Source organism: Lactuca virosa, chromosome 7, assembly GCF_052849685.1.
Source record: "Lactuca virosa cultivar CGN04683 chromosome 7, Lactuca_virosa_CGN04683_v6, whole genome shotgun sequence".
Lineage (NCBI taxonomy): Eukaryota > Viridiplantae > Streptophyta > Magnoliopsida > Asterales > Asteraceae > Lactuca > Lactuca virosa.
Window position 1 is genome coordinate 279009090 of NC_136432.1, and position 72089 is coordinate 279081178.

Consider the following 72089-nt stretch of genomic DNA (forward strand, 5'->3'; position numbering starts at 1 on the left):
GGACGAAGTCTAAAATAAGTGGGGGAGATTTGTAGCACCTGATTCCTGGTACGTATTTAAATTCAAGAATTTCATGTATTTCCTCTGGGACTCGACGAGTTGGCGGCCCAACTCGTCGAGTAGAGTCGTGATTCGCGGGAAGTTTAAGTGGCCTACTCGACGAGTCGGGAGACCGACTCGGCGAGTAGGTGTTGTTTGAGTGAAACCCTAAATTTGAGGGTTTGCACCCTATTTAAACAACTTATCTCAGCCTCCATCGTCCCTTATACCCCCAGAAGACATCATATCGAAACCCTAGCCTTGTTTGAGTATTCTAAGGCCATTTTGGTGCATTTTGGTGATTGTGAAGCTTGAGAAGGGGAAAGGAGTTTGGGAGTTCAAGTTGGAGCTTGGAGATCCATAGATTGTGTTCCATTTCCAGCTCATTTAAGGTAAAAAAGCTCCTGCCTTGATCTTCCATGTGTTTATTCATCTTTAGGGCTTGGATTTTGGGTATATTTAGGGCTTTCTAAGCTATTTTCGGATTGTTAAGTGTTATAGGGAGTATTGACTTCAGATCTTGGTTATTGGAGGGGTCTCATGGCATAAAGGTGCCAACTTTATGGCCATGAGAGCCCCATGCATCTTTTAGACATCATTTGTAGTCCTTTAGGGCTAAAAGACCCATGCATGGACGTAAAGTTCGTGGCTTTACGTGCTATATCGGCCTTAGGAGGTCGGATCTACCCTTTGGATGAGATGAGCTTGACAGAAATCGAGTTTATGGACATGTACTTTAGTGGACTCGACGAGTTGTTCTTGGGACTCGACGAGTCGGATAGTGGTTCTCCAACCCTTGCTATTTTGAGGGTCTGGTTGAGTCTAGAAAAGGACTCAACAAAGATGGACGAGATTATAGACCTGGGAATCATGGGACTCGACGAGTGTTTGAGCAGACTCGGCGAGTCCAAGGCAATCTTCCAATCTTTGAAAATGGACTCGACGAGTTGTTCATACAACTCGGTGACTGATAGACTGGACACATTCTTATGAGGGAGATGAAATCGACGAGTTCAAGGTCGAACTCGGCGAGTCGGATGAAGATGGCCCCGATGGTATGATTGAAGAAGAACCTGTCGAGTTCTTGCTAGACTCGACGACTAGAGACGGGGATTGGTTCGAGTTAGAGGAGTATGGACTCGACGAGTTGGCAGACCAACTCGGCGAGTCAGGTCAACTGGATGTTAACTTTGACCAATGTTAGACTTTTACTAAATTGAGTTGACCCTGGTTTGGGTTGCATGTTCGAATTGATAACTTCAAAGGGTTGTCGTGTAGGGATTGAGGAGTCGAGGGGAGTCGACTTTCACGCCGAGGACATTTCAGACACTACACGACATCGAGGTGAGTTACCTTCCAGTAGAAGTGGGTCTAAGGCACCAAGGTCGGCCCACTGGTAGTTGTTTAGTTGTGATGATTGTCTTTGTGATAATCATCTGGGTTGCTTTTGCTTGATATATGTGTATGCTAGTATGCTATGTTATGTGAGATAGTATCAGTAGGAGGGGACTAGTCCCCGATTCGGTCACTAGGACCAATGGGTAGGTCGGACACCCCAGATATGTCTGACAACATGATTCTGATATGATATTATATGCTAGCGGTAGGGGGTGAAATAGTCCCCGTATTCGGTTGAGATAGACCGGAGGGTAGGTCGGCACCCCAGAATAGCCTGACATGGGTAGGTCAGCACCCCAGAATGGCTTGACATGGGTAGGTAAGCACCCCAGAATGGCTTGACATGGGTAGGTCGGGCATCCCATAATTGTCCGGCAATATGTATGTGGTTTTGGTATGTGGTATGATGGGGGAACTCACTAAGCTTTGTGCTTACAGTTTCAGTTTTGGTTTCGGGTACCTCTTTGTCCAAGGGGAAGGAGCCGGCGGTGTAGAAGCGCATCACACACACACATGATTTCCGCATGGAGTTTCTAGGATTGTACTCTGATTTTCATAACTCTTGTTATTGTGATTTTGAAACATGACGTTATGGTTTTTATAAGTTGATGTAACCTTGACAATGTTTTGGTACACTATTTCATGAGGTACTTAATTTAAAAATGAATTTTTTGGCCTTGAAAATTGGGATGTTACAAATGCCATGGGCTAGCCCACATGGTCTTTACCTAGGACAGCCATGGGCTACCCCACATGGTCTTAAATCCAATGTCATGGGCTACCCCACATGGTCTTTACCTAAGACAGCCATGGGCTACCCCGCATGGTCTTACATCTAATGCCACGGGCTCCCCCCGAGGTCTTCCATGCAAAACACACATTCACATGACATACCAAAACACATAATGACTAACACATATATCATAATCACATAATGGGCCGGCCTTGGTGCTTTAGACCCATGGGTATGGTGAGAAGACTCACCTCACAAAGTTGAACCGACAACTGAATTCAGGTATGTCCTACACTGCTCCTCCCAAACTGCCTATAACCAATAAATAAATAATCTTAACTCTGCCCCTACGACTCCTCTGAGTCAAACCTAGTCAAAGTCTAGGTCTGTAGTCAAGGTCAACAGTCCATATTGACCTTGCCTCGTCGAGTGCAATCAACCACTCATCAGTTCCCTGCTTAACTCATTGACTCACCGAGTCATCCGAGAGACTCGTCGAGTTCCTTGATGTTTACGGCCGTAAACTCCCAACCGAACACCCTTGACTGTGAACCCTTGGCCATGTACCCTTGACCGTGAACCCTTGGCCGTGAACGAGGAAACCCTCTCGACTCGCTGAGTCTCTTGCACGACTCGCTGAGTCCCCTTAGTCCATTATGTTTACGGCCTTTTCCAGTGGGACTCAAGGTCCCAAACTTCAGATCTATCCTCTACTAGTGTAGATAACACGTAAAGTTGCAAACTTTACGTGTATGCAAGGCCTCACATGGCCATAACACCAAGACTAACCTTCAAACAAGGTTTTCATGCATGGAGAGGGAATAAGCTTAATAAAAGGTGCAACTTTATGATATTTGGGACCTAAGGAGGTCCAGATCTGGAGTCATATCCTTGTGATAGATCCAGATCTAAGTTTGCTTCCATCTCCTCAAGGTTGGCCATAATCTCCAAAAAGAAATCAAAGCTTAAGGTAGCAGATTAATACCTCAGACAAATGCCCAACACGAAATAGATGCTTAATCTAATACTTCTCCCTTGATACTTCCTCTTCAAACTTGGAATCCTCCCCAAAATCTCAAAGATAAGCTCCCAATTGTTCTTACTTCACACACAAGAGGGTTTGCGGCCGTGAACGTTCTTCTATGGTGTTAAGGGAAGCTACTAGGGTTCATAATAATGTTTATATAGGGGAAAACCCCGAAACTGGGGTTTTCTCTAAACAGCTCTGACTCGCCGAGTCGGGCCTTCCGACTCGCCGAGTCAATTCGGACCCGCGTCCAAGTCACCACGACCCTACTCGACGAGTTGATCTCCCAACTCGCCGAGTCCATGCATAAATCCTCCCCAAATTGGCAACTTTCCCACCAATACCCGAACCAGGTGTTACAGAGACCTTATAAGCTTCCACTATACCATCATCGCTTAAGAAACCACTAATAACTCTGGAAATCAAACCATGGACTAGCTTTGGAGTTTTCCTCATCGCCATCTTTAGAAAACCATAAACTCATTTTCATAAATCACCTTCGCCTTTCGATCTCTCGTCTTGACTCGTGTTTGTGTTCCCCAACGAGTTTGTTGGTTACCATTATCGATCTCAAGATATCGATTTTGTGCAAATTTAATTCCAAAGCAAATCCACCTAATTATGGTGATTGTGAAATTACTAGTCGGGAAGATTGATGAACAAAGAACCCTAAAAAAATCACTAGGTTAGGGATGAGATTAGTTTGGTTTTTTGTTTTTCTTTTTGCAAGTTTTGGGTTGGCTTTCAACATCGATCTTCAAAGATTTCTAGGTTGATTTTGTTCAACTTTGACATATTTTGATTTCATCGATGGTTTATGTAATGTTGTGATGTTTATGGGAAATCCAAACCTCAATTTATGTATTAGATTGGGTTCTTTGGAGAAATTGAATTGTTTTCTATTACAGAGGGGTTGGAGAAGAAAATGACATAAAATAGGGAAATGTTGAAAATTATGGAGCAAGTTGGTGATGGTCAGTTGGGTTCTGCAAAGGGGTTCAAATTATGGCAAGACTGTTTGGTGGTGGATCATAATAGTAGAAGGTGGCAAGAAGGAGGCAATGACTAAGTTTTTGAATCACTCTTAAAACCGAGGAACGGTTGGGTGTGGGTAATTTTCCGGCAGGCAGTGGTTGGGTTGTTTCCGGAGAATTGGAAGAAGGCTTTAATAGAGTCGCCAAAGATATAGATGAGTGGTGGAAAAGATGAAGAAGAGGTATGTGGGGGTGAGGGTGAGGGAGGGGGTGGGGTAGGGGCCTTATTTGATTTTTCTTTTTATTTAATATATTCGATAAAAATGAAACATAATAGGAAAAGGAAATTAAATGGGGTAATACAGTCTTTTTAGTTTTTCGAGAGACCAAAACGCATACAAACATTCTCAAACGACCACCAATCCAAAAGTTTAGTGGTTTGGATGTTTTTCTTGAAAAAATACATACCATAGGGACCATTTTTACAGTTTTGTCTAAATGTTAAATAGGTAATAACATAAGTTACATGAATGGTCTCTATGGTTAGAGGTAGTCTGTACGTTTGGTCCTTAAGTTTTTTTCTTAACTCGGATGGTCCCTATTACATATTTTTGTTGTGTGTTTGGTCCCCGATAGACATAAAAAGACTATATTGCCCATGTATATTTCTTTTTAATTAATTTAATATTTATTTAATTAAGGAATTTATTTAATAAAAGAGATGGGTCAAATCACCCCAAAACCTAAGTACCTAACTATTTTATCCTTCCCTATCCATGGAACAAACATTGCGACCGGAAAATGTCGCCTTTCTCTTCCAAACCTTTGCTTACCGGAAAATGCCACCGTTGTAGGCATTGACTTCATTCAACATGGGGCATGTGGATTTACACTTAATCTACATAGGGTGTGTGGAACCCAAATTGGTTGATTTTGGCGTTGTACTTTTGAGGACTTTCCATTTAAAGCAATATGCTTTCACCCTCCACACGGGGCATGTGGATTTACATAATCCACGCGGGTGTGTGGAACCCAATAACTATCTTTTGGCAGTTTTCACTGATTCTTTAATTTAAGAATTTTAAGCCATTTGGGGGAATGTCATCACATAGGGGCAATTTTTCTTGGAGGTTTTTGCTAGGAATCACATTGTTTGGAAATATTATTTCGGTTTATTGTAAGTCGAATTCCTCAAGCTTTAGCCATGTCCGACTAAAGCCTTTTTAAATCTGGTCAAATAAAATAAATCTAACTTTTTCGAAAGTTATACATAACAGATGGAAGATCTGAGGTTTGTCAAAGGTTTGAGCACTTTAAAATAATAACATGTTTTATTTATAACATGTTAGTCTCCACAATTTTAAATTGCTAACATTGGGTTCTTTATTTAGATTGATTTTTTGCTATAAATATGATCCATGCTAAATCATCGGATGGAATGTCATCATTTTTGGTATGTCGTCATTTTTGGTATAATTAAATTTATTTTTTGGTTGAAAATTTTTATATATAAAGTCTTGAAATGATCAATTTTAAAAGAGAAATGGTGGATGGACATGGGGTGGAAGTAATTTAATAAGTATATTTGTTTGAATTGTTGCAACTGAGTTAACATTTGTGTTTGTTCATTGCAGGTAAAATTATTTTCTTTCCATTCGGTTATTATTTAAAAAAATGTATTATATTATTAAAAAAAATATGTTATTTTTACTGTGATGGATGTAATAGAACAACACAACTAGTTGCACCGACGAATTTGTTACTTGGTCCATATTACAACACCATTAAGGGATTTCAGGCATTCAACAAAAAATATATTTTAATCAGTTATAGTTATCTTTCATGTAAATAGGATATACATTTTTACTTTTATACAACGCTTGTGGAAAAAGGTTGGATTGTTTTTGGCATACATTTTCAGACACCACAGGAATGGAAGATTTATCTGGGAGTGGTTTATTATTTATGTTTAAAAAAGTATCTATTAGATTTTTATGAATTTTGTGTTTTTTAAGACTAGACGGTATCATGAAGATCTCACTGGCAGTATGCCTATGTGGCCAACTTCACCGCCGGTAAACACCAGGCTGCAATGTAATCGAGGGCGAAAGCTTGAAAAAGTGGACGTTGGGTGGGATTTGTGAACGTTGCAAAAGACTGTTTCCATATTTATTTATTTTTTTCATTTTTTCTAACCACTATAAATACAAACATATACTCCATATCATGACCTATTCACTCAAACCTATCTTTATCTTATCTTCTTTAAAAAATTATCTAGAAAAATGGCAAATTCATTACAAAATTGTAAGTTGTTACTAACCGTTGGTCAAGCTTTTGTTAAATCATGGGAAACGATTATAGAAAAGGTGCAAGAAGAAGAAGAAGAAGAACAAGAAGAAGAGGAATTCGAATCTAGGCAACCTAAGACGCGGAAGATGATTCTCAGAGATCGTTGGGATGCAAACACTCGTCTAGTGGCACACTACCGGCGTCGATTCCGAATGACAAAACATTTATTTCTTTGTATAGTTGGTGACGTTACTAGCATTTCTGAATATATTAGACAACGTCGAGATGCAAGAGGTGCGGATGGGTTTTCAGAAATACAAAAATGTGCACCTGCGGTTCGTCAGTTAGCTTACGGTTCTGTTTCTGATTCATGGGACGGATATTTTCAAATGTCCGAACGAGTAGCTAGGGACAGTTTGGATGAGTTTTGCAGATGCGTTGTCACTATTTACGGTCCAAAGTATTTGCGTAAACTCACTTTTATTGACGTTCAATCATTATATGATCATCATGCTAGTATTTATGGCTTTCTTGGTATGCTTCGAAGTTTGGATTGTCTTCATTGGGCTTGGGGTAGTTGTCTTAATGCATGGCAAGGGCAATTTACACGGGGTGATTAGGGTCACCTCACAGTCATACTTGAAGTTGTTGTGTCACATGATCTTTGGATTTGACATGCTTTTTTTGGTGCTCCTGGCTCAAACAACGATATTAATGTTTTAGGCATGTCGCCCATATTCAATGGGTTTTGTGATGGGTCCGCACCTAGCTGTCATTTTCAAGTGAATGGAACGACGTATATTTATGGGTATTATCTTGTTGATGGTATATACCCTGAATTTGTTGTGTTTGTGAAGACGCTTACATGTCCAGGTGATCCAAAATGCATAAAGTATAAAACGTACCAAGAAAAGGCTCGGAAGGATGTCGAACGAGCATTTGGAGTCCTCAAGAAGTGTTGGCGTATACTACAACATCCGACTTGTCCTCGAAGTGTGGAAAAGCTCGCTTGTATTATGTATGCGTGTATCATTTTACATAATATGATTTTGAAAGACGAGCACAAAATAATTTGTCAGTTTCAACCAAAGGACGGTGCATCCTCTAGTACGCTAATACCACCTGGTTCCATCTTATGGCGTGCAAGAAGAAGGCCGATATGTGACAATCAAAAACACCACGAGCTTCGCAACGATTTGACAGAACACATATATCGGGTTAATGAAATTGATTTAAATGAGCCAATGGACAATGATATCGGTGAATATTCGGACTGAAATATTTTATTAAGTTAGTTAATTTAATTTCCGTTTTATGATTGTTAAATCAAATGTAATGTTTTTAATTTATGAAATGTTATGTTATTTTAATTAGTATTTATTTTTTATGTTTATGAAATTACTTAGATTTTTGAATTAAAAAAAAGGAAAATTTGGTAGGTAAAAAACATCACCAAACCGTACCTCATAGGTAAAAAAATGTAAAAACTACAAAAGCTTAGGTGGCGTTTATATGACACATTTTTACCATCGACAAAAATTATACCATACCCCGCCTAATTAAATTTTTGTGCATGAGAATTGTTTAAAATAGTTGTAATACCCCTGCGCATTGTCCCTGGAGTTCTATAAAAACGGAAATTTGTTAAGAACAAAAGTTTTTAAAACATATAGAAACAGAGCTACCGAAATGGGAAAAATCTTTAAAACATGTATAAAATGGAAAATTTTAAAAATTGAAAAAGTTAATTCTACAAAGAACTTATTTGTAAAAACAAATTCGACAAAATAAGTAGCCGTAACCTTAAAGGAAGACATAACTAAAAGAAATATAAGAAAAAACTTAATTTTAAAGAACTTAAAAAAAAAAATAGAAAAAAGTAGGGAAACCGGTAACAAAGTTTGGATGAGTTGGTAATTGTAAGTTTAGAAAAACGTATTCACTTTATTCAAAGATCATATTTTTAAACGGGAAAACTGCAATAAAGTCCTTATATATTGACATCATAATCGATTTAGTCCTTATATATTTTTTTTATTCAATTAAGTCCCAAAAGCCGGTAATCGTATTCAATTTAACAATTTTACTCGGTCAACAGGTCATCAAACTTTCGAAAATTACATTTTTGGCCCAGATTTCAAAGTTTATTACAAATCTGGTCCAAAATTTACATTTTTGCCTAGATTTTAAATTTTATTACAAATTTGGTCCCAAATTTACCCTTTTGGCCCAAATTTTAGAATTTTGATATGAATTCATCCTCACTTTAGTTTTTTTACAACTTTTTTTCTCAAAATTTTGTTTCGGATATGTTTTTTCTATATAAAATCATATTTATACAAAAAAAAATTATTTTCACATAAAAAAATCTAATATTTTCTATATAAAAACTTTTTTTTAAAAAAAAAAACTTTTTGTATACGAAATATCTATTTATTAAGTACATAAATATATACAAATCCGTTTTTATAGAAAAAATGTATACAAACATCTATTTTCATAGTATATATATATATATATATATATATATATATATATATATATATATGCACACAAAACATGTTACGATCCAAAAACTGTTATAATTCAAAATAATAAGATTCAAAATTTTATGATTCAATGTGATATGATTCAAAAACATGATTCAAAATGTTATTATTAAAAAAATGTAATCATTCAAATTATATTATCAAATTTACAATAAAAATGCTTCCAAAAGTTTGTTTATATCAAACTGAATAAACATTTTGTACTTCCATTAACTTGCAATAACAAAGAAAATGTTTAATGGATGTAAAGGTCGGAAGAAATAGAACCAACATATGCTAAAATACAAGGATGCAACCTGACTGTCACAATGTACAACAATTTTTTGTTTAATATTCGACTGATTGTAGAGAATAGAGCAGAAGAAAGATATCAACAAGAATAAGCAAATAATCAAACAAATTGTACAGCGATAAATACTAAATTAGGGCTTATTTGCTTCCATTATCGTGAAATTGGACCAACATAATTTGAAAAAAGGTTATTTAAAACGAATTCTTACAATTTACAACGATTTTTAGTGAATGCGAAGCATTGATGCTGTAAGGACGATCGATGGTAGATAACAAAGTAGAAGAAAAGAGGGAAAAGTGTTTTCATAGCTGAACGTCTTGATAAAAACGGATTTGCATATATTTATGTACTTAATAAATTCCCATTTTTATAAATAGGTATTTTGTATACAAAAAAGTTTTTTTAAAAAAAGTTTTTATATAGAAATATAAGATTTTTTATGTGAAAATATGTTTTTTTTCTTGTATAAATATGATTTTATAAAGAAAAAACATATTCGAAACAAAATTTTGAGAAAAAAAGTTAAAAAAAAAACTAAAGTTAGGATGAATTCATAATAAAATTTTAAAATTTGGGCAAAAAGGGTAAAATTTTGACCAAATTTGTAATAAAATTTAAAATTTAGGTCAAAAGTGTAAATTTTGGACCATATTTGTAATAAATTTTGAAATCTGGGCCAAAAATATAAATTTTAAAAGTTGGATGACCTTTTGACGGGGTAAAAGGGTTAATTTGAATACGATAACCAGTTTTTGGGACTTAATTGAATAAAAAAAAGATATAATGACTAAATCGATTATGTGACCAATATATAAGGATTTTATTGCAGTTTTCCATTTTTAAACTAAGAAAAGTGGGAGGGTGGAAAATGAACAAAAGAGTAATTATGAGCTGAGAAGCCAAAAATAACTTTTAAACTAAAACAAAAGTTTGGAGGGTAGAAAATGAATAAAATAGGAATTATGGGTAATTGTAATGTTTAAAAAAGTTTCTATAAGATTTTTCTTAGTTTTGTGTTTTTCTGTTATATTTTTGGGTGTTCGGCAAAATTGGCTTGTAGCGGGTAGCTTGTAACTTGTAGCGTTTTGTTAAACGCTATATGAAGTAGCATTTTGATTTGAAGCGTTTTGTTTAAACTAAACGCTAGAAGCTTGTAGTGCCGAACGCGGCTTTCTGTTCAAAACGAAGCGTTTTGTCAAACGCTAGAAGCTCTCAAACGCTCCGTGCCGAACACGTCCAATATAAAAGAATGCAAATTTTCATGTAATTACTTTTTATACTAAAATTGCTATTTACCGACAGCTTAGTGACGGAAATCCGTCAGTAAAAATGTTTCTATTGTAACAATTAAACGAGATTTTACCAACATATTTTGGTCCGTCGCAAAGTTCATTACCGACGGATACCAATGGATTTTGCGGTTTGTAATGCCCTGTCAGGGTGTACTAAACCCAAACAAACTCTCCTTCAAATAATATGACATACGTATACCGTCTGGAGAGAGAATCTATTTTCATATCCATAAAAGTCTCATTTGACTTCTATATGTACTCTTCATACCTTCATATATCATATTTAATGCTAATCAAAACATGTGTAGTTATGGTGACTCAGAATCAAATAATCAGTTGCATATATAATCGAAGAATCTGAATCATAGCTAGTTTACCTCAACATCTAAAACTGATTATTACTAACTTCGAATTGAAATAAATAGATGAAGCATGCATCCAAATACTCCCAAATATTTCAGGGATTGTACGTTCTGGTAAATGGTAATAGATTAGAATCGTCCCGGTTTGTTAATTTACTTTTGGTTCTCATTGCATCTGGTAGGAGATAGTACTTCATGAACTCAACTATTGATCGTTCAAAATCAGCTCCATATTTCAACAAAAGCAGACAAACTGATCTGGAATGATCTATGAAATATATGTATTATATAAACCAGAAATTTACAGAAAATGATCAATTAATTAACTAACAGATTATGTGATTACCTGGTATATTCTATTGGGGAAATTGTAAAAATCATAGATGGTGTCGGTAAGCATCTAACGTGGACAAAACTGAAAGACAACTGTATAAATACTTGTGTGGGTTTTGTTCTATTTCCTCTAAATACATGCATGATTCACACTGGGTTCGTTTAATCAGTGAATCTGATCGGAGATGAGAGGTGCTTTTAGGTTGAGGATGGTCGGGGATGAGAGCAGATGAAGGTGCCTTTTGGGCTGAGGATGATCGGAGATGAGCTTCTGAACCTGTGCTTGAGTTGAAGATGCTCTAGAATGAGAGAATGATGGAAGGATATGAGAGAGAAAGAAGTATTTTAAAACTTTCCGTTTTGTATTTTTTCTAATACTTACTTTCTTATGCAAATTAAACCTTTTTTTTTGAACTTTTACATCTGGTATCGAGACAGACCCGACCCGACCCGACCAGTAGGAACAAACATTGCTTTGAAATGAAAAAAATGTCTGTTTGACTTGTCGACGCATTTATTGATATAAAAAAAAGTCTGCTTACACTGTGTATGCATTTATATTTATATAAATTAATATGATATGATGTGAAACGGTATCGTTAAGCGGAGGAAGCAACGACTGACGGAGGCGTTTATTGCAGATGGCATCGCGGTTGTGGTTGTGTTTCTGCTTGACTATCACCGCCGCCATAACTCGAGCTCAAAACACCACCGATCCAGCTGAAGGTACTGCTTCATATACTCTCTCTCTCTCTCTCTCTCTCTCACACACACACGCACTATGGGTACATGTTTTGCTTTCCTCTGATCAATTATATCAAGATCTCCGATTAGTGGTTGCGTGTGTGTGTGTTTTTTATCCAGAGAGAATTTCGTTCTCTTTTATTCAGAATTTGATTTGAGTTTCATTTTCATTCGCATTAAAAGATGTTATTGATTAATGATTAGATGCTCTAACAAACCCAGATAATTTATCAAAATTTTCGAACAAACCCAGCATTTATAAATAATAATAATAATAATAATAATAATAATAATAAAATTAAATTAAAATTTTCAATTGAAATATTGATTAGTTTTCTTATTTGTATTTTCGAACCTTATGTAATATATAAAAGCTATCCAAACTCTCAAGTCGACTAGCTTAGAAACTAATTGTTTTAAAAAAAAAAAAAAATTGTACACCAATCAAAGCCAATCCATATATTTTGACCCATACCCAAAAATAATAAATAAATAAATTTGACTTGTGAAACTAGGTACTACCATCTAGGGGTGAGCATTTGGACCGAACCGGACCGGACCGGTTATGGAGAATATTGTGGACCGTAGAACGGACCGGATGAGTCGTGTCTGTGTCCGGGTCCGGGTCCAGGTCTGGGTTTTCCGGTTCTTGGACCCGTTTGGACCGGTACAACTTTAATTGCATAGAGTACAAGTCGTTAAAATAAGTTCTTTGGGTTTGATAGAACTCGTTAAAACGAATACATTATTGGGTTTGATACGATACAACTTGTAAAAATGATTACCTTTTCGTTTCATGCATAACTAATCTACCTTGATGTTATAATATTATAACTTACAAAATTAATTTTCCAAATAAAAACAACTAACATATAAATCAAGTTCACCAAGATCCATTTTATATGATTTATCTGTCAAAGATACATAAAATTCATAATTATAGTCTAAAATAATAGTTAAAAAGTTGAAATATTTCAGCTTTGATAGCTCAACTTTAAAGGATTGTAACTCACTGAATATAATATCAAAAGCAACAAAATTATAGTCTAAATTCATCTACAAACTGTAAACTAAATATTGGAAAAAACCGCAGGTCAATCCGACTTAAAACGAATGAGTTATGGTTGTTTAAAAACATTGACAAATTACAAAATTTTAAAAATCTTGCTGAAAAGCTGAAAATTTTCAGCTTTGATAGCTCAACTTTGAAAGAGTGTAACTCATTAATATAATACCAAAATCAGCAAAATTATAGTCTAAATTCATCTAAAAACTGTAAATTAAACGTTGGAAAAAACCGTGTATCAATCCGACTTAAAACGACTGAGTTATGGTTGTTTAAAATTTTTCACAGATTACAAATACGTTGCTGAAAAGCTGAAAATTTTCAGCTTTGATAGCTCAACTTTGAAAGACTGTAACTCATTGAATATAATAACAAAATCAACAAAATTATAGTATAAATTCATCTACAAACTGTAAATTAAATGTTGGAAAAAACAGCGTGTCAATCCGACTTAAAACGAATGAGTTATGGTTGTTTAAAGTTTACATATATTTTTTTTAAATCGGGTCCAACCGGTTCTAAACCCGGTAAAAACCGGACCGGACCGGGAAAAAAACCGGACCGGTTTTGATGGATTCCTAGAATCGAGAACCGGCCCGGGGGTCCAAAAAAACGGTCCGGTCCGGTTCACCGGTCCAAATGCTCACCCCTACTACCATCTCTTACCAATTTTAATGTCGCAAACATCTGCATTCTAATTTGTTACGTTTTTCGTCCATTATATGTATAAAGATATTATATTATGATTAAGATTTTTGCAAAAAAATGAATATGATATTTTAAAAAAGTATAATCCACAAGAAATTTGTCCGATTTAAAGTTTTAACTACTCGAAAAATTTATTGTTTTTCAATTTAACCATTTAAAGTTTTAATTTTTATAAAAAAAACATCTTTAACCTAAAAATAATTTTTCGGTTGTATTTTTCAACTCATTAATAGAAAAATAATTGGAGTGACTTAAAAAAACATCCAAGTAGATAAATTAATTAGAAAAAAAAAAAACTTTGCATGGTTAAATAAAAAACCAAACTACATTGATCTTTATCAAATTCTAAAGTTTATATCCTATGGTGAATGACAACTCTTTAGAAAAACAATTCATAACCCTCAATCGGGAATTTGTTAGGACGATTAGGGGTCTTTTCGTATTTAACTAAAAAATTAAGGTTGCATTTGACAATTTGTGAAACAAATATCCACCGACTTCAATTCATCAAATTCCTTTCTTTTTCCCGCTTCAACGGAGTAGCACGGTGGTTTATACGAAAAACTGAGATTGCGGCCATTAGGTTAGGGTTAGGGTATCAAAATCAATATCACAACCGTGTCACTGTTGAATTTAGTTTTCGATTTTGTTAATTTGAGGAATAACAGGGTTACTAGTACCATAGTTATGAATGAAACTGAAGAAAAGTGGTGTTGCAGCCAGAGTTATAAATGCAATGTTCAGCCAATGGGGGATACCAGAAAGTTCAGTAACAGCGATGGGATGGAACATAAGCGGAGAATTATGCAGCGGCGCTGCCACAGACCCTACCAACTTCGATTACCATATTTACAATCCCGGTATCAAATGCGACTGTAATTTCCCCAATTCTGCTTGCCACATCACCCACCTGTGAGTGTATTCTTTCCCTTCAAATATAAAACTCTGTTATGTCCGAATTAACTTTAGCAACATCATCTTTTGGTCACTTCGATCAGAAACGTTTTTGCAATGGACGCAGTGGGCACAATACCGGAAGGACTGTGGACTTTGACTTACCTTACCAGTCTGTATGTATGCAGCTATTTCTACACTATACTGTTAACTACGATAGAAAGTTAAAACCTAAAAATGTCTATCCATGTTATGAATATCTATTCTTGTATTCTGCTAACATATCAAACTTTTGCTACAGTAGTTTGGTCAAGAATTACTTAACAGGTCCCTTGTCACCTTCCATTGGCAATTTAACTCGGATGCAGTACATGTAAGTCATCCCTTTTTGATACTTTAAACTCAAATTATGATTTTGAATTTTATTTTATTTTTTTTGGTAGGAATATCAGCTTCAATGCGTTATCAGGGCAGGTTCCACGTGAGCTAGGACAGCTTACTGATCTTAGACACCTGTATACTTCTTCCTATACTTTGTTAACCTTTATGCAAATCTGCAACCAATTAGCAACTTCTTCTGTTTAATTCTTTGTTATATTTTCTTTAACTTTTTATGTTGCAGGAAATTTGGCACAAACAATTTTGAAGGCTCTCTGCCATCTGAACTTGGAAATTTGAGAAGATTAGAAGTGCTGTAAGAACTAATAACACTCATCTTGAACTCGTCTTTCATTACTATTGCACCCACCAATGCATTCTGTTGTGCATATATGTAAACAATATCTATCATTGATTACATCTTCATGTATGTACATTTTTGTCAGTTGGATTATTAGCTCTGGAGTTGGTGGTGATATACCTTCCACATTTGCTAATTTACAGAACTTACATACAGTGTAAGAGAGTTTATATTTAATGGTGTTTCAAGGCACTTCATCCATCATATAAAAAATTGTGAATTGTGATACATACACCCTTATAAAAATACATCTCATTTTCATTTTACTTCATAAACAATTTTCGAGAAGGTGCACCATAAGTTTATTCTTCTCAGTTTTTAATAATTTGGGTCATTTATTGTGGAAAATAATTCTTGGTTTCTCAGAGGGGCTTCTGATAATGGATTCACAGGCATAATACCGGACTTTATAGGGAATTGGTCACAGTTAGTATCATTGTAAGCAAGCATCCAAATTATTTACATGATTTTCACTTGGAATTTTTTAAATATAAGTCACACTTGATGTTTCAATAGGAATTTTGAGGGAAACTCTTTTGAAGGTTCTATACCATCGACATTTTCTAGACTAACCTCTTTGCAGAACTTGTAAGCCTTTGTTTTCTAAAGAATTCATTATTATATTCTGCAAGTTACTATTTTGATCGTTTGATTTGCAGAGTAAACTCTAAATTGCGTTGGTTCTATAACGTTATAGGAGGATAAGTGGCTTATCTAATGGAACTCTGGATTTTATTCAGGATTTGAAGTCCCTGAGAGTTCTGTAAGCAAATATTTGATCTTTTTTTAAATCTACCCATGCTTCCTTTATTATCCCGAAGCTTAATATATAACAAGATGTTACCTCTTGCAGAATGTTGAGGAATAACAAACTTTCTGGCTCTATTCCAAATAACATAGGAGAATATACAAACTTGACATATCTGTGAGTAATCGGAATATATAGATTTACTTCCATTAAATGGCTATTATCTAATAAACAAGAGCTCTCCATTTGGGTGTCTACTTTTCAGGGATTTGAGTTTCAACAATTTGAGTGGACCGATTCCAAGGGGATTGTTCAACTCGAGTCGATTATCTTTCTTGTAATACACATAATCTCCTTGTATGATAAATAATATGTGGTCAATAGGTCTCGGTATTGACCAGTTTTACATATCATCATTCTCAGGTCTCTTGGAAACAACAGTTTAACGGGTACTCTTCCTGATGCAAAAAGCACAACTCTCAACAATATGTAAGTGAATTTTGTATTTGCAAAATTGATTATAGGTTGGTTAATTAAAAAGAAAATGTGATACAAATTCAGATATGTTTGGCCAAAATACAATCAAACCAAAAATATTATGTGTCTATTCTAGAAGGGAAAAAAGAGCAAATGTGGAAAGTGGCTAAATGAACAAATCTGCTTCCATCCATATCTCAAGCTGTCAACTAGAAAAATGTAGGGAACTTTAGCCATCTTCTTTGTACTTCCTTTTTTGGGGACTATTTCTTTGAGAATCTCAACCGACTTCACAAACTTTTATTTTTGGGTATTGTATCTTTTATACTGAACTTCTCTAGAAATTTCTTGATGTACTTTGTTTGACAAAAGCGTTCAACTTTTCTTCTACGGCCTTCTTCTACTGTATGGAGTATTTCATCCTCAAAAGCCTTTGAATAATATTCAAGTTCACTATTCTCTGTCAGTAACAAATAGTTTGTTGATGGAGAATACATGATTGACTTTCTCTGGTGTATCTCCGAACAATAGGAGGTTTAGACTTTTCCTCGTTTGTTACTACAACCACCTCTGGACTCTCATTATCTCCAGGTTTATCTAAGTTCCCACTGCCTCCTGAATCTTCAGCTATCTCAGGAGTACTCCTGATAGGTTTTGCAATGTCGTCTTCTGAGATTTCTTGAACTCAACTTGATCTTTCTTTTTTGGTTTCTTTTCTCTGTGGGGACTTCTTGCAATCTTATCCTTGTATAAGGTACTCTCGTTGAACACTACATTTTGACTTTTGATAACCATTTTGTTTTGGTTATCCCAAAATGGTAACCCATGGCATCCAACCCATAGCCTATGAAGGCATATTTCTTTGCCTTTTCCTTGAGTTTGTCTCTTTCAAAATCCTTGATCTTCATCACAACCGAGTACTTTCAAATGTCTGAATGAAACCTTCTGACCAGCCATTCCTTTTTTGGGATTCGAAACCCCGGGGACTGAGGGTCCTCCATTGATTAAGTATGTTGTACTAATCGGATATGCCCATAACATCATCTTGGGCAACCCTTCATTTAATCTCATGGTATTTGCCCTCTCGTTCAGCGTACAATTTATCCCTCAGCCACACCATTCTGCTGAGGTGTTTCAGGAACTGTTTTCAACATCTTGATCGCATATTCATCACAATAATCAACGAATTTTTTAGTGTTGTACTCATCCTCATTGTCCGACTTCAAACATTTAATCTTCAGACATGTTTCGTTTTCCACAACTTTCCATTTCTTGAAGATACTAAATACTTTAGATTTGTTGTTCATGAAATAAACCAAACTTTTATACTGCATTGATCAATGAAAGTAACATAATACCTGAAACCTCCTACCAAATACTAAAGTGAGACACTATACATTTAAATGAACTAGCTCTAACTTCCCAGCCTTAGGTGGTTGACTCAACATTTGGATGATTTAGAAGTTGCTTTGCGAGTATTGGTTCACAAGCAATTCGTGGCTAATCGTAAGAAGTGCTCCTTTAGATAGACTTCGGTGTAGTATTTAGGGCATATCATCAATGGGGATGGCATGGCTATGGATCCTAAGAAAATCAAAGTTGTATTGGCTAGGATGGTTCCCACGCAAATTAAAGGATTGCAGGGTTTTTAGGCCTTACTGAGTATTATTGGAAGTTTATTAGGCATTATGAACGTATTGCCAAACCCTTCCCAAATTTGACCAAGACAGATGCATTTGGGTGGCATATGGAGGCACAACAGGCTTTTGACAAGTTAAAAGAAGCTATGACTACTCTTCTTGCACTTCTAGACTTCAATCTTCCCTTTATGGTTAGAATGTGATTCTTTAGGAAGGGGAATTTGGGGCTATTTTGATGCAACAAAGTCAACCTGTCGTGTACTTCAGTAAAGCACTTAGTGACCGTAAACACTTAGGTATTGTTTGGTACATGGACTAGATAGAATGGAACTAAACAGAACTGAACATGACTGGATTGAACCGAATTGGACTAAAAATATTAATATTATTTGTCCAACGTTTAGTTTGGCTAGTACAAGACAGAACAATAAATTAAAATCACAAAATTATCCTTTATATATATAATCTCCAAAGCATTAGACCCCTAGATACAACCACCTCCTCTTTATCTTCTTCCACTATATATATATATATATATATATATATATATATATATATATATATATATATATATATATATATATATATATATATATATATATATATTATCATCTTCAAAGCATTAGCCATGGTCTCTCAAACAATCAAATATCTGAATATAATATTATAATGATTAGAATTGTAATCTCTGATTTAAAACAATCAGTTATCCAATTGTAATTTAAGAGTAATTTTCACTAATCACTTCCAATTCCAAGTCGGTGTAAACTGTAAAATACTGCATTTATTATCTATAAATTAGCTTATAGCGTTTCTTTTCCTGTCAAACGTTAGAAACAAAAAACCATGGTAAAAATCTTCGTGAACAGAAGTCGATCACGACGACTTGGTGCTGCTGTGATATTAATTTCAAAATATTTTCTATCGTACTTCTTTTTAATATAACCTTATTAGTGATATTAATTTTGAATTATACTTGTGAATCGTTGTCATATGAATTGTTAACAGAGACGTCAATAGAAGATTATGCAAAGGGTGTTTATGTCATTATAAAGTCAGTTCCATCTTGTTCCACCCTCTTTTGTAGGACTAATTTTTTATCATTTAGTCCCATCGACTTAGTTAATAACTTATTTTAGTTCTGTCCCATTCACACCAAACACCTTCTAAAAAAATCTTCTAATTGAAAAAATAATAATTTGAATTCAGTTCCTCCTACCAAACGCTACATTAGTGACCATAACTTGGCAAAGCCATAGTTGACAAAGTTGTTAGGATACAAATTTGAGATATGTTAGAAACTGGTCCTGGAAAATCAAGCAGCATATGCTTTATCATGATGGGTTGAAGATGAGGCTTTCTCCGTGGTTGTGTATGAGGCTTTGTGGTTGCAGGGTTCAGTTGATTAATGAAAGTCATGCAGATGCGGAAATACATAAATTAACTATTGAAACATGTGGAACATAAGACAGCTTATCCGGGTTATACAGGCCGACATGAGGTGTTATGTTACAAGGGTCTATTAGTTATTCCACGGATCGATGGTTAATATAGTGGAAGGGTGGCATGGTCGAAGAAGCCATGTGGGAACTCGTGTTGTCTACTAAGAGCCAATTTCCCAAAATAAGTCTCAAGGACAATACTTTGTTTGAAAGGAGTAATGATTCCATACAAATTCAGATTTGCTGGGCTATAATTCAATTAAACCAAGAATATTATGTGTTTATTCTAAAAGGGTAAAAAGGGGAAATGCAGAAAGTAGCTAAAGGGTGGATAGAGGAGAGGGGAGAATAAAATGGGTAGGGAGATTACGTCTTGTAGGTTAGTTATTTTTGCACACATTGTATTGACTCTCAGCCTTATCAACAATGTGAGAGAGGGAAAATTCATGGATTGGCTGTGTAATTTCTTTCATTTACATCATTGAGATACATCTTCTTCCCTAAATTTTCTCTGTTCTTTTAATTTCATTACATTGTAATTTTTGTTCTTATCAAAATGTTTCTTTTTCTATTTTTCATATAATTATCTTCTTGCAGTGATTTGTCATATAATGAACTATCTGGGACACTTCCTTCTTGGGCCATTGACCCAACCTTACAACTGTACGTACTTCATTTTTTATATTTCTTTTAAATTTTTTATTTATACCATGTCTATTTTCTATTAAAAAGTGGTAAAATATACATTACTTTATAGCGTAGTTTTAAAGCTAATATCACATTTCTAATTATTAGATATACCTATCTAGTTGTATTAGATTAAGATTCTACTTTCCATAGATAGGTTTCATCTTCTGTATATATTGAGAGGTTGAGATTGTAAATATCATTAAGGAACTTAATTAACTCGTACATGGTATCAACTCTTGTTCCTTGCTAATTAATGGCTAATGACACCAAATTTCATCCGTCTGTCACTGTTTCAAATATTAAGAATATATGATACCTATATGGAGCAACCACATGGGTTTGTTGCTCAAGGGGAGTTTGGAAAAGTTTGTAAATTGCGTAAATCACTGTATGGTTTAAAGCAGTATCCTTGGGATTGGTTCAGGATGCATTTTGCTCGTGGTGTATGTTGATGACATTGTGATTACTAGGAGTGATGGAACTGGGATCAGGAAACTGAAATATTTCCTTGCATCTCGGTTTCAAACTAAGGAGCTAGGTACTTTAATATATTTTTTGGAAATTGAGGTCTCATACTCAAAAAAGGAAACATTTGTCTCAACGGAATTATTGCTTGGGTATTTTGAAGGATTATTGGATGATTGAAACAAAACCTTGGGAGGCCCTAATGATTCCAAATGTGAAATTGAAAGCAGACGATGGAGATCCACTTGAAGATCTAAAGAAATACAGAAGAATTGTAGTAAAGCTTAACTACCTGACAGGAACCTCACATTGGGATGTTTTTAGTCATATTCTAAAGTATCTAAAGTGAAGTTGACTACAATGGTATCCTATATCAGAATCAGTCATCATGTCATCGAAGGGTTGTCGACTACAATGGGGATCCTAAAAACAGGCAATCTACTACATTCTATTGTGTGTTTGTTGGCAGGGAATCTAGTTTCGTGTAAAAGTAAGAAACATAATGTCATTTCCAAGTCAAGTGCACTTGAATAGACTAAATACGAGCTGATATGGGTACATAATTTTCTACTAGAAATTGGGTTTGTTCAATCTAGACCAATGAATTTGTATTGTAATAGTGAGGCGGCTATCCATATTGCAAACAATCTTGTATTTCATGAAATGACTAAACATATCGAAGTAGACTGCCATTTCATTCGTGAATAGCTAGAAGATGATAAACTATATCTACTCCCCATGTTCGAAGTCTAACTAGTTGTTGTCTTCACCAAAGCATTACCTAGTTTGCGGACCTCTGCTATTTGTAACAAGTTATTATGTTAAGGACTTCAGCTTGAAAATGAAGATGGTTGTCAAGAAATTGGTTGACTTTGTAACATCTATGCTTCAGCTTGAGGGAGAGTGTTAGAATGTAAATATTGTACTTATTATCTTTGGCCCAGTTAGCCCATGGGCCCATAGGGTTCCCAGCTTTAAGATTTCTACCTCTATATATAGTCATGTACATTCGCCTTGTATAACATGGTGAATAAAGTATTTTCAACCTCAATCAATTCCTTCTTTACGCTATAGATAGGTCTCATCTTGCTTATATGTTGAGAGGTTGAGATTGTAAATATCATTAAGAAAGTTAATTAACTCTTACACTAATGTGTGTACATGTAGTAACATACTTGTGAACAACTTCACTTTAAACAATTCAGAATTGAATTGTCTCCAAAGCGGTTTCCCTTGTGGTCGTGGATCACCAAGATGTAAGCTAAAAATGAAGTTTATATTGTTAATAATGATTTTTTAAGTAAATTACATTTTTGGTCCAAGTAAAATGATTATATACTTGGAATAAGGACTAAACCATTACAAAGACCAAAATTGCAAAAACTAGCTATATTCTTGGACCAAAGATGTAATTTACTCTAATGTATTTTATTAAATTGATTTGTGGAGTACCATTTCATGTTGATTTACAGATAGTAACTTTGGAATCAATTGTGGTGGCCCACAAATTACATCCTCAAGTCAATTAGTCCACGAGCAAGACAACAAACCTCTTGGACCAGCAACATACTACTTGAGCCCCGAAAGGAGGTGGGCTGTTAGCAATGTGGGAGGAAGAGGCATCTTTCATAAAAACACAGAGTCCACCCAACGCCAGTTCAACAACACATTAGCATCCACTTTACGCCAATTCACAAATGCTATAGATTCAAAACTCTTCCAAACAGCAAGACTCTCTACTGAATCATTAAGATATTACGTTTTAGCCCTCGAGAATGGTAACTACACTGTAAAACTCCAGTTTGCTGAACTTGTAGTTGAAGATGGTCCCACTTGGAGAAGCCTCGGAAGGCGAATATTTGACATTTATATCCAGGTATGTGTTAAATAACATTTCCTTTTGACTTAATGAGATTAATAAGTTAAGCACTTAAGCTGGACACCTATACATGGCTGTTTCTTTTTTACTTAATCCATACATAATGACTTAATGGGTCAAGCCAAAAATCTGGCTTAATGTATTAAGACACTAACTCTTGACCTATTTGTCATTCTTCTTTTTCCTCCCTTGTTATAATTGATTAATATTGATAAAATTAATGACTTGGAATGTAATGTAAAATGGTCATATAATCTCATTCTGACAATTTACTCTATCTAGAAAAGAAACAAACTTTACGTATACAACACTTTATCGAGGCATACATAATTACCCATTTAGTCACTTTTTTCATACCGGACTTCATGATAAAAAAAATAGTCCCTTTATTGAAAGAGTAGAAATGGCCGATATGCATGGTTTGGTGGAAATAACAGATTCCGTCAAATTTTGATTTTTGTTGCATGGCTGGTCCTTGTGGTTTCACTTTGTTGCAACCTTGGTCCCTGGGTCGTTATTTTTTTCAGGGAAATCAGGTGTTTAAAGATTTTGATATCAAAAGGGCTGCAGGGGGAGCTTCATTTAGTCCTGTTACAAGGGAAGTGACAGCTGAGGTTTTAAATAACTATCTTGAAGTACATTTCTTTTGGGCTGGAAAAGGGTTTTCTTATATACGTGATCAAGGAGATCTTGGACCTCTTATCTCAGCAATCAGTGCCACCCCAAGTAAGTATTCTTTCTTGAAATTTGTTGTTAATTTTTTGGTATTCATTCTTGACAAAATGACGAGAAAGCCCTTTACTTGTTCTTGTACAGATTTCATACCTACTGTGGGCAACAATCCGTCTTCCAATAACAAGAACTATAATACCAGTTTGATTGTGGGCATCTTGACTCCGGTTGGAGTTGTGAGTCTTTTGACATTATTAGCCCTACAAATTATCCGTGAGCAAAGGAAAAGGAGGGATACATCTGGAAATTATGATGAACATGAAGGTGGTTTTTCTGGATCTTTCTTTATGACAGGAGGGATACATTTGGATTTCTTTTTTACATTTGATAATTTGCAGAGTTTTTGGGAATTGACACAAGGCCATATACTTTTGGTTATGGAGACTTGAGAGATGCAACAGATGATTTTAGTCCTGCAAATAAGCTTGGGGAGGGTGGTTTTGGACCTGTTTACAAGGTAAGGTAGTTTTTTCCTTTTTTTTATGAAGAGTCCATTTTTGCTTCTTATAAATAAAGTAAACCATAATTCGTTGGATGGAATGGAATGACGAAAAAGGGAAAGATTAGTTAATGGAATGAGTCATTATATTCCTTGCTCATGTTTAGTTGTCGTGTCGGAATGGAATATGAGTTTTTATAGTATGTGTGAATACAGTGTATAATTTGAATTATACTTTATAGATTATTTTAAGGGATAATTGCTAAAATGACCAAAATGGGAGGCTTCCTATAACATTCTTTTATTTATTTATTTATTAGTTTTAACTTATTTTGTTGTCTATTTATTAATTAATAACATCATGTTTGAATGACTCATTCCATTCCTCCAGCCAACCAAACATGAAAATGGGATGTAATGATTCATTCCATTACATTGCTTCTTGATTCCATTCCATCCTACCAAACAAGCCCTCAAGTTGTTTCGTTCCACCAGAATGAACCATTCCATTCTCAACCCCAATTCCATCATACCAAAACACTATTGTTAGTTGCTACAACCTAAAAATCTTTTCAACAATAAACAGGGAACACTTGAAGATGGAAGAGTAATAGCTGTTAAAAAACTATCCATAGCCTCACACCACGGTAGGAGTCAATTTGTAGCAGAAATTGCTACAATATCTGCTGTCCAACACCGTAACCTTGTAAAATTATATGGATGCTGCATCGATGGAGCAAAACGACTTCTTGTCTATGAGTATCTTGAAAACAAGAGTCTTGATCAAGCATTATTCGGTATAAAAAGTTACATATTTTTAGACATCAAATATAAAGTACTAAAAAAATATAATGCTATAATGTTAGGGGTTTTCATTTGTGATGCAGGAAGCAACAGATTGTCGCTTAAATGGTCCACCCGTTTTGATATATGTTTAGGAATAGCAAGAGGTCTCGCATATCTGCATGAGGAATCTCGTGTACGAATTATACACAGAGATGTGAAATCTAGCAATGTTTTGCTTGATTCTGATTTGAACCCTAAGATAGCAGATTTTGGGCTAGCCAAGCTTTATGATGACAAGAAAACACACTTGAGTACTCGTGTTGCAGGCACATTGTAAGATTTAATTACTTGACATTTCAACTTTTTCTCATTTGAGTAACAGTAAGTTGACTAAGTCTTACTGATTCACTGTGTAGTGGGTATCTTGCACCAGAGTATGCAATGTGGGGACACCTTACGGAAAAGGCTGACGTGTTTGGGTTTGGAGTAATGGCTCTAGAGATTATCAGTGGAAGGCGCAATTCAGATTCAAATTTGGAAGATGAGAAAATATACCTTCTTAATTGGGTATGCTTCATCTTCTTCTTGATGCTTGCCAAAACCTGCATTTTTTTTTTATGATGTTTACTGGCCTTTGGTATGATTTTTAGGCGTGGAAGCTACATGAAGATAATCGCGAATTAGAGTTGGTGGATGAAGAATTGTCTGAATTTGATGAGGGGGAAGTGAAAAGAATGATGAGAATTGCCCATTTATGTACGCAAACCTCGCCAACACAACGACCATCAATGTCACGTGTGGTGGCAATGCTTTCTGGAGATATGGAAGTAACTGGTGTCATTACTCGACCAGAATACCTGTCGTGTTTCGAGTGTTACGATTCTACAACATTTAAAAGTGATAGTACGATTTCAATAGTTTCACCACGTTCACATGATGATTCCTTACCGATGCTTCACAATATCGTGGGAGAAGGTATGTGACCTAAATGTTGAAGATGGTTGAACGCAAATGTAATTGTTATAATATTGATGGTATGAATGAGTTATAGATAAAACCTTTTATTGTGATGTGTAAAATAATATTGTCTCAACAATAACTTTCTACCAAAAAGGGTTTTATGTTAGGCACAGTTAAGTCGAACCAAATTGTTTCTTCCCAAAAGCATCATATGAGATCTATATTACGTACGTAGTGGCTCGTTAGGAGCATGACATAACGCCTCATTACCAACAAGTCAAGGAACTTAATCCACATTGGAAATATAGCTCCATGCTAGACTGAAAACCTTGGCCATTTGTACTAGAGATGAACATGGTGCAGTATAGGACATTTTTTCTATAAACCATGTACCGTACCAACTATAATTGGTATACAAATTTAGCTATTACTACCGTACCAAATAGGCAAACATAATTGGTACTAACTTATTGGTTACCAACTAGTTTGGTTAGTACAAATTGGTATTGTACCAATAACAAAAACCACATGTAATTGAATGATTTAATACACAAAATCTAAATGATTTATTGCACAAAGAATATTTACAGAAATGAATTTTGCAGTTCTTGAGTTTGTTTATTAGATTCTTTTAATAGTTTATGTAATCATTTTACTACAGTAATTATCTTAAAAAAAAGACCGTACAAAATGTTCTTCACTATTGTTATATACAAAAGTGCCTAGTAATAATCGATGATCGATCATAATTTCTCTATGATTTACTCTTGGATCTTTATGATAGGTTTTCTATATACTTCCCTAGATCATTATATGACAGTGGAAACAAGTATTTTAATCTACGGCAAACAAACAACTAAAACCTACAAGAATCTTAACCTAAATAATATGAACAATTACAAGAGGGATCAAAATTACTAACCTTTAACAAAACCAATTTGCTTAAAGACCTTTGATGTAGAAATCGAATTCACCAATCCAAAGAAGAGTAACCAAAGTAGATCATATCTAATAGTTCACTTCACACCCAACAATTCCAAATTACTAATGTTAAAAATAATCCTTCCCACGATTCGAAGAAGTCACTACTAGAATATAGGTCTTTGATGACACGCAATGATTTATGATATGCAAAAGTGTGTCCTAAAAACATGTAGTGATTTCAGAGCTTGGGTTCACATTCACCCCACCTCTCACTACATTATTTGCAAAAACTGTTGTAGGAATTGTTGTTGCTACTAGTGTGTTCTTCTATAAACTTAATAGAAAGTGTTAGATTGATAGATGATATTTTTTATATAATGAATTTATTGAATGTGATTCAGTTTGGATATTAGTACATTTATTTGCTTATTGTATGAAATTGATTGTTTTGTTATATACGTATTTAATATTGTATTATGAGACATTAATTGTCATTTAATTGGAAAATTAGTAAATCTATAATTTTTTTTCAACACTTAAAATTATGACACACAAAAATTTAGGTCGTCTTCCTTTATGAAAGGGTCTTTAATGACACGTAAGGCGTGTCATGAATGCGTATCGTAAATGTGCGCCAAAAGGTTACGACACACAAATGTATGTCGTCTTCCTTTATGACAGGGGCTCTAATGGCATTTGCACCCTTTTATGACCTGAGGGGTTGATGTCTTGTTCAAGTTAATCTAGAATTCAAAATTATTTCCTTATCATAAGGATATCTCTTGCAATTTCCGTCCACCCCTTCCAAAGGATCTAGAACCTTCCAACTATTCAACAACTAACATTTAGTCTGTGTACCTTTTAATTAGTACAAATTAATTCCAATTAATTCAAACTAATTTGTAATTAATTTATCATCACATGAATAATTAATGAACTATTTGTATCTCTCTTCTCTAACATTTTAATATTATTTAGATCATTGAGGGCAACCTAAAAGGACCATGTCATTAATGGAAAATCTTACAAATTAGTTATGATAGTGGACGTTCTAACACTTTATGCATGTTATGAATATAGAATGTATGACAAAATGGTCTTATGAGATCATGTTAGGAAAATAGAACATAAGATATAATTAGCTCAAAATGTTTTTTTAATGGAATAGATGCAATATATCAACACAATGTTATGTCTCATTGTATAACTACTTAGGCCAACTACTCGACAACTAGCCTAGGTGTGACCTTTCATTAAAAAAATAACTCATTGGACACTTATAATAAATGCTATCATATATATAATAGGATTAACCCGATAATTACTCTAGTACCCAAACACTTCGTGATCTCTACTAGATAATGAACAATGCACACAGAGACCACCACCACCAAATTAACCAAGATTAGATCAAGGGGATAACAAATCATTATGTCATCAACTTTGAATAATGTAACACCCCACCTATGTTGTCCAATTTGGGACATCCTTAAGATAATCAAACATGTGTTCCAATTGCAGTCGGGAACCGAACAAAGTTCTATGTCCAAAGTGAAAAAACTTTCGAACACTTCTACCAAAAACTTGGCATGACATTCAGGAAAGGAAAACCGGACAAATCTGCAAATAATCATATATAAATAAATCAACCCAAAACCATGTATAGCGTCTATGTGGCAAAATTTGTTCATATCATGTCCACATGGCACTGCTATAACATATACATAGAATTTTACATTTTCACATAAAAAAAGCAACAAAGTGTGTTATAATTCTGGGCATGGAACCTACATGAATCGAACCGCGAAATCAAGGTCGTGGATAAATAAATGTCTAAATTTGATGAAAACGAAATGAAAAGAGTGATGATAGTTGTTGTTTTATGCACGCAAACATTTCCAACATGATGATCATCAATGTCATGTGTCGTAGCAGTGATTTTGGGAGATATTGAAGCAAGTGGTGGTATTACTCGACCCGGGTATTTGAGTGGTTTTAAGTTCGATAATGCTACAACTTTTAATAGTGCATTTCCACATTCATGTAGTACCATTATGGCAAGTACAAGCCATTTGACTAATTCATCCATGTTTTACACATGATATTTCCCTACCGATGCTTCATGATATTATTAGAGAAGGTAATTAATAATTACCTGAATGGCCTTGATGATTTGATGGTATATATGTAAAGTCCCTTGATTTAAACTTATGATTTGTTTATCGGAAGATGGTTGAACCAAAATGCAATTGTTATAGTCGTGACGATATAAATAATATATAGATACAACTATTTTGTGATAAGAAAGGAGTTTTGTTCCACTTGTAACAACGTTATGTAAAAAAGGTGTTTATTGGTACTTGGTGGGTCGGCTCACACCGTCTTGCCCCAAGAAGTGGTGTGAAATGCAATCCAGTTACACAATGACTAGATTGATGGAGCTTGATTCCCACATGAGGATATTTACACCACTCCATAAACCATTTACCAAAGGATTTAGCAATATGGATCATATTTAGGGTTAATTACAAAACGACCGAAATGGAAAATGTGTACTCAGTGTTAGACTATCTAGAGGTTGTTTATCTTCATTTTTGTCCCTTTTGAACAAATATTCCAAAATAACCACCAATTTATTGAGATGGACTTTTCATAACTCCTCTTTTTCAACATGCATTTTTTCAATTGTATTTTGGTAAATGTCGATCTCATTATACAAAAATATGATGTCATCTCGCAAACGAAAAATTTTGCAATTCTTTTATGATTATTGTGGTGGAGACGAGTAGTACAATAACTAAAAAATAACTTTATAAATAAGTGAATATTATATGATATATGTTATTTAAAAAAACGATTAAAAAGCACTTTACAAATGAATGGTTATTATATGATAAATGTAAAAAAAAAAAAAAAAACAGCTAACTATAGCTTTGCCTGCTCCACAATAGAGACATCAACCCCTCAGGCCATAGTATGTCATACCACAAAACTGATGGATGTTATACCACACATTTATTCCACATTTATTTATTTATTTATTTATTTTAATTGGTCACAAGTTTTCAATGGTCACAAAACGGAACAAAGGAGGTGCCGTAAGGTAGCTTTTTGTGGTGGCCATACTGCACTGGAAATCGGAGGGCGGGTGCAGTGTTCACTGCACACTACGGTGCCACCTCAGATGGGTGCGGTTAGGGGTGTACCGACTAGCCTTAGAAGACAATCGACACTTTGCTTTGAGACTAACCCTTGCATCTATTGCATCAGATTTTTGAACTTTTAGGAACTTAGCTAAAAATTAATTGAGCAATTATTTAATAATTAATTTAAAAAATACCCTACAAAAAACGTTTGACAAGTAGCCGTTTTGATTGGTAATTAAAGAATTTGCCGTTTTTTGTCCTTATTTAATCATCGGATGGAACTATTTTATCACCACCTCTAGAGTTCCGGTAAATATTTATGATCCATAACTTTAACCAAATGATCATGTATACAAGATTCCTAAAATCGTATCAGTCACTTTAAAAACAAAGTAACAAACATCCAAACACCTTCATCCTAAAATCAACAAAATCAAACTTAGACAGCAACTGAAATCAAAACATTATATTATTATTATTACTTTGTCTGAATCTGATCCTTAGTAATTTGCTATTCATAGATACTTATGCAATGTCGAACCAGAAACCAAAAGTTTCCGTTAACACCACCATCAAAAATCAAACATCTGTAATCCCCAATCTACTGAAAAATAACCCAAATCCCACTTAAGTAATCAAAAAAATTAAAACCCATATCACCATTTTGGATCAATTGCAGAGAATGACCCTAGTAAGAGCAAGAACCAAACAAGAAACAGTGAAGAAAAACAGAGTAACAAAGTCTCTCGTTGACCATTTCTTCACTGCTTTACCTTCAACCCTCAAACTTTTAGCCCTTCGAAGTGCATCAACTTCCTTCAACAAATCAAACTCCAAACCTTTCTTCTTCAATTCCTCCACACACTTCCCCAATAACTTCCCATCTTCTTTCTCCCTCTCCAGTAATTTCTCCAGATGCGATTCTGTGTCTGTCTTGTAACGAACAGCCCAGATTAATCCCAGAGAACAGAGGAGCGAACAGAGAGATGGGATCCATGATCGGTTGCATGATCCAGATGTAGACGAAGATGCGCTGCTGAAGAGGAGCATTAGTGAGATCGAGTGAAACAGAAAGAAGAAACAGTAAATGTGAGTGATTTCCTTTCGAACAGCATCGATCTGGGTTTCTTTGAGAGCGATTCGATTCAGGATCAGTTCCTCTTCTTTAAGCCATTGCTTTAAGAGAAGCTTGTGGGTTGGAGTCATGGCGATTTCGTGAAGTGGGTGGAGAAATGTTTTTGACGATGATTCCATGATCGCTGTAGTAATAGCAGTGTCTTTGCTCTCATCCGCCATTAAATCAGTTTCTATAGAGAGAGAGAGAGAGAGAGAGAGAGAGAGAGAGAGATGGTATTGATTAAGGAGAGAGATTAACGGTGAACAGAACAGGAGCGTCGTTTGGGTATTTGAATTTTTCTCCCAACGGTCAAATTCCAAATGTTTCACTCTTTACACTTTAACAACTTTATATTAGCCAAAGTGTTCCTTCAGGATACAGAAGTGACAACTTGACCCCTTTTCATTTATTTTTCTTACAAGATATGGTGTTTTAGAAACAATATTACGGGAAGGCAAAAAAATTAAGAGAAATTAAATATTCTCCTACATTTTGTTCCTACCAATCCTCATACTCATTTAAATGATGACATGTGTCATATTAATATCCTAAAATATCATTAAATGAGCATCAAATGTTACACATATCACCATTTTATTGGGTAAGAGGATATGTAAGAACAAAAAGTAAGAGGATATTTAATTTCTCAAAAATTAATATCAAAACAAAGTTATTAATATAACTATTGATAATTAGATTTGACAATTACAATTTGTTTGTATGAAAACTGGTTTAATGCAAGGTTTATAATGATTAAGTTGATTAAAAAAGGTTAGATAAACAAAACAAATATTTTTTAATATATTTAATATATCAATTATTTATAAATCGACTAATATAGTTCAATACATATCGATGGAAGGCAAACGGGCAACAAGTTGCACCACTAGTCCTTTCTGGATGGCAAAACTAATTCTTTTGAAAACTAATTCTTTATAAATTAAAATACAAATTCACCCATTCTAAAAACTAATAACGTGAATGAACCTCTTTTAAAGTTTAGTTTTTCTAACGAAACCCTAAAACACAAAGTATCATCTTTGAATGCTCAAAAAAACATTAGGTAATATTTTGTCTATTAAGACCACTTTATATTTTAATCTTACCTATATACGTGCTTCATGATCATTTTATAGAAATATATCTTCATTCAAATCACAATATTGTAACATGCTTTTATTCAAATGTTTATTAAAACTACTAAAATGAACTTGTATCCATATGATGAGAGCCTCATGGTTGAGAGGTATAATTCTATGTGTGAAATCTATAATAAAAATCTAAGTAAATTATATCATTCGTCCCTTGTGCATGTATCAAAACGCATGTTTAGTCCTTATTTCAAAAAATTAACTTGGACCGTCTCTGGGTTTGTGTTTTCTTTCATGCTTTAGTCCATCCAAACATAAAAAGACTATTTTGCCTTTAACAAATTGTTTTTTAATTTTCTATTATATATTTATCAATTTTTAAATTAAAAAAATGAAAATAAATATCCCCACCCCTTCCTTTTCCCCGGTTCCTTCTTTGTCTTCCGGCTTTCACCCACTCCCAACAACCGCCCGTCCTCTTCCTTTCTCCGACAAAACTAACCAGCCAAAAATCGTTTGTTTCCCCCTCCTTCATATCACCATGGTCCTACTCAAGCAACTCTCCATAAACCACCAACAATTACAAGCAATCTCCATCACCTGCAATTATTGTCAATCTCCACCACCTCCACCATTGATGAACCATGTCTAATTATCAAACATCAAATATTAAACCCAAAACTTGCATTCACATATGAAAAATCAAACCCTTTCTGAATCTCGAACCCATATATATATATATATATATATATATATATATATATATATATATATAGAGAGAGAGAGAGATCTGAAACTCAAACCCAAATCGCAAACTCGAACACCGGAAACCACCGCCTCTCTTTCTCTTCACGTGATAGTTAGGGTTCAGGCGGCGATGTTAGGGTTTCTGCATAGATGTATGGTGGAGGGGTGGTGACGATAGTCGAACGGAGTGCAGATGTGGGAATCACCTTCTCCAATGAAATTGCAGTTCTCACAACGAGTGGTGGTAAAGAAAGCTCCAAGGAGATATGTACCTACACATCACCATCGTTGCAATAAACCTTTATTGCCTCTCATTTTTTTCTTACGAGATGGTAGCGGATATGCACTCCGGCTCGAGGTTAACGAATCTGCCCCACCTTCTCCTTACCCTTTAGATCTGCACTCTTGTGTGGATCCTTCGTTGGAGGAAAGGACAGAAGCAAAACAAATGCTTTAAAAAGCTTGAGAAGATCAAACTGGAGGTTGGTTAGATGATGTTGTTGTGGAAGTCACCGAAGTTTTACAAAAAGTGAATGAAAGATTTATTAAGGTAGTGGTTGGTGGTTATTTTTAGTGGACCGGGTGAGCTTTGAAATTGGGAGTGGATGGGATGAGTTGATGGGTAACGGTGGTGCTCCATTTTACAGTGGTGCTCCATTTCCAGTGATGATGTAGATTACATTACCGATGGTAGTGGTGGTCAAGCATTCTTTAGCAATATAGAAAAATAATTAAAATACTTTTTAATAACTAAAAATGTAAAAATAAATGAAAATGAAAATGAAAATGAAAAGGGCAGTATAGTTCTTTTATGTCTCCGAATGGATGATACGTGCAAAGTTAAACTAACGATGTATGAAGAGTGCACCTTTTAATGATATGAAGGATAGTCCGAATTATTTTTTAAAAATATAGACTAAACATGCGTTTTGACATCTACGTGATGGACGATTGGTGTAACACCTTAAAAATTTTGACACACTTAAAATATTACTGATGTCATGAGATTGACCTCATCCATTTTGGTATTGGTATCCAAAGAACTTGACATGAGCTTCTTAGATGATACAACATACCATTTTTTTTCTATGATAACATGATAAAAAAAAAAGATATAAAATGGCCACAAAGTATTAATTTAGATAAGAGCATGACATAAATGATTTTAATGAAAAAAAATATAAAACAGGGAATTTCTAATATGATAAGATAATATATTGAATTTTTTTAGGTTTTATTTTTTCAATATCACAAAAATTAAATAATAGTAATATTTGAAGGATTAATAATAAAATATATCAATTCATATTTTCTATATAATTAAATGAATTTTTGTTGGCATAATGACTATTTTACTAATTTATGTAAAGTTAGCATAGATGTATAAATATATAAATTAATAGTTTTCATAATAAACTAGAAAGGTTACCCCCGCTACGCGGGGGTCAGAAGCTTTCAATGTTGTTTTCGAATTGATAAATATGACAGACATAGAAAGTGCAAGGACGAAAAGTCCGGGTTTTGCCCCGGATGAAAAGTTCGGGCTTTGCCCCTGACAAAAAATGTAAAAGTTTTGACTGCAAGGACCAGAAGTGTGAAAATGGCTAAAGAATTAAAGGGGTAGGAATTAGCAACTTTTTAGAAAAGGGATCAAAGTTGTCAAACCGATAAAGTTTTGTGGCCAAACTTTAAATATTAAAAGGTTCCAAAAAAGTGTAAAAATATTGATTGCAAGGACCAAAAGTGTCAAAATGGGTAAAGAATAATGACCAAAGTTGCCAAAAAACATCCAAATTTAGTATTCCTAACTTCCAACAATAATACAGGGACCAATTCTGCCAAAAAAATGGGAAGTTGAATGGAACACAAACAAAAGGACATGAATAAATTAGTTAAAGAAGTACAGGGACCGGATATGTAAATCAAGGGACCAAACTTGGACAAAGTATCCCAAGTTTACTATTCCTTTCTTCCACAACTTTATATATATATATATATATATATATATATATATATATATATATATATATATATATATATATATATATATATATATATAATAGAGAAAATGACAAATTTAGCCAAATACACTAATGACCTTACAAATTTAGCCAAAAAAAAATCGAAATTGCAAAATTAGCCACTGATTTCGCAGATGGAATAGCCCCATCTGCGATTTGGGCTTTCCATCTGCGAATGTACAAGTGCCTAAAGCACAGTTGTGGTTTAGGCACTTGTACATTCGCAGATGGAAAAGTCCATCTACGATTTTCACTATTCCATCTGCGATTTTCCATCTGATTTCTATAAAAGGTTTTTTTTTTCTTCATTTTTCATTCTTCAATATAGAAAAACTCTCTCTCTCTCGGGGATTCCTTTGGACGAATTTTTGAAGAAAATGGAGGATTATTTCAACAATCCCGCAAATATGGTTAGATTTTAACTCTTTTAATGTTTTAATTAACATTTATTTAGTATATGTGTTTATTATTTTATTATTTATTGTATTAGTTAATGTAAAAAAAATGAAATTATATTGTTTGTGATAGGGTAATTTTGTTGTATTTGATAGTTTTAATATTTGTTATTAGTAAATTTGAAGTTTAAATGTTATTTTGTTAGTCGTTGTATGAATGTACAAGTGGAGACTGCGTAGAGTGTGCATCGGGTGGTTGTACATTTAGTAAAATGATTAGAATATGCTCATTTTTTTAAGTTATTAGTTAAATAAATTGTTAGAATAATGTTTACAATATGTTTTGGTTAGTGGTTTAAGTTGATAAATTGATATAACATGATTATAATAGGTTATTTGTCGTTTGTATAGTTGTTGTATAACTTGAAAAATTGTATATTCTTATCGTGTAATTGTTTTTATAAATTGAAAAATGATTAAATTACAGTATGTGTACAATAGTCGTTTGTATATATATTTGTCGTATTAGTTGAAAATTTGTATATATTTGTTTTTGAAATATAAATTTTTTTATAGTATCGTTAGAAAATTTTATAATATGTGTACAATAGTGGTATTAGTAGAAAAGATTTTATAGTATCTTTAGAAAATGTTATTTTATATAATATGAAAGTTAAAAATTGTTTGTATATTTGTCGTATAACTTGGAAAATTGTTAATTTAGTTGTCGTTTAATTTGAAAAATTGTTTGTTTATATGGTTAGAAAATGTTATTTTATATAATTAGAAAGATAAAAATTGTTTGTATATTTGTCGTATAACTTGGAAAATTGTTTATATATTTGTCGTTTAAGTTGAAAAATTGTTATACTATGTGTATGTTATTGTTTTTTATCGTAAATATATAAATTATTTATTAAATATTTGTATTTGCATTGTTATTATTGTTTATATTATTATTGCACTTAATAATCATATATTTTAAAACGAAATATTTGTTTAGTTCTCTAATATGTTTTTGTGTTTTGTGCAGCATGATTTTTATTATTTCAATGTGAAAGCAATTGTAAACTTAAAAGGCTCGGGGTGTAATATATGAGAAGTATTTGAAGTGTTAGATGGTGTCAGGCGTGACATATTTAGAGATACCGTATTTGGTTATTTGTTGGATGTCCCTCGTTTACAAGGGGACGGATTGTTGTTCCATAAAATGTTCCTTCATCAGATCCGGCCGGACGCTGTTTTATCTCCAGATGGAATAAAACGGTTATATTTTAGAGTAGGCGATACGAAAATGGTATATGGGCCGGAAGAGTTTTGTTTGATAACCGGCTTCAATTTTGGGGAATATCCAAAAAACATCGGGAAAAAAGTGTCAGAAAAAAAATAACTGATAAAAAAAGATGTTTATTGCGTGAGCGGCTATTTCCGAACTATACAAATAGTTCGGTAAAAATCGGCGACCTGAAAAGTTTTATTTTAAATCAACCATTCTTAGAAGTTGACGACGCCGATGCGGTTAGAGTATGTTTGATATACATTTTGTGTGAATGTTTTTTGGGAAAAGAAATAAATGATCGGGTGCCACAAGATTGGTTTTTTTTGGCTGAGAATTTGGATGTCTGGAACATGTATATTTTGTTTATGTTGAAAGTTTTATATTATTAATGTTAATTTATATTATAACTAATTTTTTTTTGTTTTGTTAGTTTCGCTTGGGGTAGCTATCTATGGGATTTTACGTATGATGATCTTGATGATACATGGAACAAGATAAATAAATATTTATCACTTCCTGAACGTCGTCAAACTTTAAAATACTCCGTGTCAGGATTTACGGCTCCAATAAGGGTATAAAAATTTACTTATATTTAAATTGTTTTATTGTTATGTTTTTTATTTTAATTTTAACTTTTATTACTATAATTGTAAAAATTGTAGATATGGATATATGAGATGTTTCCGACTGTTCGTGCATGTGGATTTGTATTGAGGAAAAATAGAGACATGCCTCGGATGAAACGATGGAGTGGGACAAAAAATTGAAATGGGTTGATGTGAACAAGATTTTTTCAAAGATACAGGTTTATAAATATTTTTTTTATTATTAATAAACTTCATTATTATACTTTTATATGCATTTTTAATATGTTAAATTTTTTAGGAGGGACAACCACCAAGCCAAAACATGTTACCGAGTGATGGTGAGATGACATCTTGTTATTATATGTCATTTCAAGAGTATATATATGGTGAACGGAAATCAGTTCCATCCCCAGTACGGGACCATTTTAGGAGACAAGACGAATCTTCGTCTAGTATGTCGTCCAGTGGTCGCTCTCATGGTAGAGGTAGGGGCAGTGGGAAACACAACCTAAACGAGGTGTTGAAACGGCTACATGCACTGGAGCAGCATGTGTTTATGAACCGAGAACCTACATAGGTTTTTGTTGAAGAAGTGAATAATGAAGAATTTTGGAATGACATCAGTTTTGAGGAGCCTGCAATATTCCAAACAAAATTTGATGAACGGGTTAATTACACGCTACATTATTTTTTTAATTTTATTAACATATATGAATATTTGTGTTCATATTTTATATTTGAAAATGTAGGTTGTACAAGATGAAGTGATGAATAAAAGTAATACAACTGAAATTTTTTTTTGGTGATATTGAAGACGACAAGGTTGTTATAGATATTACCTTTACGATTTTAATAATTAATTTTTAATGTGTCTTTCGTTAATAAGTATAATGTTTTATTTTTAATGTAGGAGTTCGAGGAGAGGAATGACAATGCGGGGAACAAATTTGATGATGATGTGTTTGATGTAAATGATTATAATGAAGCTAAAGAGGTTCTTATACTTACATTTATTTTTATTTTGTTTTTAGTAGATTGAAACATTTTTTTAATTAGAGATTATTGCTTATTAAATTAGGTGTCGGACGAAGATGAAGTAATAATTACGGGAAATGTAGATTATTATGATGATTATGGTGTTGATGGCAAAGAAGTTACACCCGATAAACCGAGGACTCGAAAACCATCACAGTATTTGTGCCCTCCTTACACCGAGGTATTCGTTTAATTTATAAACTTATAATTTTATGTTTATGTGAATTATCTGAAAGATAGAGATTTAAACATTTGAATATTGTTTTTAGTTGCACACGACACCGAAGCAAAAAAGAAGAGGAAAAAAGAAGGTTGATATCAAATCAACAAGCCCCGTTCCTCCTCCAGCTTTTGCTGTTGCTCACGACTTCTCCGTGTTGCGCCTGCAACCTTACGTAGCAGGCGGTGAGGTTGCCATCCACAATTATTTATTTCATTCATATGATGTCCAACATCGTTTGTTTAATTTCGTGTTAGATAGAGATTTTTGGAGCACCTTGTTTGGGCATACACACGACGGATGGTTGGAGTCATCGGTAAATAATTGTTAATTTATTATTTTAAAAGTAATTTGTTTTTTAGTCAATAACAAAAGTATCATAATTTTGTGCAGCATATAACCATTTGGTATAGACTATTGATGGAGAGACGGTTTGAGGGCGACCGACATACAATAATGCCTCCAAATTTTTTTGTTTCCCATGCTTTGGAAGAAGGGCAGGATTGGAGGGAGTTTATGGCTGGTATTGCTACGTACCCCAACTTCATGGTTGCTTGGTGGGATGTCGATACGGTAAACTTAATTTTTTATATTGAAAATATTATTGTTATTGTCGTTATGTTTTTGTATTGTGATATAAAAAACATAATTTTATTTTCTGATCCTTATACAGGTCCTATTGCCGATTCATTCATCCCCTAATCACTGGCTATTTGGGGAACTACGATTGGCGTCAATGGAAGTCCATATTTATGACAGTCTCGGTAGAGTGGCTTATGAAAAATTCAAATCTGATGGAACCTTTACCAAATTTGAATCTCGGGTGGCAAATTATTTGGACAAGATTAACTATTGGGCCCGAAGGAACATCCCAAGGATTCCATTGAATATGCAATTCATTCATGAAGAAAATGTTCCCCAACAAAGTAGTCATTTGGGAGATTGCGGTGTTTTTGTTTGTATGTTTATGGAGCAATTAGTTTCAGGTCAAACAATACGTGAACTTATTGACCCAAAGAACGCAGCTTTAGAGTTTCGCCAACGGATGGCAAAAATTTGTTGGGGGTCGAGTCTTGGTCCTATGTAGTTGGATTATATTTTTGTATATGTAAATTAATGTTGGATTTGATTATTAGTTTATTTTTAGTTTTAACGTTACAACAATTACAACAAATTAATGACCTACTAATAACTTATCAATACTTACAACATAAGAACGACAACAACATTTGTTTTAACGTTACAAGTACACTGTTCTAAACATAAGTACAAATACAACAATTTATTGACCTAACAACTTCAAAACTATCAAAACAATATTAAAAAGCTTACAACTTGTAATCAAGAACTGCCAAGAACAACACCCAACTACAAACCAACGCTATCTTTAACTTCTTATTTTCTGATTGAAAGAGCTTATTAGAGTTAGCTACTTTAGCTATTACCATAGATGATTGGTCATTCTCTTCATCAACCCAACTGATAAACCCGCATTTTGGTCCCTGTAAATTTAAACATTGACAGTAACAATTGTTGCCATGTAAACACGAGGGTTTAAATATGAATAACGTTAAGAACATAATACCATATATGGGCAAACGTAAAACAATCTTCCTGGGTTTTTAGCTGTACCTGAAATCCTAATGATACGTTCACCTCCGCAATTACAGTATGTCATTCGCCTTTTTTAGTCTATCTAATATGAATTAATTTCACATATAAATTTAATGGAGTTACATTACACCCATTTATAGAAGAAATTTTATTAGAAACAAGTATCTTTGACTATGAAATGAACTAGTTTGACTACGAATTTAAAAAGTTGAACTATGAACTGCATACTAGTACATTGTCTTGTCTTGTCGGTCAGTGATGTTTGACTATGAAATGAACTGGTTTGACTATGAATTTAAAAAGTTGAACTATGAACTGCATACAAGTACATTGTCTTGTCTTGTCGGTCAGTGATGTTTGACTATGAAATGAACTGGTTTGACTACGAATTTAAAAAGTTGAACTATGAAATATGAACTGTAGAGAAACACCAATTTGTATATAATTAAAATTGTATTTGTGTGATGATTATAATACACTTTCATTGCTTGTGAAAATGAGTACTTACACCGAAAGAAGCTTTACTCAGCTACCAATGTTCCTGCATAATCTACAAAGAACAAATCCTAATACCTTCACATCCATCAAGAAAACGGATACTAACCGCTTTCAATTCTGTTTTGTGGCTTTAGGTTACGTGGTATAACGTAATAGTTTTATTTACTTACTTAAGATTTCTTGCTAATGTATCTCGTGTACTCTTTACTTATCAGTAATTTATGTTTGTTTTTTATGCAGATTCGTACCTTTCTTAGGTGCATGATATCGTTGATATATGTGGGTTATTTACCCCTTCTTGGGAGCTATCTGACAACAATGTACTTCGCAGTGGGCATGCTGGTACAGGCGGCATACCGTAAAAAAGGTTATCGGGAAACTTAGCTTTAACTTCATCACACAACTCATCTCTATCTGAATTGCTTTGTAGGTCGGTTATATCTAAACGTGCATCAGCAACATCAACATAATCCCCGTAAACATGCTTTTTTTCATTTTTTTGACTCGATTTTTTTTTCTTTTTACTTTTATCTACTACACGCCTATTCATAACTTTAACTTCTTGATCGGCAACATCATCACAACGACCACCCACATCATTAAGATATGTACCAACATCATCATCACCAACATACTTGTAATTCTCAGGATCCACATAGTTAATAGGTGAATAACTAACATTAACATTTTCAGCAACACTGTGAAACTGAGGTACACTAGGAGTATTGAAAGTACCTATCAGATCGTTGCTCCCTTTATAGCTGCATAAATTACCAACCGACTGATTTCCACTGTCACCACCCTCATTAACCTCATCTACTTCATCAACCACCACAAACACTTTGACAACCCTTCCTCCACTACATTTGATTACATTTATCAACATTCTAACATCCATATCTTCAACTATAGCTATATAATAATTTAATTCAGGATGATGGAAACGAAGACTAATTCTATATTTGTCTAACAAACCAATTTTGCTTCTCACCAAAGATACAACATCACTATAACTAATATACTCAGAAAATATCAAAGCAAATTCAGAAATACCTCCCTGTGGACATACGTATTCCAGATTTCTTTCAATAACTTGCCATCTCTCACCGGTTACAAGACAAACCAAATATTCAATCATTTTTTTAGAGAGATTTTAGAGAAATTTCCTAAACAAATAACAACTAAACTGATAATTTTCTACAAAAGTTTTTATATATAGTAACATTATTTCGTAGTCAAACCAATTGATTTCATAGTCAAATTAATATATATATATATATATATATATATATATATATATATATATATATATATATATATATATATATATATATATATATATATATTAAAAAAATTTCGCAAATTCGCAGATGGAATACAGAGTGAATCGCAGATGGACACAGTCCATCTGCGATTTTAACCCTGAAAAGCCCCTATATATACAAAAAAAAATTCAATCCACCTGCGAATGTACAAGTGGCTAAAGCACATTTGTGCTTTAGCCACTTGTACATTCGTAGATGGAATAGTCAAATCGCAGATGGACCATTTCCATCTGCGATTTTGAAGGCCATTTTTGCAATATCGATTTTTTTTGGCTATTTTCCGCAAAGTGATTAGGAAATTTGGCTATTTTTGTCATTTTCTCTATATAATATAATAATTATAAAAAAAAAAACCATTCATCTCCTTAACATAATTCAACAAATACGTCGTTTTGCTCATTAACCATTTAAAAACCATTTGAAACGTGAAATTTTGAATCGGTAAGAACAAACACGCAAATGACAGGGGGCAATTTAGGGTTGATGTAGTTGAGAAATTTCCTCAAATAAGTGCCAAATCAAGACGATGGCCGCCATTAACGTCCTCCCCTAAGCAAATTTCATACTCAATTCTTCCTCTGTCCCTGTAACTTATTCTTTCTGTCTTCACCACGTTTACCTTCTTTATCCCATCACGTCTCCAATTCCTCGTCAGTTCAATTCAATTCAGTACGGATCAACCTCTCTTTGATTTTGAAGGTGATAAGTTTTCCAACTTTCATGAACTTATGGGATCCGCTTATTGATTACATGATATTTCCAATCGATAGAGACATACAAGGGGATCGAAGAACTAGTTGACAGAAGGCAAGAAACAATGAACAAGATAGAAAGATCGCATCAGATGTACAGAGATGGTAACTATGAAGAAGCGCTTGAATTTTATACAGAAGCTCTTTCGATTGCCAAGACAAACCCTCAGAAGATCGCCCTTCATAGCAATCGAGCCGCCTGTTTTCTCAAACTCCACCACTTTAAAAAGGTACTTTTATCATTTTCTTTTTAGCATGCAATATCTAGTATCAAAAGCTAATTTACCTTTTTTCCGGTGTTAATTTGAGTTCCAAGACACAATCTATCAAATTTTTGAGCGAATTGATGAATTATCATCGATTGTTTGTTAACTATTGATTGTTGATTAAAGTTTTTGGTTATCAATTTAGGCAGCAGAGGAATGTACTTCAGTGCTTGAGCTTGATCATGAGCATACAGGAGCCTTAATGTTGAGAGCTCAAACATTGGTCACCCTTAAAGAGTACCACTCTGCACTCTTTGATGTAAACAGGCTGATTGAGTTAAATCCTTCATCAGAAGTATATCAAAATCTTGAAGCCCGCTTAAAGACACAATTGGTACTCCCTCCATACAACATTTCCTGATCATTTTCTCTGCTTTTTTGAGAATATTGTAGGTAGAAGTTTTACCGATTTATCTAAAACGGGTCTATTTGGGTTATATATTTTAGGGCAGAATATCAAAAAGTGTTTGTACATTCACCATGTTATCAATTTAGCTAATTAACTATTTTATTTAGTGATCAAACCATTATATGTTTTTTTTTACAGTTTAAACTTTAAAGATACCATTTTTCTCTATTATCTGGATTTCATATTAGGGCAAAATACAAAAAAGCATATGTTAGCTTCTCAATTGTTGTTATTTATTGATTTAGCCACTGAATTATTATTATAATGATCATAAATAATAATAGTTCGGTGGCTGAATCAAGAAATTGGTGAAAAGTACACTTTTTTTTTGTGTTGGACAGATAAAAATGGGTAAATTTAAGAAACTTAGTTTTAAAGAAACGATTTAAAGCATTAAATTTTTGTATATTTTTGGTCAAGGAAAGTCTCTTGCTCCAATACCCGAGCTAGAAGAAGAAGAAGAAGAAGAAGATAATGAAGAAGATGAACAGTCTACTTCAGTAGAAATAGCAGAAAATGATATTGATGACACAAAGGGACATGAGCCCGATACTGCGGTAAGCAATCTTGAAAATGTGGAAATTACCATTACGCCCTCTCAAACGCAAAGCCTGAAAGAGGAAATTCCAAAACCGAAAGGGCATTCGCGTCTTGATTATTCAAGATGGGATAAAGTTGAAGATGATAGTAGTGAAGAGGATGAAGATGATGATGAAGATTCTCAACCTCAGTATCGTTTTCGTGTAAAAAATATTGGTGTAAGGTCCGTAAAGTAGATAACATTATAATGAACCTTAGTATATTACTATTATACCCCTGGGCCACGGCCCCACATACGAAAGGGGTTGGAGATGATACGTTTGTACAGTTTGGTTGGTAAGCAGGGTGAATGGTTCAAACGGTGTAGAATATACTATTTGATTGAAGATGAAAGAGTGGCTGGAAACGGGTCCCTTTACCATAAAATTTGTTTTTTATTTTTTATTTTTTATTTTTTATTTTGTGTACATGTGGAGTATGATGTGGGAAGAATATACTTATGAAGCAGAAAACTTGAAAAATAAAAAGATACCAGAACTTCTATGATGATAGAATTTATCAGTAGTGTCATTGTATGCCATTGCTGGGTAATCATGTGAGCAAGTTATATTATGGGGCACACTTGTGACTGCGAAAACCAATCATACATACAGTCAAAATGTCTCTTATGTCTCCTTCGTCTAAACTATCTTGAACCACAGTAGCACTGCCACCTTTGCTTGTTTTTGACTTACTGTTTTCTTTTCTTTATTGCGGACAATCTCTTTTAGTATGCCCTTGTTTTTTTAGATTTTTTTTAGATTAGGTAGCATTTAACCTTGGATGAAGCTTTAGGCTTGGAACATGACTCCCCTTGTTTCCACCCTCTTCATCTTGTGTTTTTTTCCTGCCTACAAGCTGACATGAAACCAAACTAGAACCATCTTTGCTACAAGAGACCTTACGTTTTAGTTCCTTAAACAAAATGACATCCTTCATATCACTGACAATAATTGTTGTTCTATCATACGAAATGGTATAATGATATACTCATCTGAATTGGGTACAGAAGACAACAAAATAAGGGGTTGATCTGCATCTTCAATTTTAACCTCAACCCCTTCTAAATCATAAATAATATGATTAAAATTATCCAGATTATCTTTTACCTGTTTTATCATTCGGACAATATACAAACATGGCTTCTGATACAACCGACTTGTGAGAGAGTTATTGATATTTATCGCAAAGTTTCTTCTGTAGTCTATCAGCAGTCATTTGATCCACAACCTTGCACAACACTTCCTCACTCATACGTCACAGAGTTGATCTATGCACTTTTTCTAAAGTTTTATTCCGCAAGTTTCACCGAAGTTTGTTTGACATTTGTCTGAAGTGTTTAACTTGTTTTATTGTTATCCCAACAAACTGGTATTAGAGCTATGGTTGAAGATAAGAGAGTTAAGATCGACAAATTCAATGGTCAAGATTTCGGTTTCTGGAAAATGCAAATCGAATACTACATCTACCAAAAGAAGTTAAATGAACCATTGTTTGAAAGTAAACCTGTAGACATGAAGCAGGAAGATTAGGAACTGTTAGATCGGTAGGCACTTTGTGTGGTGAGATTATCCTTGGCAAAGAATGTAGCGTATAATATTGCCAATGTAAAGACTACTCGTGGGTTGATCAAGGTGTTATCTAACATGTATGAAACCCCCCCAGCAGCAAATAAGGTTTATTTGATTCGGCAATTAGTAAATTTGAAGATGAAGGAGGGTGGCTCAGTGACCGATCATGTTAATGAATTTAATTCAATCCTATCAAGGTTGATGTCGGTTGAGATTAAATTTGAAGATGAAGTCATGACATTTCTACTTTTGTCATCTTTGCCTTATAGTTGGTCTGGTATAGTGATAAGGGTTAGCAACTCAGCATGAAATTTGTGATTTAATCCTTGGTAAGGATGTATGCAGACGAAGTGCTAAAGAAGCTTCCAATAGTCTTCTGAGTACTGAAGAAAATAAGGAGTCCAACAGAGGGTTTGGAGGTAGTGGAAGGTCAAAATCGAGAACAAGATGTGGACAGAACATGGGGGATGTTACCTGTTGGAACTGCAAAGAGAGTGGTCATGTCAAAAGTCAGTGTCCAATGCTCATTGCAGATAAAGGCCAAAAAGAGATGAATATGGCATCAAAATTTGAAGATGGCGCGCTCAAACTCAATAGAATCTTGGGTCTTGGATTTTGGTGCGTTATTTTACGCATCATTCCAGAAATGTAAAGCAGAACTTCAAGCATTGCAAAGGGAAGGCCAGACTGGCAGATAACAAGTGTCTAAGTATCAAGTGTGTCGAAGATGTGGTTCTCAAGACGACCCTAGGTACATATTGGACTTTAAAAAATGTCAAGTTCTTTCCAGACCTAAAGAGCATGTTGATATATGTTGAGCAACTTGATAATGAAGGCCATCATGTTACGTTTGGCGATCACAAGTGGAAAGTGAAGAAGGAAAACTTGATTGTTGCTAAGGGTCAGAAACAAGGTACATTGTATATGGTGGAATTTTCTGAAGATGGAGCACGCGTTGTTGAATGAGTTGGGACATCCACTCTATGTTAACAAATATTTTTTTTTCATATGAGTGAGGAAGCTTGTATCCAAATGGAGAATGCCAGATCCGAAGATTGTGACAAATGCTTCTAAGCCATGTTCTATTGGCAGACAGAAGAAAGTCAGTTTTGTGGAGATAGGAAATCCGCCTAAGTTTGGGAAGCCGGGTTCTGTTCATTCTGGTGTTTACAATCCTACTTTAGTTTATTTAGTGGGAAGATCCCGGAATCAACCAAGACCTATCACTGGTCAAAGGATAGGAAGATGTCTAGGAAGCAGTGGGAGATCAGATAAATCTGGAAAGTGTAACGTCCCGAAAATCAAAGGTAAAATTTGCATTTTTAAGACAATAATTTATATAACAAATTGTTCTTAAAACCATTCAAGATAAAAATAGCATTTAAACATTAGAGCGCAAATTATTTCAATTGTGGAAACCATGAGGGGAGGATGTTGTGCCATCATGTCGAGCCCTTCACTTTCGAATCGGAAGTGCCTAAAACCATAAACATTAACTGTAAACACAAAGCTTAGTGATCTCCCTAAAATAACACATACCATACATAAGAAAGTGAATGCTATGGGCCAAATCATAGTCTTACAATCATTTTATGCCATGGGCCAAATCTTGGTCCTCCCTTGCAATGCCGAGGGCCAAATCCCAGTCTTTCATACAATTGTCAGGGGCCAGATCCTGGTCTTTCATACAATTGTCACAGAGACAAATAACATTCTATACAACAAAGTAATGGGCCGACATTGATGCCTTCGACCCATGGATCTAGTGAGGAGACTCACCTCAATCAGAAGATAGCAAAACTCACGCCCAGGTTTGCTATACAACGGATCCTCATAAATGGTCCAAAAGCTCTACAAGAAGGTGAGGTTGAAGCTGGATTGCCAAGAGATTGCTCTACCAAGGTCAATGAGCCAAAAACCACCAAAAAGTGATTCAATGTCACCAAAAATGGCTAAGGACCTCAAGCAATGTCGAGATTAGGGTTTCCAAGAGGCAAGAGAGTGAGGGAGGCTAAGGATGGGAAACCCTAGACCTCTCATTCCATTAAATACCCGAAATAATAGGGTTTTGGTCATCATGTCGTTCTCACGTCGTGAGCATCCAAAGTCTCATGTCGTGAGACTCAAAAATATAGGTCAACAAGTCATTGTTCACTTACGAGGTGACCACCAAGTCTCACGTCGTGACCCTCCTCCAAAGCTATAAATTGATAAGTAAGTACCTCAATGATCTGGGTGTTACAATTCTCCCCCACTAGAATCAGACTTCGTCCCCGAAGTCGGCCGCCGCAAATAACTCGAGATAATGCTGTCTCATCTCCTCCTCAGGATCCTACGTCCACTATGAACCCTTTCGGTGCAGCCACTGCACCTTCATTAAACCTACCACCTTGTTTCGCAAGGTCTTCATCTTCTGGTTGAGGATCGCCACCGGTCTCTCAATGTAATTCATGCGCTCATCCAACTGAATACCTTCCAGAGGAACAACTACAGATTCATCAGCCACACACTTTTGAAGCTGTGATACATAGAAGGTGTTATGGATCTGACAGAGCTCATCAGGAAAATCCAACCGGTATGCGACCCTGCCCACCTGGTCTGATATCATGAAAGGACCAATGAATCTGGGGACCAGCTTGCCCCCTTCCGAAATCGGATGACAACCCTCGAGGGTGACACCTTCAGAAGCACCAAATCTCCCACCTAAAACTCAAGTTTCGAACGTCGCCGGTTGGCATAACTCTTATGTCGACTTTGCGCGACTCGCAGCCTATCACGCACCTGCTGAATCAACTACGTGGTCTTGAGTACCACCTTGGTACTCCCCATGACTCGATGTCCGACATCCCCTGTAACAAACCGGGGTCCTGCACCTTCTCCCATACAACATCTCAAAAGGTTGTCGGTCAATACTGGCATGATAACTATTGTTGTAGGAGAACCCGGCCACAGGAAGGTAAGTATCCCAACTCCCTCCAAAATCTAGTACACAAGCCCAGAGCATATCTTCGAGTATCAGAATCGTCTGCTCACTTTGGCCGTCAGTCTGAGGATGGTTGGAGACTCACCTACTGGCCTTAACATAAGTCACACACTAACGACGAACGACTCCTTGCTCCCGTTGACCTTAACTAATAAAGGACAACTATCATTACTCAGCTCAAATCCATGAATCCAATACCTTATCTGACTTCCCAACATACAAAACCTATTCTGAATCATAGCCAAAATGGCTCCATTTTGCAATCGAATCCAAATGAAATCCTTACAACCCTAAATTATCCTGCTGACCAACATTCGCATTTTCGATCTATCCAAGATATTTTGAGCTCCAGGCTAATCTACCAATTATCTGAAACGTCGGATTTCCGATCGGTCGCTGAAACTGACATCCTTTCAAACGACTGCACCACGAGACTCTATCCAAGAATTTTTCTGGAAAAGCTACTCTAACCTACTTGTATAAAAGGCTTCAACAACACTCATAATCCAACCAAGGATATCATAACCAAACATCACACTGATACAACGTAACCTACATCACGACTGGCCTCATACGGTCCTGAACCTTCCTTGATTCCACGAATGATGTGGCCTTCCTACAATATCACTACCCATCCTACCAAGGTCAAATACCACTTAGAGGGAGCTGTGAGCCGAATCATAGATTCACCACACTCTCAGAGCTGCTCATGGACCAGGTGAATGCTACCAGTCACCCCACAGTCTTACAACACTTCTACCACTACTTGTCATCCTAGTGAATGCTACGGTCACCCCGTAATCTTACAACATTTCTATCACTATCTTCTAACCTAATGAATGTTACGGCCACCCTGCAGTCTTATAACATTTCTATCACTACCTGTCAACCTAGTGAATGTTACGGCCACCCCCCAGTCTTACAATACTTCTATCACTACCTGCCAACCTAGTGGATGCTACGACCACCCCACAGTCTTACAACACTTCTATCACTACCTGCCAACCAAATAAATCATGGGTCGAAGCCTCGTTCGACTATATCCCAATCAAGTATTCGGGTCATGCTTCGAGTCCCAAAGCCTTTATCAGACAAGAACAGGCAGAGAGGCTCTTATTCATCTTGTGATGATATTACAAGATGAAGTCACACAAGCCCCCAGACGTTTCCGCCGTTTTCTCTGGTTCGGGGGTGTGACACGTATTAAGCACTTCGAGTCATTTATTTGATCAATATCAAATAATATAGTTAGAAATTTGACGATTTAAGTTTTAACGAAGCTATATTCAATTAATAGTCCAACTTTATGATTGAGTTTCATTTTGATTGACTATACATACCCTTATGATGAATTTCTTTATGACATATATTGCACCACTTTTAATAAATATATATTCTTGTTTTAGAACCATGTGCTAGGGACGATAGACATATTGACCTAACATTACTAAACAAACGAAACTTCAAAAGTTTCGTAAAACTTCAAAAATCTAACTACCACTTATAAATAAATAAGAACAACCTGTAGCAACAACTGTTGAGATATTATGGCCAGCAAAACCAGTAAAATCGGAAGTAATAGTGAAGAATGTGATTGTGAGTTATGAAAGAATGGATGTAGGGCAAAAGAATTTAAGGAATTTAAGATAGAAAAAAAAGAATAAGAACCTTGATATAGACAATGCGTTTGTTTTGGTCGAACTGGGTGGTACTCGTGGTAAATAAAGAAGATAATGGTTGGTATTGCACAAAGATACAACAGTGGTGCTGGGGTGCAGGGGTTGTTGGAGATAATGGTCGGTATTGCATGGAGATACGATTGTCTCCGATGAAGAAAGAGACGTTGGTGGCTGTTGTGGGGAAAGAACACGTCGATTACTTTTTTGTTATGGTAGTTTTTGTAGGGTTTAAAAACTGATTATAATTTTATAGGGATTTGATTTGATTTTAATTTTGGAATTTATTTAATATACATGCAATATTACTAATTTACCCTTATTGATTTATTTAAAAATTTAATTTGTGCTAAATTCTGATTGGTCCATATGTGTACACAATACTTGTTGAAAACATTTGAACCTAACTCTCTCTCTCTCTCTCTCTCTCTATATATATATATATATATATATACACACACACACACACACACACACATATATATATATATATATATATATATATATATATATATATATATATATATATATATATATATATATATATATATATATAGGGAGTGGTTCAAATGAGAACAATAAAAGATTAAGAACCCTAAGAACCTCAATTAATTAGTAAATATTTACAAGATACTCTTATTAAACATGTTAAAATCCTAATTTTTTTTGTGTTTTTGGTACGAAAAGAGCAAACTTATAGTTTTTACAGTCTAATATTTTCATCCGTATATGCTCTCATATTTTAACACAAAACTTATATAAAATACAGATTTACACAGTCCATTTATTGTTTAATGCAAAAAATTCACAACTTAATAGAAAATGTTTGTTGGATGCATTTCATGCATCCATTTTGTAGTTTTACTCCATAAAAGTGCATTGCATTTAGGTTTAAACTCATGCATGTTGCATATTTTTCGGGATTTTTCATGATGCAATTCCATTCAATCGCTTTTATGATATTTCAGGGACTTTTGGAGGTAGGATCTTAGTTGAGGTGATTAAAAAGAGATATGGATGAAGTTTCGGGACTTGTGGAGCATCGAGGAGGAAGATATCAAGAAAGTGAAGATTTTAGCTTTACAGAGATTTACACGGCCGTGTAAATGCAAGCCTTGTGTTTACACGGGCCGTGTAAACGCATACTCATGAGCAATGTACTTCGAAGACCTGGCCAATTTGAGCAATATACTTTTTGTGTTTACACGACCGTGTAAATTGGTAGTGTTAGTTTACACGGGTCGTGTAAACGAGGTCGACAGTTTAAATCGGTTTTTCTCCTTTCTAAAAGGATGCAACCGGTTCCAGAAGAAAAGGGGAGTCGATCTGGGGGGTTTTAGGAGGCGATTTTGGGAGCATTTTGAAGACAATTGTTTCTTGAAAACATTTGGATTTCACTTGGATTTTAATTTGTAAGACTTTAACTTCAATTTCTAGGTTTGTGCTTGTTCTAGTCATGAGTGGGTAGAAACTTAACTCTCCAACTTCATGTATTGACAATTGTGTGTGTGAATTCAATCACTTGACTTGGTGTTTGTTTTAAATGCTATCTAGTGAATTTGATTTTGTTTTAATTGAAGGTTTGATTTCAATTCTAGTTCTTTTTGGCCAATTGAGTTAGGGTTAAATCACTCATGTTATCTATTGTACAAAATCCGTAATTGTTTTGTAAAATAGAACAAGTAACAAGTATTAAATCATACTACTTGCAATGATTCTAGTACAAATCAAATTCACACATTCTAACACTCCCGGGCTTATGAGGAGTATTGAGTGTTGTTGGGAACATTCACATAAAGTTTAATGCAATCTTTCAACCTAATTCTAAGAGCTTGTTTAGATTAGATTGGTAAGGTTAGGATTAATCAAATAGCTTATTTTGGTTAATCAATGTGGTGAATGGGAGGTGCTAGAGCTTGTTAGCATTTCCAAGTACCAATTTAGATAGAATTGAATAAATATCATTTCATCCTTGGAATCACATTGCTAATTTGTCTTGCATGGAGTTGGAGTCCTTACAAATCTTGAATCTACTTCATTTAATCAATCATTTACTTTTTACTTAATTATATTGTTTAAATCATTGTTTATAAATTCCCCCCATTCTGTGACCATTTTTGTACCTTACGCAAAAAGGTATAAGCACTTGTCCCGTGTCTCTGTGGATCGACCCTGCTTACCTTGTATTACATTTTTAGTGCAAAGTAACAGTTTTTTGGAGTCATTTTGTACCCCTTTATTTGTTGGGTTTGACACACCTAACATTGTTTTACAATAATTCACTAATTCAAAGAAGTCAAAAACTCAAACTCTACCACCACATGCTGCCACCAACCACATATATCAACATAGTAGCTGTCATTTCTTCCAAATCATATCTGTAAATAAAGTCATGCATTAACAACTTAAATACTACATTCACAGTCTAATTAAGCCTATTAATTCACTCGTTTTGAATTTAATGCAAAACAATTATAAAAACTAGTGGATTCTTACAAATGTATACAAAAAAATAAATATATTCATAAGAAAATTAACACAAAAATTTATACATAAATCATTCATATTTTAACGCAAATTATAAAAAAAATCACAGCAAAATGCAGTTAATTCATAGTTTAAACAGAAAATCCATAGGTTAATGCATTCAATTCATATTTTTAAACACAAAAAATCACAGTTTAATACAAAAAAAAAATCACAGTTTAATATAGTCAATTTCACAATTTAAATAAATATTCACAGCTTAATGCAGTAAATTCAAAGTTTAAAATAGAAAAATCACAACTTAATACATAAATTTCACAGCTCATTACAATAAATTTACAGTTTAATACAAAAAATATAAATTCACAGCCATAATACCAATTTGAAGCTCTTAATAAAGATAATTCACAGTTTAGTATACGAAATTCACAGCTTAATATAATAAATTCAACATTTGGGAGGACACACCTCTCTCAAGTGTGTCCGCATTCGAAACAGAAAGCCTATCACTCTCATCTCAACCATCCTCACCCAAAAATACCACTACACTATCTTCACCTACTTATAATATCCCAAACACTACACCCACAGAAACTTCAACCACTACTCACACCATGGGAGATAACCATGGAGGGAATCCACCTCCAAACCCACCACCCAAGCAAACTCTCCGTCAATGGTCGAGGCAAGAGGTTACTCAACAACCTTGAACTTAAATCCGGACTCATCCACCTACTCCCTACCTTTAGAGGTTTGGAAAATGAAGATCCTCACAAGTTCCTCACTGAGTTCCATGTTGTATGTGTGGGCATGAAACCACACATTTTCACGGAGGATCAAATCAAGCTTAGGGCATTCCCCTTCGCAGTGCAAGATGCAGCCAAAGACTGGTTCTATGACCTCCCACTGGGGACAGTAACTACTTGGGTAGATCTTGCGAGGTTGTTTTTTGATAAATACTTCCCAGAGATGAAAGCTTCAGCCCTACGGAGGGAAATCATTGGAATCAAGCAACATAAGAGAGAAGCTTTTCACACATATTGGGAAAGGTTCAAGAAACTTTGTGCCCGTTGTCCCAAGCATGGAATCACCGAATACCAGTTCCTCCAATACTTCATTGAAGGCATGACTCCAATGGAAAGAAGGCTTCTTAATGCTTCAAGTGGTGGATCTTTACCCAACAAGACTCCAACCGAAATCTGCAACCTAATCAAGAGCATGACTGAAGATTCTAAACATTCAAGCCATGATGAAGAATGGTATACAGATGCACCTCGAGGTGTAAAGGAAGTGCAAACTCCTCAAATTGAAGCTCAATTGTCCGAGCTTACAAAAGTTGTAATGATGCTAGCAAAAGACAAAGGTGTGCAAGCCACACCCCGCCCTTGCGGTATTTGCACTCAAGTGGGGCATCCAACTGATATGTGCCCTCAACTTCAGGATGAGGATTATGAAGAAGCAAAAGCCATGGGAGGCTTTTCTGGGTCAAATCAAAGGGGATATGAGCAGCCACAGGGTGATCAAAGATGGAACAACAATCAAGGTTGGGGAGGAAATCAACAAGGTAGTTATCAAACAAGTCAACCACATCAATACCAACAAAGACCACCTTTTCCACCACAAAACTTTCAGCCAAGGCAGCCACAACACCCTCCTCAACAAGCAGGTTCATCAAGTATGTCCTTAGAGGACATAGTGAAGAGTTTGGCAACTAATACACAAGCTTTCTAGCAAGAAACAAAAGCAAGCATAAAGAACTTAGAACAATAAGTTTCGCAGCTTGCTACTTCCGTAAGCAAACTAGAATCTCAAGGAAAGCTGTCCGCCTAAACTGAAACGAACCCAATGCACAACGTGTGTGTCATCACATTAAGAGGCGGAAAGAGCTACAATGATCCAAAAGTGTTGGTTGATCAAGAGGAAGAAGAAATAGTGGTCGAAGAGGAAACCAAATAAGAGAAGGAGAAGGATAAAACAACCGAAAAGAAGTCCTTCGTCACTGAATCTAAAGCCACACCCGCTCCATTTCCCGAAAGATTAAAGAGCACGAAGAAAGAACGGGAGGAGAGTGAGATCATGCAAATGTTCAAAAAGGTTCAAATGAACATCCCACTCCTCGAGGCCATCAAGAAGGTACCTAGATATGCAAGGTTCCTTAAGGATCTTTGTGTATCTAAAAAGAAATTGAAAGGAAACCAAATCGTAAAAGTTGGGGAAAATGTATCCGCGGTTTTGCAAAAGAGGATGCCCCCGAAGTGCAAGGATCCCGGTGTCTTTACCGTGCCATGCAAATTGGGGAACTTTATGTACCTCCATCCATGCTCGATATAGGTGCATCCATAAATGTCCTACCATATTCTATTTTTAAATGAATTGGTGTAGGAACATTAAGCAAAACCGGTGTGATCATCCAACTTGCCGACCGGTCTTTGGTACATCCAAAAGGTGTATTGGAGGACGTGTTAGTGCAAGTTGATGAATTTGTTTTCCCGGCTGATTTTTATGTTCTAGATATGGGAGATGATGACTCTCCAAGTTCAAGGTCCATACTTTTGGGTAGACCTTTTCTTAAAACTTCTAAAACAAAAATTGATGTCTACAACAGAACTTTAAGTATGGAATTTGATGGTGAAGCTATCAATTTCAATGTTCATGAAGCAAAAAAGATTCCTTCCGATGTTCAATCTGTTAATTTTGTGAATATGATCCTGCCATTGGCTGAAAAGAGCTTAAACTTGACTAACCATGATTTTATGGAGTTAGTATTGTCACAAAAATTAGACAGGGATAAAGCCAAACAACTTGCAAAGGAGTGCGGCATAAACGAAGAGGTGCTGGAGACTTTGAAGTTCGAGGATGATAAGCACATGGGGATTGATGGAAGAGAAGTAAAATTACCCACAACCAAATCCAAATCTACCCTACCGGTGGAACAAGCACAAGATTCGGGAGCAAAAACTCCACCAAACCCTTTAAAGATAATACATGTCGAGAAAGAGAGAACTCAACCGATCATCAACTCAAATAAACTATCGAAGAAGGAAGAGAAGGAGTTGATAACCCTGCTTAATAAATACCAAAGAAGGATCAAGTGGACAGCCTTCGATATTCAGGGTTTAAGTCCTTTTTGGTTTGTGCACAAAAAGAAAGTGTAACATCCGGATTTCTAGGCATGACAATTTGAGTATTTCTTTTTGAGTTATGAGGAGGGACTCGACGAGTTGAGGCGTAGACTCGTCGAGTAGGATCGTGTGTGCTGACTGGATTAATGAACAGACTCGATGAGTCGGAAAGGATGGACTCCACGAGTCCGCGCTGTGGATTGAAACCCTAATTCTCGGGGTCTGTGCCCTATATAAAGGCCTTTATGGCCTCTATTTGCGGCCACTTCACCCCTGAGAAACCCTAGAGAGCAGAGAGATCGTTTGTGGTGCAAGAGGAAGGCTAATTCACAATTTCTTATGTGTTTTAGCAAGAAGGAAGGAGGTAGAACAAGCTAAGCGGGTTGAGGAGCTTGGATCCACTTCTATTTTATCAGAGGAAGCTGTTGGAGGTAACAATCTGTGCCATTCTCGTGTTTATAATGATTCTAGTGAAATCTAGGGTTTTCTTTTATGCCTCTTTTAGTTGAATCTGGAGTATGTGAGGTCCCAAGACGAGATGGTTCATAGATCTGGACCTTAAGAGGTCCAGAGAGTCCTTACCACTCTGCTTTATGCCATACCTTTTGAGTTATGAGCCTAGGAGGCCATTTTAGTGGTTATTTCACCAAAAGAAGCTTTGGGTGTGTTGCATGTGTACCAAGATTCGACCTTTACGTGATTATCATGCTTGGGAAGGTCAGATCTATAGACTAGAGAAGCAAATCTGACCTTAGAAGGTCATTTGAGTATGAACATGGAAGCAACTCGCCGAGTTCATATGTGTACTCGACGAGTCGAGTCGGGGTTGCCCCACGATTCGTGACAGGAGGAACCCGTCGAGTGGAAGGATGACTCGACGAGCCAAGAGAGGCCAGAAGGATTCAGAGGACCCGCATGGACTCGCCGAGTCGCCCGTGTGCACTCGACGAGTCGGGTCAAAGTTTGACCGTTGACTTTCGTTGACCTTAGGGTTCTGGTCAAGACTGATTCAAGAGAGTTCAGGAAGGGGTAGAATGGCCTTCTACCCAATCTTTAGAGATGAGACTATGAGAGAGTATTGATCGGGGATGTTATTTGAATGATAGGAGGAGGCTAGGTCGGGACGATGAGCACGAGAGTTATCCGACTTCATTGAGGTGAGTCTTCTCACTATACTGTACCTGGAAGGGTACCTATGTGTGACCGGAAAGTCTTGTATGCTATGAGATGTATGTGCTATATGCGGTTATGTGATATGTATGTGCTATGTATGGTATGTATGGTAAGGACCGGAAGGTCAAGATGATATGGACCGGAAGGTCAAGATGACATGGACCGGAAGGTCAGGAGGTTACGGACCGGAAGGTCGATACGGGTAGGACCGGAAGGTCTACCGGGATTCGGGACGGAAGTCCCCTGAGACACTTGGATCGGAAGATCCCACAGAGTTATGGCCTAGAAAGGCGTATGTGTTGTATGTGGTATTTGGGAAACTCACTAAGCATTTATGCTTACAGTTGTTGTGTTATGTGTTTCAGGTACTAGCGAGGATCGCGGGAAGGCGTCGGCATGGTCTGTACACACTGATGAAGATTTATGTACTTGAGATTCTGGGGTTGTTCATTGAGATATTATGTGATACAATGGGTTTTGTTATGAATGAATTGTGTTTTAAAAATGAAAAATTGTTTGAAAATTTACGTTGTTACAAGTTGGTATCAGAGCCTTGGTTTGAGGGATTCGGACGCACCTTCGGGCGTATCTGAACTCAAACTGAGGATTTGAGAAAGTTTTTCATAAAAAGGAACAATTTTTCTAAAGGAGTAAAGGACTTTAAGAAAAGCATAAAGGAGCAATGTGTACGACCAGCCAGCGCCAGAACGGTGATTTCCCAAAATACCCTTACATTATGTATTATGAGATATGATATGATATGATATGCATGCTAGAGTAGGCTAGGTATTCATATTAGGACTAGAGTGGCCTGATTTGTGATGCCTTAGCCTAGGAAGATTTCTGCTGCTATGTGATGCTTGAGAGCGAGTAGGTAGCAGTGAGGAGCTTGTTGGATTAATGTCTAAGTCCATAGCTATAATTGGTAAGACTTGACCCGACCCGGCATGGTCCATTTGGGTTGCATGGCATCATGCATTTGGATAGACTATAATGAGAGAAATAACACTTAAGGTTGGTTAATATATTATAAGTTCTAATATATTAATAAGGTTATTTAATTAGTATTGATCAAGAATTAATTTGGAATTAATTAAGTGATCAAAAGGAGACTAATTAAATATATGGGTTGATTGTGTAAATCATTCATTCTTATATATGTGGGCTTGTGATCCAAGATTCCTTATGTTGGACTAAGTCCATGGGTTGACCCATGGATACTCCATGGAGGTTAAAATCCATGGAGCATAAGGAATGGGTAAAGTTATGAGTTACATGGTGTAACCCTAATAGCCACCATATAAAAGAATCCCATGGCTCAAGAAATTGTGCACTAATGTGTGAATATGAGGGCTAGACGATTTCAAGGAGTGTTCCATTTCTCTCAAGTCATTCCATGTGCATTTGGTGTTGTGTGAACCATTTGAGGTGTCACACTTGGGGCACTAGGCACTCAAGCTTCATGGAGACAAGCTACATCAAACAAAGGTATGTATTCTATCCATTTGATTACCCAAGTATCAAGTATTGTATGCTAGATAGGGTAATACCTTGGAAAGTTCATAATTACATGTATAATAGAGAAAACATAGATCCAAGGTATTTAGGGTTGCATGTACACTTACGAGTGTTAGAATGCGCAAAACCCATCAGTGGTATCAGAGCCAAGGCTTGTTTTCTTGTTATACTTGCAAAATTAGCTGAAAAATCGAATTGTATTAGTTTAAAAGTTATGCTAATTACTTGAAAAAAATTTGATGTGAATTATCTTTGTTCATATGAGTTTATTAGATTAATAGAAAAGTTAATTGATTATGTGTTTTCAATCCATTTTAATCTAAGAGTTGATTCTAAAATGTGTTTTTGTAACTTGTCCTCAAGTTATATGAAAAGTCACATTTAAGTTTCATAAAACTCATAAAAAGTTGGCAATGGTTACAAAAATGAAGAGTCTTGTCCTCATTAAATGGTTTTATGACTCCATAACTTGTCCTCAAGTTATGGAGGTTCAAGAGTCACTTCATTAAATGATAAAATGTGTAACCTTAATTAGTTCCATAAGTTACAAAAATAAAGAAAAGTTACATTCTTTTATTAGTTTAAAGTCTTCCATAACTTGTCCTCAAGTTATGGAACTTGAAGAGTTTTTTTTTAATTAAAACTACTTTAAACACATAAGTTATGGAATTAATTAGTTTTGAATATTTTCAAAACTTGCCCTCAAGTTTTGGAATTTGTAAAGTTTTCCGCATGAATACTTTAATTCCAAGTTAGCCCTTAGAATTTTAAAAGTTAAAATTCAACCCTTATACTTTATAGTATTATAAGTTAATAATAAATATATGTATAAGAGCAAGTCAGTCTTACCGTTAGTAGGCCTCATTCACGAAGCCGGTCTATAAGGGGGGTATAAGGTTACTACCTATAAAATGGCAGTTTAATGGGTGTCCACTCTCACCCACCGCTTCCTTGACTGGTGGAGGGTCGTTAGCCGAACGGGTAGGACAAGGACTATAATTCTCCCTTCATTAAAAGTATTAATGATAAATAATAAGTAACTAAACACTTATAAATTCCCAATCTTAGTTACTTAGGAAAATGTGAATAAGGTGCTAATCCATGAAATTACACTTTGCACTTTGTTTAAACCGTTAGTGGAGCGTGTGTGGTTAACCGGCACACTAACCTGGATTTAACAAAGTAGGCAAAAGGTAACTTAATATTTATCATAGTATCGGTGGAGCTCGTGTGGTTAACTGGCACATCGATTGAGGGGTAAATATTAAGGGTACCAAGTATATTTGCATGGTTACTTCACACCTTGTTTTGTGATCCTTGGCATCCCAGTCACAAAACCTGAAGGGCACACTCGAGATTGAAACATGCCATTGAAAAGTTCAATGAATCTCAAAAGTTCTAGGAGTTTCAAATCCAATTAAAAAAACCTAATTACATTATTTCGTTTTTCATGGTGGAAATTGGTAAATCGTCATTTACCTACCTTCAACTATTTTATAACTCGGATTACGGCATCCCTCTTCCAGTTATAAATAGGTTGTTGGATCCTAGCCTTAATATTTCATATTGGGTGTTATATTAAGGACTTTAGATCAACTATCTTGAATATCTCCCAAAAGATGTCTAGTTCAGACATCTATGATCTTCCCAAATCTCTTGGAACTTTACTTCCTCCACCTCCTCCAATTATTCTCCCTAACCCACAAGTTCAAGGTCACTCAAGCCCTAATGGCAAGCAAGGTCTATGTGTGATCACATCTTAGAGATGAAGTCACATATTGACAAGCTGGGAGAGTTGGGTGTCAAAGTCTTGAGAAAGTTGGATGTTCAATCATTTTCTAAGTCACATAGTGAGTTCCTTTGGGACTACTATGAAACAGACTATGACATGAACCTTAATGATCATATCTATTTGCTTGGTGCTGCTGAATCAGCAATGATTTGGAACGATAGTAAAGCAAATTTGATTAGAAGATCAACTTCCCAAAAACTTTATGGACAGTGACAATGGTGACACTGGAAATCCAGAAAAAGCATTCTCTTCCCAATGGAAAGGGATTGGCCATAGTCAACCCGGTTAACCAAATGGTAAGGAGAAAGGCTAAGTCTGAGATAGTCCCATTACCAAAGGGGACATATGTTTATTTTGCCAAAGGAAGGGGCGTTGATTGCAAAGCTGCCAAGTTTACCTAAGGATGTTAAAGTCAATAAGTCTGACTCTACTTCAGGTAGAGCCCATTATCTAACTCTGTTAAGTTTCTATTCTAAGATCCTCATTACATGATGTGACTGGGTCACATGTTGATGTTTTAAGAATCAAAGAATAGAGAGAAAGCTTAAAGGAAGTATATGCTGATTCTGATCGCGTAGGTGGATTTCGATCGCATCAGAATTTTGAAGCTGTTACTTAGGAGTTATGATATATTGCTTAGGAATAGATAACAACAAGTTTTTCCATATGCATTTGCACTATAGGAATAGATAACAACAAGTTTTTCCTTACAAGTGGCATTTGTGAAAAATGGTTGTTTATATGATTCCATTGATAGCAATATTTGAAAAAAAATAGACTTGATTCTTTCGTTTGTGGTAGTGTCATAATTTACCAAATAAGGAAAGATTCTCATTCCCAAGGCTTCAGTTGGATAGAAACTTAGAATCATGCAAGTTGAATAGTATGATGAATGAGAACTTTCAAGCATTGGAAAATTAAGACTTGTTCACATGGATGTGTGAGTCAAGTTAAGGACTAAAGGGATTGAGTACACATTCTTGTGCACTGGTCAAGTCCACCACAAAGCTCGTTAAGACTATTCGTCATGATTTACTAAATTTTAGTAAATATGGTTATACTTACAAGTTTAAGTATAATTCTGAAACATTGGAAAAGTCTCAATGTATGGCAGAACGAATGGGAAGAATCAAATTAGGCAGACAGATAAAAGTTTCTCAAATCTGAAAAGATGGGAGAGTACTTTAGTATCATGTTTTGTGATCATCTTAATGATTAAAGAACCACATCACAATTGGTCTTCTAAGGACATCTTAGTGCATTCTTATGACTAAGAAGAGGATTCATGAATTGTTGAAATGGTTAAATCAAGAAGATGAGTCATACTTCGTTTCAAAACAAGTCTTAGAGTCATACTCCAAGACTATAAGTTGAGTGACATATCTTAAAGAAAGGTTTATAACACTTGTCAAATGTAAGAGTAAAAGTGTCCTACTCTTGTACATTTGAAGTTGGTAAGTTGTGATGTTTTGGATTAAACAAAGACCAACTAAGGCCAATTGTGTGAAGTGTTTGTCTTGATAAAGAATCCGCACTATCTCTTGAATATTTGGCAAGATAGTCTTATATGTCAAGAGGACAGTGGGAGTCTTAAAGATCCTAAAAAGAATTTCAAGAACTAATCAAGAATAAAACCTGAGGTTCTTCACTAGCACACGACTTGAGATTTATAACCTATCATGTTGACATATTCTATGCCCATTCCAGTTGAAGTTGGCTTTGCATAGGAGTTCTGAAAGTTCTCAATTAGTTGCATAACAACTTGGAAGCAATGGCAGGCCCTGTACTGCCAGGTGGCAAGAAGTTAAGATTGCATAAGTTCAGTCCATATGAGTTTGGATTTGTCATTATCCTTGTCTTGTGACTATGGTTTTGACGATTCACATGGATAAGAACACATACACCATAAAATCTAAGGGTCATAAGGTTTCTCTCCGATTCATGAAAATGATGGTGAGGAAACACTTCCACCAAGTAGATTTGAAGCAGATGGCAAAAGGTCTAAACAATTGAGACTATGATTACGGCATCCCTTTTCATAGTTCTGAAATTGTTTAGACACACATGCATGCTATCTAAGGAAAGGTGTATGATTTTGATAAAGTTTTATCAAAGCATCTCGTATCAGAAATCTGAACTTTGGTAAGGAAGTCAATAAAATATTGATTTCTAGAAGTCCAGCTGATTTCTGAGTACATGTCAAAGCTAGTGGGAGCATAAGTGTTATGCTAATAATCATCATGTTAGTGGGAGCATGATAATTATTGTTAGTGTTGCAAGTTAGCAATGTTAATTATAGAAAACAAAAGTTTCAATTCGTGAGGCTGCAGGGATTGAAAAAGTTGTTTTGCTATAATTAAGGGAGAAGATATACTTCATTTCAGTTCTAAAGGCTTAGATTGAGACCTTAATCATCTTTAGTCAAGACTATATATATGAATTTCATGTTGGATTGGTTCAACTTAAGGAAATTCTATATATTGCGTTCTCAAAATTCGATTATGATTACGACATCCCTCTTCATAGTCAAATTTTGAAAACATGGCAAATAAAAATATTGTAGCAAAAGACTGGTCTAGAATCATGTCTTTATGTGAGACATCATGAATCGTGTACCATTTGCTTTGGGTACAGGATCGATTGCATGTGCTATAATATTTGTCATTTCTAAATTTTTCCAAATGCCCAGAGGCATTAAGAAGGGAAAAGGTCTAGAATTGGATATGACTAAAATGATTAAGCAATTATCGAGGACAATCTGAGGTTTACCAAAGATTGGTTGCTCAGGGACAGTTGGAAGTATAGTGCTAATTTTGGAAGGACCATATTGACATATTCTGAAAAGAGGCATCTTTTATTCAGAAGTGATAGTCAAAATGAGAATATGGAGTTGTCTCCATAGGTGGAAGTTATCTGTGTAAGATTAGAAAGCTTAATGCAAGAAGCATGTCCAAAGCAATGTACTTTGAATATGAGACTTAGTTTCCATGGAGTTGATCTCCATTGGAATACCTTATAATGACTGTTGACAAGTCTTTGTGACTTTGTACATATTCATTACAGGAGGGTCAGTGCATATAAGTTTGAAATCTAAACAGATTTCGATAAATGATAGGAATTTGAAATTCTCACATTTTTCGATAAGGATTTGGGAGTGTGAAATTAGAATCATTGAAATTATGTTCAATTGGTTTATTTCACAAAGTAAGGATCATAGACAAACATAGATTGCATACTTGGTGTATGGCAAAGCTATTGTTTAAGAAAAACATAGTGTACATGCTTGGAGCATGGGACAACTAGTGTTTTTAATTCAAGTATAAAGTTGATAAAACCGAAACAATGAATAATGAGTAATCAGTATGGTGATAAATAAAAGTGTTTATTTATATTCATAGGGTTTGATACTATATTTGATTCATTTATTCTTGTGTTTCACTTTGCATGTTTTGACTTCCAGAATAACTAAGTCGCTCTTCCTGAATGATTAAGTTATTCAAACCATCCACAGTCGGTCATATGTTGGAAGTAGATATGAATCAAGACTGTCATGGGTTGGTTTGTAGAGGTCCAAGTTGGTGGACAAAGTGGTGCTACAACACTAATGAGTGCTCATAAGTTCTGAGTATTGGATTCAACCCGCGCTCATTTGAATCACTTCATGGATTTTATCACGAGTGATCATGAGACGATAATATCTTATATATTCTTCAAACCTAGAGATATGAGTTGTTACTATGAGTTGGTTGTACATTGATTGCACGAAAACGCATTCGGTAACTCGATGTTATAAAACGTGCCTTTGTGTATGATTCAACAAGTAGTAGAACAAGCCATATGAGTCGAAGTTTATCCATTCCTTTTACCTTCGGGATAAAAGCGATATATGTGGGCCCCTCGATGATTTAAAGATGATACATGTGAGTGCTTGGCCAAGCCAGGACTGATTTGATTTGTTCAATCAGTCAGTCATCATGAATCGGAAATCGGGAAACAACAAATGGACAGAGAGAATGATTGATAATCCATGTCTCAGTCCATATGATATCTAGAATGGAGGAATATATGATCCCTTATCTAATGGACAAGTCATTGACAAAGGTCAGAGTTCATCGACAAGGTCAGAGTTCGACAGAAGCTTTTGAGAGCTACGATTGCTGATCGGTTCCTGAAGTCATACGCAATAATAGTTTTAGACTTATCCAAGTGGGAGACTGTTGGATTAATGTCTAAGTCCATAACTATAATTGGTAAGACTTGACCCGACCCGGCATGGTCCATTTGGGTTGCATGGCATCATGCATTTGGATATACTATAATGAGAGAAATAACACTTAAGGTTGGTTAATATATTATAAGTTCTAATATATTAATAAGGTTATTTAGTTAGTATTGATCAAGAATTAATTTGGAATTAATTAAGTGATCAAAAGGAGACTAATTAAATATATGGGTTGATTGTGTAAATCATTCATTCTTATATATGTGGGCTTGTGATCTAAGATTCCTTATGTTGGACTAAGTCCATGGGGTGACCCATGGATACTCCATGGAGGTTAAAATCCATGGAGCATAAGGAATGGGTAAAGTTATGAGTTACATGGTGTAACCCTAATAGCCACCATATAAAAGAATCCCATGGCTCAAGAAATCGTGCACTAATGTGTGAATATGAGGGCTAGACGATTTCAAGGAGTGTTCCATTTCTCTCAAGTCATTCCATGTGCATTTGGTGTTGTGTGAACCATTTGAGGTGTCACACTTGGGGCACTAGGCACTCAAGCTTCATGGAGACAAGCTACATCAAACAAAGGTATGTATTCTATCCATTTGATTACCCAAGTATCAAGTATTGTATGCTAGATAGGGTAATACCTTGGAAAGTTCATTATTGCATGTATAATAGAGAAAACATAGATCCAAGGTATTTAGGGTTGCATGTACACTTAGGAGTGTTAGAATGCGCAAAACCCATGAGAGCTTTTGAGAGGTCTACCGAAGGGTAGCCTATGCCAGCGAGATGTAGAGTACTTGTGATCTGGGATCCTAGGAGGAGGACTTGGGGTGAATACTTATGCGGTGTGGACGGTAGTATAGGGCCCGTACTACTGGAAACACCGGATCAGTGAGCTGTCCAAATAAGAATCCTTAGGGTACCAAGGGACAAGTAGGGTTGGGTGATCGAGTGCGAGTATACTCGATCGAGTCTTTGGTATCTTTGTGTTGTGTTTCAGAGACATCATGGTTGGTACACCACACACATCGGAGAGCAGCGGTGTTAGCAATGATGAGATTCGCCGTATGATTCATGACGAGATGACTGTGACGATCCGGAAGGCTAATCCGGAGGATTATAAGTAGCAGATTGAGAAGTGATGGCACGGTTCGAGTACCATGATAAGTAGCGGATTGAGAAGTGATGACATGATTTGAGTACCATGATAAGTAGCAGATTGAGAAGTGATGTCATGGTTCGAGTGCCATGATGTGAGGTGGAATAAGAAGAGGGAACATGGTTCGAGTACCATGATTCGTAGAAGATTAAGAGGAGATAACATGGTGCAGGTACCATGATTCATAGCAGATCGAGAGGTGGCCACGCGGTTTGAGTACCATGACATGTGGCGGTTAGTATTTCTGGTTTTTACCGGTTATTCCCTGGGGATTGTCTACACTGAGATCAGAGGTGAATGAGTATGGGGCCAGAAGGCCTTGATGAACAAGTTTTAGTGGAGCATCCCTTGAAAAGGGAAATCGAGTGAGCTCCGAAGGATTGTGGGTGATATGCCAGTTGGAGTCGCAAGACTCAGGGATGAGTATGGATGGTGCATTATGGGAGAATAAGGTCTGGGCTGGGCGACCGACCGATAGTGGAGAAGTCACTTTCTGTGGAGTGGTGCTATTTCCGTTTCCTGTGGGAGATGTAAGAGGTGATGAGATTTCGGTTTTTGAGTTTAGGGGTGAGCCCTGTGGGATTTCACGGATGGTGATCTCCAACCAGAGAATATGGCAGTAGGTCTGCCGCGAGGTAAAGATATAGCTCGAACAGGTCGTCAGTGGGGACTGAGATGGTCAAGGACCAGGATACACCCTAATTGAGTATAGTAGGGCATGTGTTAGCTGTAGCGTCGGGCGATCAAGAGGAGTATATCAGGGCGGTGGCCCTTGTTGTCTTTGATGGGTACTAAGAGTGGAAATATGGTCTCTGCTCTTATGATAAGTGGCGTGATGGAACGTTGGTTGAGGAGTCGATGATGAGGAGTACGGTAGATCATTACTTCCAGACTAAGAGTCAGGGTTAATACTGGACAGTTGGGAGGTCCGGTGATGGAATGGTGTGAGATTCTGAATGACTAGAGGCAGTCATGGTGGGAAGTTCTGAGGATTTCATCTGAGTTTCAGGGCATTTGGAGTTGCTCGATCTCTGTCGGGAGATCATCGAGCGTTGCGTAGCACCTTCCAAGAGTAGGTGTGATGATTACCGGTGGAAATAGTCGGTGTGATAGATTGTTGGTACGCCAATTGGGGATGGTTCGAACCCTAAGTGGGGGAGAACCGGGTATTTTATTGAGGGGATCAGAGATTCGGTCGAGAATGGTTAGAGATATGGATATAGAGACCGGCGGTGCGAATTCATGAGCCAGGGTTATTGGTGATTGAGACGAGGAGCAGAACGAAATAATGCATGTGTTATGTTTGAGTGCCTCCACGGCAAGTGGCCGTTGGTCGGAGACCTTGGGATGCACAGGAATTCTTCGAGGTCATAATGGTGAATTCGAGATGGTTGACTCGTAGGGTGAGTTCAACGATTGAGAAATTCTGGTTCAATGATGGGGCTGTTATTCAACACGGGAAGAACAGAAGTTGATTAGACAACCAATTTCAGGTTGTGGAACAGGAAGATCAGTGGATGAGACGAGAAGTCGTGAGGTTCTAGGTGGTGTATCGAGGTATCCGAATTTAATGCATTGGATTTCGGATAATTTTGAGTCTTGAGTGGAGACATCAAGTGGTGGGTCAAGCATCGATGATTCCAGTGGGAGCCCTTCGGTTAATGACAGCAAGAGAGGTTGTTGTGATGCTATGGGAAGCCGTAGTACTCACTAGTCAGAGGTTGTTGTGATGCTACGGGAAGCCGTAGTACTCACTAGTCAGAGGTTGTTGTGATGCTACGGGAAGCCGTAGTACTCACTAGTCAGAGGTTGTTGTGATGCTACGGGAAGCCGTAGTACTTACTGGCCAGAGGTTGTTGTGATGCTACGGGAAGCCGTAGTACTCACTGGCCAGAGGTTGTTGTGATGCTACGGGAAGCCGTAGTACTCACTAGTCAGAGGTTGTGGTGATGCTACGGGAAGCCGTAGTACTCACTAGTCAGAGGTTGTTGTGATGCTACGGGAAGCCGTAGTACTCACTAGTCAGAGGTTGTTGTGATGCTACGGGAAGCCGTAGTACTCACTAGTCAGAGGTTGTTGTGATGCTACGGGAAGCCATAGTACTCACTAGTCAGAGGTTGTGGTGATGCTACGGGAAGCCGTAATACTCACTAGTAAGAGGTTGTTGTGATGCTACGGGAAGCCGTAGTACTCACTGGTTAGAGGTTGTGGTGATGCTACGGGAAGCCGTAGTACTCACTAGTCAGAGGTTGTTGTGATGCTACGGGAAGCCGTAGTACTCACTAGTGAGAGGTTGTGGTGATACTGCAGGAAGCTGTAGTACTCACCAGTCAGTTAGAGGTTGTGGTGATACTGCGGGAAGCCGTAGTACTCACCAGTCAGTGAGAGGTTGATGTGGTGCTAAAGGAAGACGTAGTACACACTAGCTAGCGAGAAGTTGTTATGATAAAGTACTCTTTGATCAGAGCATGGCGCAGAAGAGTTTTAGGCATGAGGTGTCCCTAATTTATGAGTTTTTGGGAACCTGGTGGTCAGGCCAGGGGCGAGATCGGGGTCTCCTCAATGTTAGGGGATCATTATGTTCTGAGTAAGGTGTGGTCATTGCAATCCGAAAGAATGGGATAAGTGAGGTACGCATGAGTTGCGGGAAATGAGTTCTGAGTCGTGTGCTTCGTTGGGACGAGTGGTTTAAACTCTGGGTCGGACCAAACTCCCGAGTTTGAGTTTGGCCCTGGTGGTGCGTTGGATAGGTGAGATGAGATTCGGGATTCTGAGGTGGATCCATGTTGAGGAGTATTGTTTGTCATCTGATGTCTTAGACCTGTGTGGGTCAGTACTCGGGTACGGGAGGTACCACAAGTTGCATGGAATGATGAGTAACAGATGACAGAGGTCGGGGTTGAGTTGATCTTCAGTTGGGAAGGTAGCATTCGCTTAGGGTTAAGCGAACTTCATTACTTGCGTGTCACATTGTGTCGATGTGGTTATAGTAAGAAGGAAACCATGGAGACGGTTGGGATAATGCAACATATGACCCTGGAGTTTCAACTGTTGGGTCGAGATCAGACCTGGTACTCAGTGTTAACAAGGGGTACGAGGGATGTAGCTGAGGCTTATGATTTTAGATGTCTGAGGACTTCCGTGCGAGCATGATTCTCTTATGTCAGAGAACAGGATGTTGAAAGTTTATTGTTCAAATGGATTCTGATAGTAGTTCAGTGGATGAGCCCTGGTGGGATGTAAACCCTTTCGTTCCTTGGGGTGTGATTCAGACTGTTTTGGTACGTTGGTATGAGTGATCGGTAGCCGATTGTCGGATTTTGTCTTGTGAGAACCAGAGGAGCAGTGAGTTATCAGGGTTTGATGTTGTAAAGCGAATATCATGGTGATAGCGTGAGTGAGCGGTCTGGCGGCAGGCCAGGCCACTAGAGTTTCCCCGATTCTGGGAAGGTGAGAAAGGGGTATTTTAGCGTCAAAGGGACCGGTTTTGTTCCAAATTTGGAGTTCCTGGTCGGATCCAAGTATTCATGGAAAAAGATATCGTTTTGGTGTGAGAACCTCTCAGTGGTGCTTTTCGAGTGTTTGGTTTCTATCTATGTGGTTGATGAGCGATTTTGAGGGCGAAATCTATTTCAAGTGGGGGAGAATTGTAACATCCGGATTTCCAGGCATGACAATTTGAGTATTTCTTTTTGAGTTATGAGGAGGGACTCGACGAGTTGAGGCGTAGACTCGCCGAGTAGGATCGCGTGTGCTGACTGGATTAATGAACAGACTCGACGAGTCGGAAAGGATGGACTCGACGAGTCTGTGCTATGGATTGAAACCCTAATTCTTGGGGTCTGTGCCCTATATAAAGGCCTTTATGGCCTCCATTTGCGGCCACTTCACCCCTGAGAAACCCTAGAGAGCAGAGAGATCGTTTGTGGTGCAAGAGGAAGGCTAATTCACCATTTCTTGTGTGTTTTAGCAAGAAGGAAGGAGGTAGAACAAGCTAAGCGGGTTGAGGAGCTTGGATCCACTTCTATTTTATCAGAGGAAGCTGTTGGAGGTAACAATCTGTGCCATTCTCGTGTTTATAATGATTCTAGTGAAATCTAGGGTTTTCTTTATGCCTATTTTAGTTGAATCTGGAGTATGTGAGGTCCCAAGACGAGATGGTTCATAGATCTGGACCTTAAGAGGTCCAGAGAGTCCTTACCACTCTGCTTTATGCCATACCTTTGGAGTTATGAGCCTAGGAGGCCATTTTAGTGGTTATTTCACCAAAAGAAGCTTTGGGTGTGTTGCATGTGTACCAAGATTCGACCTTTACGTGATTATCATGCTTGCGAAGGTCAGATCTATAGACTAGAGAAGCAGATCTGACCTTAGAAGGTCATTTGAGTATGAACATGGAAGCAACTCGCCGAGTTCATAAGTGGACTCGACGAGTCGAGTCGGGGTTGCCCCGCGATTCGTGACAGGAGGAACCCGTCGAGTGGAAGGATGACTCGACGAGCCAAGAGAGGCCAGAAGGATTCAGAGGACCCGCATGGACTCGCCGATTCGCCCGTGTGCACTCGACGAGTCGGGTCAAAGTTTGACCGTTGACTTTCGTTGACCTTAGGGTTCTGGTCAAGACTGATTCAAGAGAGTTCAGGGAGGGGTAGAATGGCCTTCTACCCAATCTTTAGAGATGAGACTATGAGAGAGTATTGATCGGGGATGTTATTTGAATGATAGGAGGAGGCTAGGTCGGGACGATGAGCACGAGAGTTATCCGACTTCATTGAGGTGAGTCTTCTCACTATACAGTACCTGGAAGGGTACCTATGTGTGACCGGAAGGTCTTGTATGCTATGAGATGTATGTGCTATATGCGGTTATGTGGTATGTATGTGCTATGTATGGTATGTATGGTAAGGACCGGAAGGTCAAGATGATATGGACCGGAAGGTCAAGATGACATGGACCGGAAGGTCAGGAGGTTACGGACCGGAAGGTCGATACGGGTAGGACCGGAAGGTCTACCGGGATTCGGGACGGAAGTCCCCTGAGACACTTGGATCGGAAGATCCCACAGAGTTATGGCCTGGAAAGGCGTATGTGTTGTATGTGGTATTTGGGGAACTCACTAAGCATTTATGCTTACAGTTGTTGTGTTATGTGTTTCAGGTACTAGCGAGGATCGCGGGAAGGCGCCGGCATGGTCTATACACACTGATGAAGATTTATGTACTTGAGATTCGGGGGTTGTTCATTGAGATATTATGTGATACAATGGGTTTTGTTATGAATGAATTATGTTTTAAAAATGAAAAATTGTTTGAAAATTTACGTTGTTACAGAAAGCCAAAGAAATGGTGAATGTCCCATTGAAGGAGGTGGCGAGAAGGTTGATGTGTTGGAAAGGCCCACCTACTTAGAACAAAGCACATTCAGGGGCCAAGTCGAGCCAACGACTTAAAACAAGGGCGGCTAACCGGGATTCAACCCGGGGGTATTTTTGTCATTTCTTTTAAAACTTTTTAGTCTTTGGTAAATTTCAATTTTTGTATGTCCCAAATGGTTTTAACTTATTTTTTATGCCTAGAAAATGAATCTCCGGCTCCAAAAATACTTCACGGATAGCTTGGGGAGGATGAAGAGGAGGTTCACACCACAATTGCGAGGCTCCAAGAACGATTCGGTAAATTCTTTCCATATCTTTAATCGTTCATATTTTACTTAAAATTCAATTGGTGTGCATTTGTGACTGTTTTGGACCCATTCCCAACCCAGCTACCATCCTCCACCATCTGGCTCTGAATAGGCCGGCTATGCCTCTCTCCAAGCATCAAGGACGATGCTTATTTTAAGCTTGGGGAGGGGCATCCATCCATGCATAGATCCCGTTGCATGTAGGTTGCATGTAGTTTTGTACATATTGCATTATTTTTCTTTTTTCTTTTTCATTTTTCTGCATAGAAAGTTTTTCAAAAAAACCAAAAAAAATTTCTTTCTATTTTTTATTATTCTTTGCATTTTGCATCTAAATTTTTGCATTGCATTCATTTGTTTAATAAAATTTTTTTTGATCCAATCCCATGCAACCGAATCTTCTCAAAACAGTTGAGCTGGTAAGTGAGTCGTATGCCTTGAGATTAGACTTCCTCTTTTTATTGAAAATCTAAAAGCAAGTTAATCGCACACAAACACACCTCCGAAGCTACTTGTGCAAAACAGAAAGTGAGAAGATTGTCAACATTGGAGCATAACAGCAGGTATGAGTCAATTCTTTGGGACGCATGACTGGTCTTATGAGTAGTAGATGCTCAATTGAACTCAAAATGCCAAATTCAAAAATTCATAAAAAGAATACAAAATTTCAATGTCCCGAGCCTTCCAGCGCTCTAAAAAGTCCTTTCTACTCATTCCCTTTTTTATACCCTGCTTGGGGGCATAGTTTCCAACTATACCTACGGGTCTTTGCATGTTAACTTCAGTCCCCCGAAAAATGTCTAGAAGCCCCTCACGGTAATAGACCGTGAGATGTCCCACAATAGAAAAGTCAAGGACGAAAATATAGTGAAATTGGCCTAGCAAATAAATTAATAAGAGTGTTATGTGTTATCTTAGTTAGTGAATTTGATATAAAATAAATAAATAAATAAATATAAAAAAATAAAAATAAAAAAATTTAATAAA

At 36.2% G+C, this 72089-nt stretch overlaps 4 protein-coding genes across 9 annotated transcripts; 3 read left to right on the forward strand and 1 right to left on the reverse strand.

Annotated features, from left to right (window-relative positions):
* The first annotated feature begins 6456 nt into the window (after positions 1–6456).
* LOC145127783 (uncharacterized) lies at positions 6457–7740 on the forward strand. The gene is made up of 2 exons (XM_079062915.1): positions 6457–6997; positions 7187–7740. Exons 1-2 carry the CDS (start codon positions 6457–6459, stop codon positions 7738–7740), a joined length of 1095 nt encoding a protein of 364 aa, XP_078919041.1.
* Positions 7741–11840: 4100 nt separating this feature from the next.
* On the forward strand, positions 11841–25810 carry LOC145124153 (putative LRR receptor-like serine/threonine-protein kinase At1g56140). Of its 5 annotated transcripts, XM_079059386.1 has the most exons (23): positions 11843–12017; positions 14529–14721; positions 14808–14879; positions 15005–15076; positions 15147–15218; positions 15326–15397; positions 15528–15599; positions 15809–15880; positions 15959–16030; positions 16140–16205; positions 16296–16367; positions 16456–16527; positions 16614–16679; positions 20347–20412; positions 22072–22160; positions 22377–22780; positions 23311–23509; positions 23600–23779; positions 23854–23972; positions 24541–24751; positions 24842–25073; positions 25157–25307; positions 25391–25810. In XM_079059386.1, the coding sequence occupies exons 1-23, from the start codon at positions 11933–11935 to the stop codon at positions 25721–25723; spliced, it is 3042 nt and encodes a 1013-aa protein (XP_078915512.1). In that variant the 5' UTR covers positions 11843–11932; the 3' UTR covers positions 25724–25810. The 5 variants fall into 5 exon arrangements, with proteins under 5 accessions (XP_078915509.1, XP_078915510.1, XP_078915512.1 ...); XM_079059383.1 differs by having other exon boundaries at positions 11841–12017; positions 24541–25073; XM_079059384.1 differs by having other exon boundaries at positions 11841–12017; positions 15008–15076; positions 24541–25073.
* A 4411-nt stretch (positions 25811–30221) lies between these two features.
* LOC145123884 (uncharacterized) lies at positions 30222–31140 on the reverse strand. Its single transcript, XM_079059077.1, has one exon. It carries the CDS (start codon positions 31064–31066, stop codon positions 30440–30442), a length of 627 nt encoding a protein of 208 aa, XP_078915203.1. The 5' UTR covers positions 31067–31140; the 3' UTR covers positions 30222–30439.
* Positions 31141–42104: 10964 nt separating this feature from the next.
* Positions 42105–44212, forward strand: LOC145125783 (Tetratricopeptide repeat (TPR)-like superfamily protein). Of its 2 annotated transcripts, XM_079061196.1 has the most exons (4): positions 42105–42398; positions 42470–42681; positions 42863–43051; positions 43552–44212. In XM_079061196.1, the coding sequence occupies exons 2-4, from the start codon at positions 42517–42519 to the stop codon at positions 43900–43902; spliced, it is 705 nt and encodes a 234-aa protein (XP_078917322.1). In that variant the 5' UTR covers positions 42105–42398; positions 42470–42516; the 3' UTR covers positions 43903–44212. The 2 variants fall into 2 exon arrangements, with proteins under 2 accessions (XP_078917322.1, XP_078917321.1); XM_079061195.1 differs by having other exon boundaries at positions 42106–42681.
* The last annotated feature ends 27877 nt before the right edge of the window (positions 44213–72089 follow it).

What these genes read in the sequence shown, in the direction of transcription:
- LOC145125783 (XM_079061196.1), top strand. Translation starts at nt 42,517, where the DNA reads ATGAACAAGATAGAAAGATCGCATCAGATGTACAGAGATGGTAACTAT. An exon ending in AACTCCACCACTTTAAAAAG is followed by an intron (nt 42,682 to 42,862) that starts GTACTTTTATCA and finishes TTATCAATTTAG; the next exon opens with GCAGCAGAGGAATGTACTTC. An exon ending in CCCGCTTAAAGACACAATTG is followed by an intron (nt 43,052 to 43,551) that starts GTACTCCCTCCA and finishes GGTCAAGGAAAG; the next exon opens with TCTCTTGCTCCAATACCCGA.
- LOC145124153 (XM_079059383.1), top strand. Translation starts at nt 11,933, where the DNA reads ATGGCATCGCGGTTGTGGTTGTGTTTCTGCTTGACTATCACCGCCGCC. An exon ending in CACCACCGATCCAGCTGAAG is followed by an intron (nt 12,018 to 14,528) that starts GTACTGCTTCAT and finishes GTGGTGTTGCAG; the next exon opens with CCAGAGTTATAAATGCAATG. An exon ending in AGCACAACTCTCAACAATAT is followed by an intron (nt 16,680 to 20,346) that starts GTAAGTGAATTT and finishes ATCTTCTTGCAG; the next exon opens with TGATTTGTCATATAATGAAC.
- LOC145127783 (XM_079062915.1), top strand. Translation starts at nt 6,457, where the DNA reads ATGGCAAATTCATTACAAAATTGTAAGTTGTTACTAACCGTTGGTCAA. An exon ending in TAGTATTTATGGCTTTCTTG is followed by an intron (nt 6,998 to 7,186) that starts GTATGCTTCGAA and finishes TTAATGTTTTAG; the next exon opens with GCATGTCGCCCATATTCAAT.
- LOC145123884 (XM_079059077.1), bottom strand. Translation starts at nt 31,066, where the DNA reads ATGGCGGATGAGAGCAAAGACACTGCTATTACTACAGCGATCATGGAA.